Here is a 62601-nt window from a genome sequence, read left to right on the forward strand (position 1 = left end):
CACTGCAGCACCGGACAGAGGTCTGGGTCAGCCTCCTGGTGCCTCCTCCACTCCGTCCTCTCCACTGGCACCAGCGTACAGCACTGCTCCGTACTTCCTGAGGACAGCTCGGCCTCCTTCTGTTCCCTCCGGTCGCAGTGTGCACAGCCCTCCTGGGCACAGGGTCGGCGGGACAGGGCGTCCGCATTAGCGTGTTTCTCCCCGGCCCGATGCTGGATGGAATAGTTAAACGCTTGTAGTTGTTCTATCCAGCGGGCAACCTGTCCCTCCGGCTCCCTGAAGGTCAGGAGCCACTGCAGGGCTGCGTGGTCCGTCCGCACTGTGAAGGGGAGCCCACAGAGGTAGTGGCGGAAGTGGCGGACCGACTCGACCACTGCCAGCAGCTCCCGTCGGGTCACACAGTACCGACGCTCGGTCTTGCTGATCGACCGGCTGTAGTATGCAACTACCTGCTCACCGTCTGACCCCGGCTGCGACAGGACAGCTCCGATTCCCTTGTCGCTCGCGTCAGTGTCCAGCAAGAAGGTGGAGTGGGGGTCTGGGGGTGCCAACACGGGGGACTGACACAGGGCCATTTTCAGGCTGTCGAATGCCTCCCGACGTTCCGGGGTCCACTCAAAGGGCTCACCCTTACGCAGGAGGCAGTGTAAGGGGGCAGCGATGGTGGCGAAGCCCTGCACAAACCTCCTATAGTAGGACGCTAGTCCAAGGAAGCCTCTCAGCTGGCGGAGGTTGATGGGGGTAGGCCAGTCTCTGACTGCTGCGACCTTGCAGGGCTCCGTACTGATACCGTCCTCTCCAACTCGATGACCCAAGAAGGTAACCTCCTTGCGCAAGAACTGGCACTTTTCAGGGTGTAGCTTCAGTCCTGCCTCGGTGACTCGTCGGAGCACTTCTCGCAGGGAGGCCAGGGCCGCCTGGAAGGTCTTCCCATGGACCAGCAGGTCGTCCAAGTACACCAGGCACTCTGTAGGGGGCATGCCGACCAGCACTTTTTCCATGAGTCGCTCGAATGTTGCGGGGGCGTTGCAAAGTCCGAACGGCATCACGGTGAACTGCCAGAGCCCTCGGCCAGTGGAGAAGGCAGTCTTGGGTCGGGCAGCCGGGGACAGGGCCACCTGCCAGTAGCCACTCCTTAGGTCAAGGGAGGAGAACCACTTCGACCCGGCCACCAGGTCCAGGGACTCGTCGATGCGGGGGAGGGGGTAGGAGTCCTTCTCCGTGACATCATTCAGGCGTCTGTAGTCGACACAGAAGCGCCACTTGCCATCTTTCTTCGGAACCATGACCACCGGGGATGTCCAGGGACTGTCTGAGGGTTCAATGATTCCAGCCTCCCGCATCTCCTTCAGTGCCTCCTCTGTAGCCTCCTGGCGGGCCAGTGGTTGGCGGCGGGGCCGCAGCTTGATGGGCCGGGCCTCCCCTGTGTCGATGGAATGCTGGACCATGTGTGTCCGGCCGACGTCTTCAGGGTTGGTAGCGAAGCTATGGCGGTAGGTCAGTAACAGCTCCCATAGCTGGGCCTGTTGCTCCGGGTGAAGCCCCTCACAATTCTGGCTCCAGACTGTGGTCACTGTGGCAACAGTGGGGTCCTCCATAGTACCTGGGGGGGGAGCAGACGAACTTGGGGCTGACGCGGTCGTCTTTGCTACTGATGGGGGCTTGGAAAAGGAGGGTCTCCGTCCCTGGCCGCTGGGGGCCCAGGGAAGGGCTGAGGTCCCCTGGGCTGGCATGGAGGGCTGTGGGAGTGGAAGTCCTCTCCGACGCTGGGCCCGTTGGAATGCTGTGTTGCCCCTGGGGGCAGGGGTCGGCGAGGGCGTCAGTACGCGCTGGCGTGGTGGGGTCCGGGAGAGGGCTGAGGTCCCCCGACCCAACGTGGAGTGGCGTGGGCCATGGCGGTGTAACAGTGGGTATTGCTGGCTTATTAGCTCCCCTCTCTTAGCAGTCTGGCCCTGACGAGCAAAGGGGTCCCGGTCACGGCCCAGCTGCCCCGGCGGGAAGGCTCGCCCCTCCGGATAGGCCAAGGCCAGGGCCGGGCCCCCTTGTAAGTGCAATGTCCCGGTTCGGAGGTCCAGTTGCCCGCCTGTGTAGCGCAGGAAGTCCAGACCCAGTATGCAGGGATCCTGGACAGCTGCTACCCAGACAGGGTGATGTACTGTCCGCCCAGCCACTTCTATGGCCAGGTTGCCCCTCCCTTTCATAGGCGTCAGCTCCCCAGTGACTGTACGGAGTTGAACAGTTGTGGGTTCCAGCTGGACCCCCTCTGGGAGCACATCGGGACGGACCAGGGTCACCGTGGAGCCGGTGTCCACCAGGGCGGTACAGGGGACCCCCTCAATCTGGACAGGAACATGACAAAAGTCCCCTGCGGTGGTTCTCCCGACTACCACAGCTGGTCTGTGTGGATTGCTGTCAGTGGCTTCAGGAGAGTGGGGGGGCACCCTCTCCCCGCTTGGTGGTCGGGCCCCAGCTGTGTGTGGCGCAGGTGGACGGTGGTAAGTATGGGAGACAGGATGGGGGGCCCACGTTGTCCCACTTACGATGTTTTCCGACGATGAGCGGTTGGGTGGGGCTGCAGCGGAGGGGCATCGCCGCTGTAGGTGCCCAGGTTTGCCACAGTCCCAGCACAGGCGCGTGTGGGGGGCCTGTGTGGATACGGTACGGATCAGGGCGGCCAGGTCAGAGATCCAGGGAGGAGCAGCGTGGCTGTCTGCAGTCTCCTCCTCTTCTGCTTGGGCTTGACGTGCAGTGGGCCTGGGGCGGTCGGTCCATTCTCTCCCCTCTCGCTGGTTTCCCCCAGGGGCCCAGTCACGCTCACCCTCCTCGAGCACAGCCTCGACACGTTCTGCGTGGGCCAAGGCGAGCTCTAAGGAGGTTGGGGCAGCGAGCCGGACCTGCTGGCGCAGGGCATTAGGGGTCAGGCCACGGACAAAGGCCTCCATGGCCAAGTCCCCTTGCGTGGCTGGCGGGTAGTCGGGGTACCCCCGCCGGGCCAAGTACAGGACATCTGCTGCAAGCACACCCAACTTCTCTCCGGGGCCTCTGATCCGTGTGGCCAGGCGTTGGCGCAGGCCGACAGCAGGCTCTACTCTCCCAAAGCGACGGTCCAGGGCCATGGCGATAACATCATAGCTGTCCAGCTCGTCTGGGCCCAGGTCTAGCAGCACCTGCAGTGCTTTCCCATCCAGGGCTGCCGCTAGCTGGCCAGCTTTCTCTGTCGGGCTCCAGGCATTGTTGAGCGCAGCCATCTTGAATTTGGCCTGGTATGCCTCCCATGGCGATGTCCCGTCATAGCGCCCTGCTTTTACCGTACTTCGGCCAGCCCCCTGCATCCTGTCACTCACACTTGCTCTACTTCCACTCCCGTGGTCGGCACGGGGCCCATCTCGGGGCCTAGCTACCTGGATCCCCACAAAACAGTCACTTAATTGTGCCAACACACTTTCGTAGCTGTCACCATGAGCTACATCAATAAACCGGAGGTATGGTAAGGCATCACCCGTCAGGCTGGTGATAATGCCTACAGTTTTTTCCTTATCAGTCCATCCTTCTAATTTCGCCATTAATTCAAACTGTATTAAGAACAATCGCCAGTCGGCCTTACCATCATAAGTGGGTTTGTTGATGCAGGCCCCTTTGTTTTGATCCAGCAGCTCTGATGTTGCTCCTGCGCACCGGGATGACGTCACTTCTTCCGGGACAATTTTTTTTACATGGACGCTCAATGCCCTGTGCTCTGCCCCACTTCCGCCCCACTGTGACGTTGCCTCCTGTTTGACGCGTCGTGATGCTTCAGCCGCAGCTCCGTCTTCGCTATCGACGCTGATGACACACTGATCTCCTGCGCTTGTGGCAGATCTCCCGATCACAGCCTCCGCCATCTTGGCCCTTCGTTCTGTTTCGCCGTGCAGGCTCCCGCCTTGTATTCGTTCCCCGCTGTTCCTGGTCCTACTGGCGCTTGTCTTTTGCACCCCTCTGACACTCAGCTCTGCTACAAGGTCCTCCAGCCTGCAACGCAGCTCGTCTCCTCCCAGTGGCGGTGAAACTGCCATCTCCGCCGGTTCCTGCTTCATTTTCCGAGGCAAGTGCGCCATAATCCCGCTTCTGTACACCAATGTAGCGTTTTTGTCAGGTTTATGAAGCAGGACTCACGGAGACAGTGTGGAACTCTCGGTCTCGAATCTTTATTTTAATAAACAGAGAATTCCTGTCAGGGTCCGGAATTCACGCCACTAAAACAACAAACCCTTCTTTATCCTCTATTGCTATCTCTCTCTCTAGTCGCTGTCACTCTCTCTCACTCCCCGTCTCTCCCCCCTCTGTCACTCATCCACCACCTTATATAACCTCCCCTCATCTCCCGCCACTGTCCGGCTCAACCAATCGACCCATGGTCTGCAGTCCCCCTTTTCCCGCTGCCAACTAACGGCGTGACCCGTTCCCCTTACAATACACATAACATAAAAGACAGACAAGACAAACGGGACAGACAACAAGTCCTGCAACAATACAATTGTCCGGGTCGTTACACAATATATATATATATATATATATATATATATATAATATAATATATTTCTTAACACTGGGTAAGGGCGTCTGCTATCTCAACTGGACCTGGCAGCCATCAATTCCTTCGTTTTGTACAAGGTAGGAGATATTTAATCTTGAAGCTAGCCACAGCGCTTCAGCAGAAACATTTCGATCACAAAACTGCAAAGCTGCAGGTTGCAGCAGCTCAACCTGGATTCTGCGCTGCGAGTGACCCATGCAAGATAAATCATATGTTACTTTTGTTTTAGATTAAAAATTAGTTTTGTTTTTACAGTTTTGTATTTGCAAATACCAGTTTAAATGTTTATTTTATTATAGTTTTTCATTTTTTGAAATAGTGCTTTATATGTGGTAAGTTAGAAAATAAACCCTTTTATGTTTAATTGTTCATTTAAATACAGCATTATGGCTGTGCAGATGTTTGATATGATGTGCAGCAGTGTGGAGTAGTGGTTAGGGCTTTGGACTCTTGACCGGAGGGTTGTGGGTTCAATCCCCAGTGGGGGACACTGCTGTTGTACCCTTGAGCAAGGTACTTTACCTAGATTGCTCCAGTAAAAACCCAATTGTATAAATGGGTAATTGTATGTAAAATAATGTGATATCTGTATAATGTGAAATAATGTATAAGGTGATATCTTGTAACAATTGTAAGTTGCCCTGGATAAGGGCGTCTGCTAAGAAAGAAATAATAATAATAAATGTGCTTGAATAAAACTTTTGAGTTGATAGTTTGTCTTTCATTTTAATATTGATGGTGTTTAAAATGTACCGGCGGTTGTAGGTATGACTATAACCGCGGCAGTTCTAGTGTTGAAGTAGTCCATAAATGTACTCTGTGTGTGTGTGTGTGTGTGTGTGTGTATTGGGGGGGGGGGTCTATGTTTCGTACAACCTTTCTGCTGGAGATTACATGATATTAGGTCAGAAAAACAGGATCTTGACTGCTGAAACCTTGTGAGCCACAAGCACGATTCCTGCTCCGGTTTACATGGGGTTTTACATCTATTTTTATCGTGAGAAAGTGATTAACCCTGCTCTTAAAGTCGCGCTGTTTTGCGTGACAACGTCACAGAGTCAAGACTGTAGAGTCAATTTTCATGTGCATGTAAACCCAGCCAAAGAAAACCTGAACAATATGGTTGTTACACCCAGATTCAGCTTTGTTGAGGTTATCTTGTGATTTAGGACTGTTTATTGTATTTTTGACTGAAAGTAACTAGGCAGACTTTATGGGAGTTTAAAGAAGGTCGTCTTCATGAAGCAGTAATAATAACGCTTCCTTTACAATACTTTTATAGTATGTCTCACAACTATCAGTTTACAAGGTACTTAGGAGAGATCGAACTACAAGTATGTCAAAGAATTTTACAAGTTTATTTTAGTAGTTCTACATGTAAATAGACTATTGAAGGAAACTAATTAGTAGATGAAGCCAAAGCTTTCACAAAAGTATATTTTTTAACCTCAGAAATATATATAAAATACAGGGAGACCTGTTCAGCTGATCTAAATACGCAACTGTTTGGATCATTAAAATAGTGACCTTTGTTTACCAAGGTTATGACAAACAAACATCTCGCATACAAGTCTCCTTGTTGTCTTTCTGTCTGTAAAAATGTGTAAAATGCAAAGGAAGGTTCTGTTCTTAAACATGTAAACAATGGTGTTTTTCATGTGTTTGTATCTCTTTCTTAAAAATAGAATTATGAAAGCATGAAAAAAATAAAATCTTATTTAGTTTCAAACAGCAAGTTTGAAAATGTTGAAAGCAGCTTAATTAAATTCCACATGAACGGAACCCTTTAATTATTTCCCTCACAGAGTAGGCACTATCATTTATTTGAAAAGTTTTGAAGTGTTCCCTGTGAATATAATTAAAGGTTTGGGGTAATTTTGCTCTAACCTCATTTATTTGGCATATTAATCACTTCCTCTGAGGAGATTCTGATTTATAGATCCTCCCTTTCCCTATTGCCTGTTTTCTGGTATACTCCTGAAGACTTAGTAAGACCCATTAAAAGCTGTAATCCCAGGAGGTCTTAGTCTTCTGGCATTTCACATTCCATTGATGATAGGGCAGAAGGTTGTTCAAACACCTGCTACAATAGTCAATGAAGCACGGCTACATGGGTGTCTGCACGTGGGCGAGTACTAAATACCAATCTGAGGACATATGCTTCTCAAAACAATGTTTAAACTGTCTGGCAGGGGCTATGGTAGTCATGATTGAGAAGTAAGCTTTAAAAACAGCATTGTTTGTCCATTGCTGTTCAGGCTGCTGTAAAATGTCAAAAAAGTTTTTATTTTTGAGTACGTGAAATACAGTATACGTTAAGGTGATGGATTTAAGTCCTGAATTTTATTTACATGGATGGTATCACAGAGCTTTCCCAAACTGCCCTGCCAATGTGCTTCTACAGGCATTCCGAATAGACAATTTAGCACTTGCCTGTATTACATTTCTCCTACAGTGTATTAATGTAAACATCCTAGTTAAGCACTGCAACCCCATAAGGTTACGAAACAATAGAGAGTTTCCAGACCATGTAGTCCCCTTCTGTGGTTCTCAACGGGACAGAGAGCAGGAGTCAAGCTTTTAGGCGACAACATGAACAATATTATTGGGCATAGCTGCTTTGCAGAAGAGCTAGCACAGGGGGGAAACAATGAGAGGTGAGTCGTTTAACATCCATTCACATGGATGGCTCAAGCTGTATTACTTAACAATGATAGTGGTGTTAGTTACACCTCCAATCTGTGTCCTCTTTCAGAGACTAGGAGGAGTATACGATGCTCCTCTGCCTAATCATTTTTGTTCACTGGGGTTAACACATCGCATAGATTTGTTATTGTATTTTTTGTTTTTTAGCAGGAGGCACCGGGATGCTCCAAGGGATGAGGCTGTGCTATTTTTATTTTTATTTTTATGTCACACACTAATATGCACTGAACTGGTCAAGAACAACCAGGTGACAACAAGAAAAACCCAAACAGGTACTTTTATATTCCGTGCTGCTCACCCAGACCCCCAGATGATAACTCAAGGACCACAAACCAGGTAAGTAAAACTGAAATTTATTTATTACATCAATATTCACACACATACATCTCCCAGTTGGATAGACAGCTGCTGAAAAATAACATGAAACCCTCTAATGGTCGAATACTGGTATGAGGGAAGTATAATGCATGTAAACCAAAAGACTAATTAACAACACCTTAAGCTGTCGTATCGTACACCTAATGTAGTATAGTTAATATATGTAAACAGAATGACTAGTTAGCAGCACAATAACCACTCATGTAATAGTATACCTAATATATGTAAACAGGGACAACTAATTACCAGCACAGTAATAATTCATATAATATACTTAATATATGCAACCAAACGACTGGTCAGCAACACAATAATCATTTGGGCTCCCAAGGCCAGGACAGTCACAAATGTGCACTCACGCTCCTCCGTGAAACCCAAAGACAGTCTTGCAGTTTATCCATGGTCGAAACAGGCATCAAATTTGTCCCCTTGCACGATCGTCTCGTAGTCCTTTTGGATACCCCACAAAACCCTCGGCCTGGGTACCTGCGGAAACAATCGCCCAAAATGGCAAAAGAGTCTGATTTGAATATGCAATCCTGTACAAAAGTATACAGAAGGAATGCCACTGTGTTTAACTCTGCCATCTGTGATTCTATACTGTGACGGCGGACTGCCCCGTCTTTATGAACGTGGTTGGGACTGGCAGGGAGGGGGTTAAATTCCTCCCTGCCAGGAAAACATGTGAGAATGTGGCTGGAGCCCTAATTGAATAATCAGCAATTATTGATTAATTGGGCTCCAGCCACATGGGATAAAAGCCAGGGGAGAGGCCCTGGCTAGAGAGAGAGTTCTAGAAAGAGGAAGCAAGTGGTTTTTCTGTGTGTGCTGTTTTTTTGTTTGGTAACCAGTGAAGGCAACGCCCAGCCTGGAAGTCTTATTTTGTTGTAATTTTTGTTTTGTGTTTATTGTCTATTATTTCTGTTTAAAACCTTTTTGTTTGGCCCTCGTGCCGGTTTATTTTGTATTTTTGTTAATTAAAAAACTTTATTTTGAACTTTTAAACTGCCTCTGAGTCTCAACCTCTGTCATCCTTGTCACATATACACTATTAATTTCCAATCTCCATAGCCCTCCTGTAAGGTAATTAATTAAATCACGTAGATTACACTTCATCATAAGCTATTGGTTTAAGTGTAACTGGCATAGCACTGTTTTATGCGCAGCACAACATATGCTTATAAGTTAAATACTAGTTTTTCCGCAAACTGTTTGCAACATAAAACTTTCAAAGAAACGAGTACTTCCCATATATCATGTAATTATCCATTTCTCCATTCACGGGTCCTTCCTTTCGTCTCCCGTCTGCTTTTGACTGGTTCCACAATCCTTCCCTGTAGTTCCTAGATCGCTGCAACAGTTCCTGGATCACCCACGCTCCTTCCTGTGGCTTCCCCTGTTTCTCTGCCCCCTTGGCAGTTTATATAGGGTAGGTAAGCTGTTAATGGCTAGATAGTTTCAGCGGTCTGCCAGTTTGTGGCCAATTTATCTATTTAAGTGTCTGTGCTGTAATACAAACAAAACGAAAAAAAAACACCACTCCAAACAGTGGACTGCTTCTCCCTCATAAATCAAAATGGGTAAAAATAATCACAACAAAAATCAATCAAAACACAATTATAACAGTGAAACAAATAATAAGTGCATTAAACTATAAGTGACAATAGTGAAAAAACGTGTTTCCCCCATAAACCTCCCTGTTTTATCATTACTCATCCCCGAGAAATCACAGTTTAATTTACTCTAGGTACCTAGCAGGCAGCCGTCCCCTCCCTTCTTTCTGGGATCTTCTAAGGGGTATGGCTTCAGGAACCAGCAGGAGCTCTGGGGGCGCGTTAGCTGGCTCCAAACCTGGCACCTCCACTATTGCTTCTGGGTTTAACCCAGGGGCCTCCTCCGCTATTGGGACCGGAGCTCCCAGGCCCAGTTGCTAAAACAACGGCCAATGACAAGCCACCCATTTCCAATAATCTTGATAACCTGGGGGCTCCGGAGCCGGAGGGGCTACTGGTGGAGGGGGCACCGCAGGTTTGAAACGGCACACCTGAAGATTATTTCGGTGTATAGTTTTGTCAGGCCCGCCCTGTTCTTCAGGACGGATACGGTACACCGGGTGACCAGGTCTCAGAGGGGTGATTACTATCGGGTCGGACCCCAACGATGTGAAAGTTTCCCTTGGGCATGATGGCAAAAATTATGTATCAGGACACGATCCCCCTGCAATAATTGTATGGCCTTCACGTTCTGGTCTAAGCATTGCTTGTCTGCCTGTTGGCGTTGCTGGACCTGCCTCCCAGTTTCTTCATAAGCATGTGCCAAACTGTTTTCCGATGACCCTGAACCCACTGATCTAAAAGTTTAGCCTGGGGAAGGAGAATAGCCCCTAGCACCAGATCTACTGGGAGGCGGGCATGGCGACCAAACTTCACATAAAAGGGGGTTAATCCTGTACTAGCATGAACTGTGTTACTGTAAGCATGGATAACGTCTAATAACGTCTCTTCCCAGTGACGCTGATCGCCTTCCCCTAACGTACCCAACAGGGACAACAATGTCTGGCTCATATGCTCACATGCCCCATTTCCCTGTGGATGGTATGGCGTAGTTCTGCTTTTGGTACAACCATACAGATCACACAACTGTTGTATAATGGCGGACTCAAATCCTGCCCCCCGGTCGGAATGAATTCGCTCAGGGCACCCAAAGGGCTGGATCAGGGTGTGCCACAAAACTCTAGCTGTAGTCAATGCAGTTTGATCCTTAGTGGGCACAGCCCAAGCAAAACAGGAAAATAAATCAATCATCACTAGGATATAGGGATGTTAATCTTCTTCTCTACCTAAGGATAGGTAATCTATAGCCACGATTTCCATAGGGGCATTAATCTGAATGGGGAGTAGGGGGGCTCTCACCTTGGGAATGACCTTGTTCAGGTTACAGGAGGGACAGCTTAGAGTCCAGTCCGAGACTTCTGCATTCATCGTGGGCCAATATTATTATTATTATTATTTATTTCTTAGCAGACGCCCTTATCCAGGACGACTTACAATTGTTACAAGATATCACATTATTTTTACATACAATTACATTATTTTTTTACACATTACTTTTACATATAATTACCCATTTATACAGTTGGGTTTTTACTGGAGCAATCTAGGTAAAGTACCTTGCTCAAGGGTACAGCAGCAGTGTCCCCCATCTGGGATTGAACCCACAACCCTCTGGTCAAGTGTCCAGAGCCCTAACCACTACTCCACACTGCTGCCCAATAGAAACTGTGTCGCATCACAGCGTCTTTTCGCCACTCAGGTGGCATACTGCCTGGTGATAACGTTCCCAGACCATCCCTGATAGTTTTGGGGGAACAAGAATCTGAATCTGGGGCTCCCCTGAGTGGGGTTCCATACTCTGTCTAATGACCAGACCATCACTCAAGGCCAGATGGTTCCAGTCATCTAGGAGGATTAATTAATAACACTGTCAGATTTCTATTCACAAGGTATTGTAATGCATAATCTTTGAAACTTCATTTTTACTTATATTTTATACTGCTGCTTTTTTTTCTGGATTTTTTTTTCCAGGGCAAGAAGTTTTGGGTAGCAAAATTGGCATCCGTTTTTTTCCTCCACAAAAGGCTGACAAAGTAGCTTCCAGTGTTACGTGCTGCTAGAACAGGGCCGGTGTCCCTCCTGCTTTTTATTCCAACTGTACCGTAAATTACTTATTTGGCCTGACAGTTCATTTCCTGGGTCGGGAAGTCGGTCAGCCTGGAAGAAGGCGATGAGTCATGATTAACATTGTTATCAGCACTTGTTTCACAACTATAGCACGTTGTGGCAGGATGGCTGGGTGGTGACGTCAGGACAGATGCAGGGACGGGAAAAATACTGACACCACAATGCAGATTTCAAACAAAATGATGCGGTGCGCCATTTTATTTTTAAATAACAAAAATAAATCAAAGGTTTAAACAAAACGAAACACTTGCCCACAGAGACAAAAAATAAAACAGGTAAACAAAAACAAGTCACAAACACAAAGTATAAATAAACCATACAGCTCAGGCTGGGCTTTAGCCTTCACTGTTCCTGTATCTTTTTTATTGTTTTGTTTTTCTCTCCTCGCACTCTCTCTGCTCCTCTCATACACTCACCACCCCGAGCGCAGAGAGCTGCAGGCTTATATACCGTGGCCGAGGGGTTTAACTAGCTGGCAATTATTCTATTACCCCTCAGCCACAATCTGCACGGGTACAATTATTATGCGTGACTGCCAGCTAATTCAATAATAACTAGCTGACACTCACGCATTCCCATGACGTATTTTTAAAATAAAAACAAAACACACAGCGCTTCGCCGTCAATAAATACAACTTCAATAATAAATCATAAAACAAAACAAACACAAAACAATAATCTGCACAGGGGCCGAGGGGGAAACCCTGTTCTAAAAATAAATAAATAAATAAATAAATAAATAAATAAATAAATAAATAAATAAATAATACGTACAGGGCTGCTCGCCCTGTTACATATCCCCCCCCCTTGTGCGCAGCACACATGGCCCAACGGGCGCCTCCCCTTCTGGGAGCGAAGGTGACAGGGGCGCCTCCCCTTCTGGCGGCGAATAAATAATACGTACAGGGTTGCTCGCCCTGTTACACACGTATTATATTGTACTTCACCACAAGCACTGAGAGCACTAACTTTGGACTTGTGATTGTGTGTGTGTGTCTAATTGTGTGTGTTAGTACTGTGCTTATTGTTTACAGGACTGCAACCCTTTTTACTACTGTGCAATACACATTGTTGTGTATTGCCAGCTCATTATTACATAAGAACATAAGAACATAAGAAAGTTTACAAACGAGAGGAGGCCATTCAGCCCATCTTGCTTGTTTGGTTGTTAGTATCTTATTGATCCCAGAATCTCATCAAGCAGCTTCTTGAAGGATCCCAGTGTTTCAGCTTCAACAACATTACTGGGGAGTTGGTTCCAGACCCTCACAATTCTCTGTGTAAAAAAGTGCCTCCTATTTTCTGTTCTGAATGCCCCTTTATCTAATCTCCATTTGTGACCCCTGGTCCTTGTTTCTTTTTTCAGGTCAAAGAAGTCCCCTGGGTTGACATTGTCTATACCTTTTAGGATTTTGAATGTTTGAATCAGATCGCAGCGTAGTCTTCTTTGTTCAAGACTGAATAGATTCAAGTCTTTTAGCCTGTCTGCATACGACATGCCTTTTAAACCCGGGATAATTCTGGTTGCTCTTCTTTGCACTATTTCTAGAGCAGCAATATCCTTTTTGTAATGAGGTGACCAGAACTGAACACAATATTCTAGGTGAGGTCTTACTAATGCATTGTAAAGTTTTAACATTACTTCCGTTGATTTAAATTCAACACTTCTCACAATATATCCAAGCATCTTGTTGGCCTTTCTGATAGATTCCCCACATTGTCTAGATGAAGACATTTCTGAGTCAACATAAACTCCTTGGTCTTTTTCATAGTTCCCTTCTTCAATTTCAGTATCTCCCATATGATATTTATGATGCACATTTTTATTGCCTGCATGCAATACTTTACACTTTTCTCTATTAAATTTCATTTGCCATGTCTGTCCAGTTCTGAATGCTGTCTAGATCATTTTCAATGACCTTTGCTGCTGCAACAGTGTTTGCCACTCCTCTTATTTTTGTGTCGTCTGCAAATTTAACGAGTTTGCTTACTATACCAGAATCTAAATCATTAATGTAGATCAAGAATAGCAGAGGACCTAATACTGATCCATGTGGTACACCACTGGTTTCTCCTCTAATCAGTACTTTCTGTTTTCTATTATTTGCTGGCTGGTCATCAGACCATTGGATTAACAATCATTAAACCAACCATTTCACCCGCACTTTGTTGTCTGTTTGTTCTTAGGATTACTGCATCCGCACCACACCTGCTATACACCTGCTACTAATTACCACTTTGCCACAGTGCCGCATTGACAAGTTATGATACTTACAGGAGGACAGTCAATTCTCGTTAATACAAAATTCAAGGGACCAGCAACAAATTTTGCATGATACTACTAATTCATATTATCATGAGTATACAGATGTATACTGTCAGTTTTTATTTAAGTTAGTCAGTGGTGCAATGCTAAATTGTGCACAATTACAAACCACCTGCACACTAATAGAATAGGTGTGTTTCATATTCCATACAGATGCTCAGAATGAGCTGGAGGGGTTAGTGGCACATGTGTGCAGTCTTGGGGAAACCAGAAATGTCAAGGCTTGTAAGTGCACCCTGCTTTTAGGGAAAAATAGGTATTTGGGTATTTGCCTCAAAAATGCACTGAGCACAACTGGCAATGCACGAGAAAAAGCGGACTGGGAAATGCCAGCAACAGCTGTCACAGTCCCCTGAAAGGACCCAGAGGCAATATAATGCAGGGTGAACAACAGTTTGATCACTACAGGGATAGCATGGCTTATCTGGGTAACAGGTTCCAGGTCATCTTTTAAATCAGACAGCAGCTCCAGAATTATGTGGCTGCCAAGCCTGTACCTGTGCTTAATCTGGTCTTCATTTAAATCAAAGAGGGTAATATGGATACAAAATACCCTTTCTCTTCTCATCCTACAAATCACTCATTCCTACTGAAGACAATGTGTCCTTGCTGCAATCACAGTGGCAATGGCTAGGGGATAGTGTTTTTCATACTGCCTTTTAAAGGTTTGCTAATTGTGACTATTTAAGAAGTGCTTTTTGCGAATTTAGTCAGGAAGGCCCATAATTACATATTCGTCTAAGGCTGAACTGCAAAGAAAAACTGCTGCCACAAAACATTTCCTAAGAAGTCACTAAAAGCATTGCGCTTGTTTAGTACATTTCACCCTAGACTTCTGACTTGTTTGCAACTGGTTTGTGACTATTGCAACAGGCATAACACTTTAGTACATCTACTTCTCAGTCTTTCCTCAAATGAATGCCTACAGTAGGAGAACAGTGCAGTGTTGCGTAACTGAATACTGCACTATTCTCCTACTGCATGTCATTCAACACATGTATTAATTAAATTAGAGAAGTTCCCCTGCTTTCTTCCACAACAAGATATAAGATTCTAAAACATGCTATTAAGAACTGCAGCAATACTTCAATAGCTGCCATCTTTCAAGATACCTTGCAGGATATTGTAAACATCCAGTTCACATACCATATAAATGAATTGAGTGCACTTGCAAACTGCATTGTGAACACAAATGGACTTGGTCCTGAAAAAAATGGAAAAAGACAAAAAAAACTAACTCGACCCCTTTGCTCGCAGATACTGTAAGTATTAACAGCTAGCACATTGGTACAAATCTTTTTCTGTGGTAGAAGATTTAAAACCTGCTGCTTCTGTCCAGTGCATTAGATTTCAGTTAGGTTACTTCTACCATCAGCTTGAGTTGGAGAGATGGAGTTCTGCCAGCCCACAATCCTAACTGCAGTTGAGAGAGTCAGTCTCAATCTGCGGCTGATGGAAATAAACAAGTCTGATTCAAATAGCTTTGAAGTCAGGCAAATGAAAACGTGACATAAGCCGAATCCAAATACATTTTCGGATTTATTACAAATTTCTAATTTCCCAGTCATTTAGGATCCAAATTTGAACCGCAGCTCATGTCCTCAGATCATTTCCATGGTACTGGATCTATTTATGCAGTACCACAGTTCCTGTATGAATCTGCAGAACTGATTTTGAAACATCTTGATTTAACACATCATGAGGATTTTAAACAGGCACATTTGGAATAAAAATGTAAGCAGATTTTCTTTCCGGAAAACAATTTGAAGCATTAAGTATGCCATGCAAATGTATGCCAAATATGTTTTTTTTATGTATTATAATATCTCAGAAATTAGCACCAATTACCTAATTGGGGAATGGCCACACCTGTGATTGCTGGCAGGGACAAATTTAACCCCATCCCTGCCAACCTTACATTCCGCACACACACCATACATTAGATGTATTCTGGAAATTGCTTTACCTGTCTACAAAATCTCTCAAGTCAGCATGTAAATGACATAATGTGCTAAGTGGTGCTTGGCACAGAGGGCCCTTAACAATGACAAGAAAACCGCACATGGGCCTGAATTTGTACTCTGTAATCAGGCACAAAGAAGGACACGTGTACTTTGTTTTTCCGCACCCGGACAAACTGTACCCGAGGTGTTTAGTTGTGTCCACCTGTTGTAAGATTTTCCAGAAATATGTCAACCTTCTGTTATTGTTTGCGCATCCCCAAAACATTCACATTTGTAACAGTATTTCACCCTAACTGATCACAAAAACCATTTACTGTATATGTATTTCTTAACCCCCTCACAACCTACTGTACCATATTTTTTGTGGTTTATAATAAATTCTGCTTTAGGCATCTTTATGTGGCAGAGAACAATCAGGAGATTTGATAGATACTCTTTTCAGTTTCTTCTATGAGCACCAAAACATCAGTGAACCTCCGATGAAGGCTCCAGCTGAAATGTAGTGTTGAGTACTTGCTTGTCACTGGCTGATAGCAGGAAGTTTCAAAGAACAATCTTGTTTACATTGATGGTAAACATATGACTCATAATTATTTATTTATTTATTTTAAACGGATGTCATTCTTAAACTATTAGGTTATGCAAATGCATTCACAAACATCTGCTATGTATTAGGATACCACTGAAATGTGCAGGTGCCTGTTCTAGAAAAAACATTTCATTGCCTGGGTCATACTAATTATTTGGAACCGTTTTGTTAGCAATGTGTTTTAAGCACCTGTGTTCTTTGTAATGTGATAAAGGGAGGTGGCATTCCTTAATGTCCATCTTACATTTTTTCTAATTCTTTATTTAACTGCTTTACAATCTTTTTGTGATTTTTTGGAGCACATAACAAAATACAGCTTTAGCTTTGAGTCAGGTCATTCCGACAGCCATTAGAGGAAAATAGTTGCATTGATGTTGCTTTGTTTACTAATGTATAGTGAAGTGCCTCATCCACTCTTTAGTATATTGTCAAAAAGGACTAAATCAACATCAGTTCATTTACTAATAATCGTGTATTAGATGTCCAAGTTTTTGTGTGGTTTTTGGGTTCCAACTGTAGACCTGGTATTTTTGTCTTCTGTTACTATTCAGTTCTGTTTTTCAATCAGAATGAAGCCTAAACCTTTATTCATTAGCCTGTATTTTCCACTGCAGGCAAAGTGACTACTCCAAAGTAATGATTTTTATTACATAAGAGTAGCTGTTATTTACTTCATGCTAATATTGTAATTAGCTTTCGCCAAGATAACATTAGATAATAGTGGTGTGAACCAACCAAGACGTAGTTTCGCTGTAATTTTCCTCCAGGTAATGTGAATTTCCTATTGGCCCGGTATCAATAGCTGAAGTGTAATGCTGGCTCCAGGGATCAGCCTAGTTATGGCCTCTCTAGCACCTACGCATGGCAACCGTCTGTAATGTGTTTGGTGGGGCACTTTGCAGGAGTCATCAGATGGGCACATCCTGTCTTCAGGGTTTCTTCGACTAGCCCACAACACCTCAGGAAAGCTCAACAGTGATGCTGGCTTCTTAGCACCACTCCACTCCATCCCCCACCCAACCAATCCTGGTTTACTTACTTTAGCCATCCATTCCTTTTCATTGATGTTAACTTCCTCCATCACCTCGCTTTTTTGAGGTCCCCAATTGGCATCTTTGTTCCTCAACCAGAGCCAGTTGCTACTTCTCTCTGCCTTCTCGGATAAAGCCCAGTATACGCTGCAATTTCTGTCCACTGACTCCATTATCTCTGAGAAGCCAGAGTGCACAACGAATCCCTGAGAACTCACCTCTACTGGATAAACCCGGACTCTGCACCCCCACTGGTCCACCTCAGTGGCTAACTCAGCATACCAGAGTTTTTTCCTCTTGTATGCTTCATCCACGAAATCTTCCCACTGCACTGTTAGCTCCACCAGGAGAAAAGGTGTGCTGAGGCTGACCACTCTCGGGTGGGAAAATACGGCTCCTGCCAAAATCTGCCTGGATTCTCCGATCTCTAGCAGCCTCCAATTGTCCCAGGCAAATCTTAGTTCTAATAACCTTTCCTGGTGGTTGCTCTCCTGGACAATATCTCCTGCTGATATTGATGGTGAGCTGTTGATTATAGGTATGGCCTGGGCAATTTACCCGCTATGGCAGGGGTGTCCAATCACAGTCCTGGAGGGCCATTCCACTCCAGGTTTAACAGGTAAAATTATATAATTAACTACTTCAGGGTCTGGGAGGAGGTTTAATTGGTTCAATTAAACAATTTAGAACCGGGTTGGAACAAAGACCAGGAGTAGAAGGGCCAAGTTTAGCCACCCCTGCACTATGGAAAACAGACACCTTGGGCCTCATTCACTAAACAGTGGTGACGTGTTTTGCACGCAGTAAGCCCCTTTACTGTGTGCTTTGTACACCTGCTGTATTCACTAACCAGTGGCAGGCAACCTAGCGCGTGGAAAAAGTACAGCATTTGAGTCATTTAAATATAATGAATAATGTTAATGTATGGAAATGAATGCAAATCACATCACAAAATACCGCAAGGGAGATATTTGATATGCAAACCATATTCACTTAATGGCGCTAACTTTACTGGGTGCCTCAGCGTGTGTTAAAAATACCGCTTATTGAAACCATGCGGCGTCACAGAACCAGCAGAAGAGCTGCACAGGAGAGCGACAAGAAGAGTGGGAGAGAGTATTTCGTACGAGGCAGACATTACTAGGGCTGTGTGAGGAGGATGTAATAACTAGATACTGACTGAGCACAGAACATACTTACCTTCAAGATATCACAAATTTCAAAGAAGAATATGCAAACCTACCGTGAAAAATATGCATTTTATTTTCCTCACAGTATTTTACATTACTCGTCACCTCCCCTGTTCATGTCATGCTTTTATCAAGTAGAAGCAGCACTACAGTAGCTGTATGTGTCTGGCGTCAATGCCGTGCATTTAGTTACTATGGCAAATACAAATACCGGCTTGGTATACCGGATTGGTGAATTCCACATACTGTACAATGACTATGCGATCCAGAGGCGGGAAGTTTAAAATGGTTGTTTAAATAATGTTGATTTATTAGCTTGCAGTGTATGATTAACATTAAAAATGCAGACAGCTGACAAATAATAATAAAAAAAAACGCTCAATTCATTTCAACAGCAGATTGCGTTCAGAGCTAAGAAAAGGGGACGTTACATGCTAAGAAAGAGGGACAGCATTCAGAACTGGGCAGGCACATTGCAAATTACATTTAATAGAGAAAAGTGCAAGGTATTACATGCAGGCAAAAAAAAAAATGTGCATTATAAATATCATATGGGAGATTGAAGAAGGAATCTATGAAAAAGACCTAGGAGTTTATGTTGACTCAGAAATGTCTTTATCTAGACAATGTGGGGAAGCTATAAAAAAGGCCAACAAGATGCTCGGATATAGTGTGAAAAGTGCTGAATTTAAATCAAGGGAAGTAATGTTAAAACTTTACAATGCATTAGTAAGACCTCATCTAGAATATTGTGTTCAGTTCTGGTCACCTTGTTACAAAAAGGATATTGCTGCTGTAGAAAGAGTGCAAAGAGCAACCAGAATTATCCCGGGTTTAAAAGGCATGTCATATGCAGACAGGCTTAAAGAATTGAATCTATTCAGTCTTGAACAAAGAAGACTACGCGGTGATCTGATTCAAGCATTCAAAATTCTAAAAGGTATTGACAATGTCGACCCAGGGGACTTATTTTGACCTGTTTCAATAGCGACAATGTTACAATGTACTCGTACATCCTCAGAGAGTCTGGGATATATGAAGATTACGAGGCACGTGTATATGCAACACTTTCAGCTATGTTAATATATTTATATAGTCACCATGTACTTGTGATATTTAAAGTAGGCTATGCTTAAAATAGCTTTAAAATGTACAAAAGAATCTGTAAATGTCCAATAAATGAATGTACACAGAGTGCGAGTTGAGGTGCAGTCATCATAAATACAAGCAATCAAATGGCATCTAATGTTAAAGTGATGTTTTGCTAAAAACCTTTTGAAATGTAAATAGTAAGCTTTTAATTGACTGAGCGAGTGCTTTGCTGACTTTTGATTAATATTACAAAATAAATCAAAGGGAGATCAAGTTGAACAAACAAATATTTATTTGATTTGCAGAGTTAAACATAAATGTTTCATTAACAATTAATTTCTCTGCTTTGACTATCTCACTGATTCAGCACCAAACAGCCTTTCATAATTCCCCACCACTTCTTCTGCTAATACATTTAGCTCCTGGTCTGTAAACTTTAGATTCCTCACTCTGTCCTCCTTGGTCGCTGTCATTGTGACAAACTCAGAACCGTATTTACCTTTTTGCCCTATAGTATATACTATATTACAGTGTGTGTAAGCCTCATGCATAAATCCCCACGTTGTGACAACTTGCAAATGAACCATTTGGCTCGCTTTATTTGAGCATATAATTAGCTTAGTGCATAAGCTGGTTTATTTTTGTGTGCGGTGTGGCTTCCCCCTACCACACGATAATTCCGGTCATTTACCGCTTTTTAGTGAATGGAGCCCCTTGTGTTTAAAATGTAATTGCTAGATGGAAAACCTTTTTACTCTAACAATACATGTTAAATGACAAATAAAAAAGAATTCACAAATAACAATGGTGCCTTTTCCTTAATTGAACTGTGTGTGTTCCAAGACCAGAATTACTTAGAATCAGGGTTGCAATTGTTCAGGCTTGTGTTTGTAATTGAAAAAGGTGAAAATTATGTTTATAACCATGTTTACTTTCCAGCTCTTTCCATTTTTTTTTTTTACTTGTTTAAAAGTACGCTAGTTTGGATTGAGTTTACACACATTTTAGACACATAAAACTCAACAGGTCTCAAATTAAAACCTGCTGGTTTTCAAGAGAGATTTATACATATATACAATTTATTGGTATGTTTATTTGGTAAAAAAAAAAAAAAAAAGGTTTTTCAGGTACTAATAGTTATAAAGTCACATCCAGCAAAAGTTTTAGGCATTGGGCTCTATGTACTAATATTATATTATATATTATATGTTATATTATTATTTAGCAGACGTCCTTATCCAGGGCAACTTACAATTGTTATAAGATATTATTTACGTGTTCATAAATACTGTGGTTGGGGAATCTACTTGCTGATCTGTCTATAGGACAACTGCTTCCGAAAACAGAGATAACCCCAGTGAAGGGTAAAAGTCCCTAAAGACTAAAAAACTTTTAAATTCATATGTACAGTATAATGACAATTGATGCTTAGGCTATAGTTATAAAGTTTAATAAGTTCATCCCTCCTTGCATCGACCATCGGCTGTCGTGGGTGTTTATCAGGGACATGCAATGACTACCCTACAAAAATCGCTTACTACGTTCAGGTTAGTATTCCACTATAGAAACGAAGCAGTTCAGCTGTATCGTGATTGTGACATTAGTAAATTGTGAGACAATTATCATGAGAGTGCCCCCAGTAAGACTTGCACCCCCTGGCATGAGAGGCTAGCTACGCCCCTGGCAGTACATAAATATCTGCAAACCTATTCAGAATTTAGGAAATCTGTAATGACGTTTTTTTCACATGGGACTAAGTTTGGCATTTATTAAATGGGAATCAATAGTGCAATTTAAACATAATATTTAGGCCCCTATGTGTATTGTAAATGGTAGGGTCTGGCATTTAAATATCTACGTGTTTTCAAATAAAGTATGCATCTTTTTGCCTTGTTGAAACAGTATGTTTATAGTATTGTTACGTGGCTTAAGTTTTTCCAGTGTGGCTAAGTTACTTTAGCCACAGTGGCTAACTAAATGAAAGTCTTAGAGGGTACGTAGTATTGTCGTTTTTTATACAAAAATAAGCTTACTTGATTTGAAAAAATGTCATAAACGACACAAGCAACTTCTTACACTACTTGGTTTGATTAAATGAGTAGTACACAACAAAATATGAAAGATGAACATTAATTTCAACAAAGAACAACAATTTTTTAACGAAAAAAATATTGTAGCCTACTTCAATAGGAACTTAGCCTACTGTATTATATTAAACCAAAACAATGAAAAATAATAACAATCTGGTTCTCTCTTGCATTTTTCAATGAATATAATTTAATTGATAGAGAATAAAAACATACTAAGATAACAACTACCTAGCCTAATTTAAATAATCGTTTTTGTAATCTACTAGCTGCTTCTGTTGCTTACACATCTCTGAAAATAGTGCAGACTGTGGGTCAAACCAATGTTCGTGTTTGGGTGCGTATTTATTTTTTTAATCAATGTCGTCCTTCTGGAGTCCTCTGAATGCCTTTTAATTTGTTTGGTTTTTTAAACCATTTAAATGCAAAACCATAACAAAACATGTATACAAGCTTTTTTTTTGTATTTATTATTTGTCCTGCGGTTGCCTTTAATTTCTGCACATACTACTACTTTAGAATACGTGAATGTATTATGATTTTGAATGTGCGGTTCTTAAGGACGGTATTATTGTCATTGCTTGCACCTCTTTCTTTACAAATTAAGCACTGGTCAGAACTAATGACTCGAAGTGACTCGAGCCAGATTGGTGACTCCACTCCACTCCACTCGAGCTTGGCAAGTCAAAGACTCGACTCAACTCGAGCAGTTTAGTGACTCGACTGGAGCTTGGCATGTCAAAGACTCGACTCGACTGGAGCAGTTTAGTGACTCGACTCAAGCTTGGAATGTCAATGACTCGACTCGACTCGAGCAGTTTAGTGACTTGACTGGAGCTTGGCATGTCAAAGACTCGACTCGACTCGAGCAGTTTAGTGACTCGACTGGAGCTTGGAATGTCAATGACTCGACTCGACTCGAGCAGTTTAATGACTCGACTCGAGCTTGGCATGTCAAAGACTCGACTCGACTCGAGCAGTTTAGTGACTCGACTCGAGCTTGGCATGTCAAAGACTCGACTCGACTCGAGCAGTTTAGTGACTCGACTGGAGCTTGGAATGTCAATGACTCGACTCGACTCGAGCAGTTTAGTGACTCGACTGGAGCTTGGCATGTCAAAGACTCGACTCGACTCGAGCAGTTTAGTGACTCGACTGGAGCTTGGCATGTCAAAGACTCGACTCGACTCGAGCAGTTTAGTGACTCGACTCGAGCTTGGCATGTTAAAGACTTGACTCGACTCGAGTCTATACTCCCCAATGACTTGACTCGAGTCCCAGTTTTGGTAACTCATTACAACTCTGACACATTACATACGTATTTTCATTAATTGATATTAAGGCTATCATAAATAAACCTTAAAACGTGTAAATTGCCCCGCATGGAAACCCCATCTATGACTGTATTATGCTCCTGGCGAAGTTTTGCTTTTCTATTTTATTAATTAAAAATATAGGTGTTCTAAAATGTTGTACTCTATATTTATTGTATGTCCAGTGCCTTAGAAGTTGCTGTACTCTCATCATGCTTTGCTAAATATATTCTGTGTGCCTTTGTTAACTGTTCAGTGGCTTGCTAAGTGAGGTTCACATGGATAATACTGTTTAGACTAGCAGTCAAATTGTTTCTTGTTAAAATAACACTGGGCCAATGCGCATTAGGACTGCGAGTAACTTAGTGTTTTGTTATGGTTGTGGTTGATCACATATGAGGCCTTTCTACTTCACAGGGATTTGCTTCCAAACAGAAATCTATTAATGTTGGCAGTGTGTGGCCTACTGTGTATCATACATCAGTGTATTTTAAACACTTTCAAAGGCAACACTTATGTTTAATGGTTTCTCAGTGTAATGATATAGAAAAAGTAGTTATAAGTTTTTAGTACTTTGTTCCATGAAGCTTTTGCCATGTTTGTGCATGTGTATGTTAGCAAGTCACCAACAGCTTAGCAACCATGTTGCATATTATACTGTTTTCATGACATCCACTATTTGCAGCCAGCGGTCTGCCCAAAGGATACAAAATTATTTGAAGCAGGATACCACAAGTAAACAAAGCTCTAAGGCCCTGCACACATGTGGTACTCTGCTCCGGATACAGTGCTTATTTTCTGTTTCCAGCAGGAACCACAGTTGGCAAACCCCACTTCCAAATTAATAAGGAGAACTGAAGAGTAATTAACCAATTTTCTGTGCTATTATAGCTGACATTTCAAATAAGCATAATGAAAGAATATGATTACTAAAAAGCTTCCAACATTAAGTAACACTTAAGCAATGTGTTTCAAATTCTTTATAAAGTAAATTAAACATGCAAAGATAAAAAGCATTGTCTTAGCATTACATGCAATTCATAAACAGAATGAGTATAGCCCAAAAGAGCCCACTTGAATCTCAGTTTTGACAACTTTTTTTTTTTTTTTTTTTGCAGGGAAAAAACTTGAAGAAAATGATAATTGCATTTGATTAACAGAACTAATGGGTTGCAATGTCAATTTCAGTTTAAGTCACACATTATTGCTTGCTTGTAAAAAGAAATTGAGATTATTTTAGGAAAATAACCTTTCCTGGTTTTAGCATTTTAACAAAGTTATGTCGTCAAGCACAATGGCCCCCTGTCTTTGGTAACTTTTGTTTTTCTTCTAATGTATTGTTTTTAACACCAGTGTTTCTTCTTTAGTTGTTATCGCCGTTGTTAGCTAAGGCTGATAATAGTACAGTAATTAATAGATTTTGCTGCTATTTAGATTGTAACATGATAATACATTAAGGTGGGCGTCTGTTATGGTACCATTTTACACATATAGCATTTAAAGAAAAGACAAAAAAGACTATGAGATTCTCTCCCTTTCACTCTCTTGCTCTGTCACCCTTCTCTGTTTCCCTTTGCAGAATCTGCCATAATTAAAATGCCTGTCTCAGTCATTTGTACTAATCTGCTAAATACACTCTCAAATGCCACAGTGGCAGCTTCTTTTGTCACCTTAAGTGGTTAGGAATTCCATAATGAATGTTGTCTGAGAGCTCAGTGCTCTTGGGTCTGTTGGTTAGAGTTACACTCAATTTCTTTTAAGTCTTCTATGGGCCACTGACAGATGAAAAAGTCACCAGACCTTTGATTGTGTATACAAGTCAGTTGAATAATTAATATATAAAAAACTAGCATTGACCACTGCATGCTGGACAAGTATATCACACTCATGAAAAATCAAACAGTATTTTTTCAAGTTTTCATACAACCCAAAAAGATATTTAAATGATATAGAAATATTTCATAATACATTTTTTTTATTTAAAGTTTTACAGTTAAGCTATGTTGAAAATATTTTTGCAGTTATGCTGTTACTGTATATAAAAGTACCCAGGTGTTCTGCGAACTGTACCCATGCAGTTTGGAATGTTCTAAATCCAATCTGCAAGATTTGTGTTTATTAGTTATATAATAAATAAATAAATAAATAAATAAATAAATAAATAAACAAGTCTATGGATTCATGAATTACTTTTACCTACAAAAAGCGTTTTATATTATAGGGTGCCAAGTTCAAAGCATGCATACCAAACCAAAACCTGAATAGCAAAACATTTGCAAGACCTGTTCCACTTAAGTTTTGTATTAAAACTTAAATCAATTGCATTTTTTGGTTTGGATCTAAGATTTATGCTCTGTCAAATGTAGTTTTTTTTTTTTTTTTTCTACTTCCGAAAGAACCACAGAGTTTTTAGGGTCTTTATTGTGGTCACCTTAGAAAGCATCGTGAGTGAAACTTCTGGGGTTGGAAACAGAAATCGTACTCTCTCCAGATTTTAAGAATCAATCATTTGTGTGATTTCTGCTTTAAGATCTTTTTTTATGTGGGTTGTGTGAAACATTTATGCTGCAGAATTTGTTTATTTTATCATAATCAATCACTTAGGCATTTTATTTCTGTTCATCCATGGATTGTCCAACAAATACACCAGATACATCCTTTTAAGCAGTTTTCAAAGGTTTGTGGGTTGAGACACAAGAGGAAGTGCCTGGCTTGCCCTTAAAGTTGTTACACACTCAAGTAATCGATACAGAACTTAAAGCAAGCCCACAATTTTTGTGGCGATGGGTCTATCCTAAAACACAGAAGTTTGCCTGGGGTTTGTCAGTAATCTGATATTGATGTTGATATTGATATTGATGACCTATTCAACAAATCCTAATGAATAACCATCATTTTGCAGGGCTCACACACATCCTGTATTATGGTAAATTAATGTTTAATTTTTTTCACTTTTTTTTTTGATCTGACCACATTTGTACATATTTCAGCAATTTTTATCTAAGGGCAAGCAAATGCATTCAGAGGAGAGCCTACATCACAGAGGCTTCTGGGAGTTACTGCCTGCCTATTTATTTATTTATTTATTTATGATTATTCTTGAGTGGAAGAGGCAAAGATTAATATAAATATGCAACTGATGGTCCCCACACATATTTTACAACATCTCTAAATCCCAGAAACCTGATGTTGGCTCTCATTTTCAGTCATCACTCCATGTTTTTCCTATGACTCCCATGTTTTCAGTGCCTCTGTGTTCTATCATTTGACTGAGATACAAATTCAAAGCGACACAAGACAGAAATATGAAGAAAAGTGGTGTGACGGGGTACACCCCGCCCCGGTGTGTATTGTATTGTTTTGTATTATTATTATTTGAATGTATTGTTTAAGTGTGTAAAAACACAATGTTTTGCTATTGTTGTTTGACAGCATGGATGGGGTTAAAATTCCACATCCAAGCTAAACTCGTGCAGAATGTGACCGTCTCCAGATTGATTAATGTAATACTAATTTGGAGATGGCCGCATGTATAAAAATCTGCAGCCTTGGCTGATCAAGGTTAGTGTGTTCAGAGGAGGAACGGCTGTCATGAGTAGAGAAAGAAACTGAGAGAAATAAGCAATTGCTACGCGTGCTTGGTATATACCAGTACAGTACTTTCTTGTTTTATTCCTTGTCTGTTTGTTTATTTTGGCCACTGTGCTGTTTTGTTTGTACAAGTGTTTTGTGTTTGTTTAAACATTTTATTTATTATCATTCAACATGCAGCAGCGCTTACATACCCCAGTCCTGAGTGTGTGTCGATTCTCTTACTGGCCTGACGTCACCACAAGCCACCCTAGTCACAGGTGATCAGACAATTTTGCTTCACTAACTGTTGAGAAAAAAACTATACAAATTTAAATATCCCGTAATATCTGCTTTTTCTAATAGGGAAATATGAGACCTACAGTGACAGCAATGTATTTATATTAGGTAAGGTTTACAGGAAGTATTGTGTTAGCTACTCCATGTGTTTAACCTGTTTTACATGCTAAGCTGTAGGCTTTCCTGGGTCCTAGGCTTCCAAGGGAGCCCTAGACCTTATTCAAATTAAAATCTCCTGGCAAGCCACAGTACCTGAAGACAAAACTTTTGTATCCCTGTGACAGAAATACAATTTTGTTTGTAAATCTCCCTGTGAGGGCGCTAAGCAGCGAAAGGAGAAGTCTTTGGACGGGCTGGCCTGACAGTTACTTCTCCAGGCCGGGAAGTCGGTCAGTCTGGAAGAAGGCGAGACTCTGTTGCAGGAACGTATTGACCCAGAAGGTAAACGACGTAGCAGCTGCTCACAGTAGAGACAGCTGCACTCGTTTACCAAGGGGTCATGCGTGTTAGCATAAAGGGGTCGGAGAATCGCAAATCTTTTCCTTCGCTTTGGTTACGGAAACATAACCCGGAAGGACCTGTGAGTGTTTGTTTGTCTTGTCTATAATTGTTACTTGTGTTTTATAGACTGCTAACACGTTCTGGAGCTGTCGCCAAGGGCCAGCATAAAAACCTGGAACAGCACTGCACTACTGTCACTCATTAAACTGGATCACCCACCACGAGCACTACAGCACGCACCCAGGACTGGTGACCGTGGTTGTATATTGTGGGAGAGATACCTGTGTTTATTGTTTGGGACTGAAACCCGTTATTATTTAACCCCGTGCATTACACATTGCTGTGTATTGCTGTGGATCATTGTTTTGGTCTCCAGACCTGGAGTATAAAAATAAAATAACCTTTTCCATACCGGATTACAATCTCTATCTGTGTTATTCCTGCACTGCATCACCTATGCACCTGTTCACAATCAACCACTTTGCCACAATCCCTCACAATCAATTTATTTTATGCAAGAAACAACACTTTACAGCCGTCACATAGATTTTCACAGATTTACTAAAACATCCACAACATTATAATTATAAAGCAACACATTGAATGCATTGAAGATGTCTTTTGAGAGCATTATTAAATAAGACACAAATTTAATATTTAGAGATAATTATCATGCTGCAGGTGCATTTGCCAGTGCAGTTCTGAAAAAATAAGTTTCTGGATTTAAACAAAAATAACACAGGCTTTCAATATGATGTCTGACCTTTTAACTCATATAAAGAAAATCCCTCCAGGCAGGGTCAATGGGAGTCTGTGGGAGTCTGTTACTTCAAGTTATGTTTCCCACCATAAGAAAATAATTCCAGTATCTCGGCATGTTATATAACAAATGAAACAGGCAGGAAAGTCTATACATAGCTGGTACACTGTTGAAAGTATTTCATTGTAATAATATTGTAAACATTTTCCAATGCCTCCACTTCCATATGTTGATTTAACAGCCTGTTTTAATACTCAACTGTTTAGGTTCGCAAAACACTTGTCAAGACTTTGTTTCTTAATATTTCTGACGGTATCAACAATTTTGTTCCCAGCTTGTGATATAGTTAGTTAGTTAATGAACCCTATAATTCATTTAAAGTCTACATTAATATTATTTTTTCAGGGACCAAATAGTCCAAAGCACTGCATGGTTTCATCTCCTCTGCTACTATCTTATTACCTCAGTACAGAGTGGGCCAACACTCCATATCCAGGAGGCTGTGTGGTCCAATGGTTAAAGAAAAGGGCTTGTAACCAGGAGGTCCCTGGTTCAAATCCCACCTCAACCACTGACTCATTGTGTGACCCTGAGCAAGTCATTTAACCTCCTTGTGCTCCGTCTTTCGGGTGAGACGTAGTTGTAAGTGACTCTGCAGCTGATGCATTGTTCACACACCCTAGTCTCTGTAAGCCTTGGATAAAGGCGTCTGCTAAATAAATATCTCAAGCAGGACCATTACAGAGTGGCAAAGTGATCAATTCTGTCTCTGCAAAATGGAGATCAATTATACAAGGCCATTCACAGTGTTACTTTTAGAGGTAGTTTTCTGCATTGAACCCTTTTCTGGATACTATGTAGATTGATAACAATGTTCAATACATGAATTGGCTAGATACAACCTTTTTTATGTCCTGACAATCCTAAAGAGAACACTTCAAAAATGGATACCTTGTTATATTCATGACCCACATCATTGCATGTCATTTATTTTTATTTGGCCTGGTACTCTAGCCTCAGATGATGAAATACAGTATATCTTTATTTATTTGCCTATTTGGATTAACTGAATGTTAGAAGTGTCCTTTCACTGTTGACTATAAGTACATGACAACTTATAGTCAACTGTAAAATTAACTGTATCTGTGAATCATTGAATCGTGTAATAAGGGAACAAATAGCACATCTTCAGAGCGCTGCATTGTGCTCTGTTATAAACATTTGAAATATCTTGAAAATATGGTTTAATCTAATTTATTCCTGGTTTGTCCTCATGGATACTTTTTTTTTTTCTTAAATCATAAAACAAAACAACTACAAACATCTAGTTAATTCAATCTGTTCAACTGGGCTGGTGTGACCCTGTGAAATCAGAAGTGAAACAGACATGTACTCACAGCATCTTCTTAATGCCCGTTCTCATGCACTTATTGTGTTACTTTTCTTAATTTGGTTTCTAGCTGTGCCCCAGCAGGGAGCCGTTCAAACTTTATGTCAGCAATCTCAGGATTGAAGTCCTAATGCTTTATTTCACAAACAGCCTGGAGCAGATGTGTGGCACACGTTATTAACTTAAGTGCTCTGTAGTTAAAAAAAAAAAATCATTAGCTGAGAGGGTGAAAGAAGGATTAGTCCCATCAATAGCCCTGATATTGATGAGCTATTTTTTTTTGTATTTTATGTTTTGCAGGCTTGACCCATATCAAAATGGATTATTGTTATAAGTGAGACAAGTGACCTAATGTTCTGCCTGTTATCCACACATGATCTATAACCTCTTAAAATACTAGTGTGGGAAAACAGCACACTTCATTGCCTCTTCAGACTTTGGATTCTTAACAGCTGTCAGTCCCTTGCTTAGCAACATTTGTTATAGAGTCGCTTGAGGAGAGTATATGAAATGTCATGGGGTTACAGTTTCCTACCAGGTATCCAGGGTAGTAAGTAAAGAAAATGTAGCAGTCATAATGGGGAGCAAAAAAGACCATTCAAGTAGCTTAAAGAATCAACAGGAGCCGAAGACCATCTAGGCCAAGACATTGTCTGTAGCAGCACCAATCGGTTAAACTTTAAACATACTGTATTTTAGGCCTGATTCACAAAACTTACAGTACAATGCATTTAGAGACTGCTTTCTTGTTTTAGATGAAACAATATGGGTTGGCATAAACTGTAATAAAGTTCACAAACAGCCATTAAATAACGTTAATGAAATACTTTCTTACTTAATGTTCAGGCACTTGATGCATTGCCATAGTAATCCATGCATTACTTTCCATATAATACAGCTAATGCGAAAAAAAAGATTGCATGCCATTTAAAAGTGCCGTGGTGGCCCTGCAAGCTGTTTGTGGAGCACTGGAAATTGAAGAATGGTGTGTGTGCGTGTCACAGAGGGCCGAAGTGGGTGGCGTCAGACCAGAAGCAGGAAATAAAACGACAGAGAGGTGTGGTTTGGTGGAGCTAAGCGAATGGTTCGCTCAGCATTTAATAAACACAACAGAAAATAAAAAGGTTGTAAACAAACAGAACACAAAACAGGACACGGCGCTTGAGCGCCAAAATAAACAGACAAACAAAATGAACTAACACTTAACAAACGGTGCACGGAGACAAAAAAACACGGTGAGAACAAACACTTAAGTTTTATTCTCCTCCTTCTCCTTCTCCTTCTCCTTCTCCCGTTCTCCACTCTCAAACACCCAACCCCGAGTGAATGAAAATGTGTCTATATATACTGTTGTGCTGGGATTCAATTACTAATTAATTATTCACTTGAATCCCAGCACGTAAATGAATTACGGGCAACCCCGTGCTCACATATTACATACTTTAAATGCACGTGAAGTGATTTGTGCCATCCTCGTGCCTAAATACAAATCTACATTTTTAAATACACCTGAAACACAGACCCGTTTATATCCCGTGAACCAATGACTATACACCAACATTTACACACGCAACATACAACATATAACACACAAATGCACACAGGGGCGGGGCACATTGCCACAGTGCGCCACATACTGATACATTGCAGCATTAAAACTTTCCACGGCAACAACTGTGGGAACCTGCGGAATGCCTGGAGCAACCTGAAAGTTGTGAATGGTTTGTAGCCTGCTGTGGAATAAGCTAACCAAGACCATCCTATCCAGACATGCTCAATTTACTGGGATTAAAGAGAAATTGCTTTACACAATAAGCCTCCTATCAACCTCTCTAAAAGTATGCATTTAGAAACAGAGTGATAAACCAAGGTTTTCAAATATTTGTTTTATTTCTTTATAGCACTAAGCATAATAGCACTGGTCCCCACGTTTTTTATGTTGGTTCTTTACTTGGAAAATGCAGACATTTCAAATAGAATGTGAGATGAAAAGTTGCTGTTGCCTCTTGATATCATATTATACTTTTTGTAGCTGCAGTCAGACCATTTTACCTACAGCAAAGTTAGTGTACCTGATGCATTAGTCTATGCATTTCGTTGTATTTTATATTTTTGTACAATTTATACAAATAAATTAACCAAAATCTTTTCAATACAGTAAAAGGGGACCAATAATTATGTAAATAAAGCTAGCAATAAATTAGTTAGTCAGCAATACTTTAAGGAAATCTCATATTGATGTTTATTTTTCTTTTTTTTTTTTGTACTGTGACAGCCTATTTTTCTTGTTTTTTTTTTTACAATGTAGTAGAGCTGAACTCCTCGTCTTAGATGCTTGCCTTTCTGGTATTATTTTTTATTTTTAAACTAAAGATTTGTAAATAGTGAACATAACACAGTGCCAATGTCCTTCTTAAGATTTTGGGGACAGTGCAGTTAATTCTTTTATAATTGCTTATTGTTAATATAGCTGTGTGCTGTTGTTAAGTTGTTAAGTTGCTGAAATAATAACGCTTTTATATGTCTTTTTTAAAATGTATTTATTTAGTAAATTATTTTTATTAATTATCGTGGTTCTTATGTATCTGGGGTGTTTAAGGAAGGTTTTTCCTTGTCAAGGATGTCCTGCAAGGATGTCCTGAGGGACGTCCCTCACCCGCTAATAGGGCGAAACTGCTAAAATGCCACTTTCAGAAAACTGAAAAAAAAATCACTGCCGATTAATTTTTCACACATTTTATAGGGCTTTATAGGGCAATACAAGGAAAAATACTTGTTTTTAAATTAAACACTCTTTACCCTGATCGATGCTGGTCTAAGGATTTTTGTCAATTCAGCAAAGCGGTGTTCAGGTAGGGAACTCACTTTTAATATAGAATAAAATCATAAACATCAAGCATATTTTGCGCCCTAATTACCAGAATATTTGTCAGTCAAATGGCTAGTATCTCATTCGTCATGCGATAAACAACATGTCCAGAGATCAGCTAGAAAGGGCTTTATATCTTACCTCAATCCATTCATCCCTGTTGTACATCAGAGTTCGCCTCCTCCTCCCCAGTCTCCACCTGTTTTTTGACTTCGTCTAAGGGGGAGGGCAGCTATCCTGCCCCCCTGCCCATGGTATCCCTACATTCAGCCTCTCCACTATCAGCAACCTAAATTATGGGCAGGGGTACCTCGAAGGGCAAGGCCAAAGGCAAAAGATGTAATGATAATATGTATAACGTAGTATTGTCTTGTCTAAGCTTAATAAATATTGTTCTTTCTATTGCATGAGTTTCCCTGTCTGAAACAGGAAGTACCTTTTTTGCTTTACAAGCGTTACTGTTTCAAGCATATGTTAATGCAAAAAGACGAAACATTAGCCTTTTAATATCTTCCTGAATATCAGAGATTCAGTGCACATTAAGCTCTTCCTATCTTCCTGAATATCAGAGATTTAGGTTCGCTTTTTTAGCATGTTATGTATTTACCTTTGGACGTTCATTTTTTCACTTAATCTGAAAATAGCCAGCAATGCAGTTTCACCCTATTTGTAGGTAAGGGACGAGATATTTATAATAGCTGCTTGGAGTCACAGCTCCCAGAAGTAACGGAGCAGGCTGGGTCTTAATTTTCAGCTTAGCTGTTCCCAAGAGTGTGAGCCAGTGCTATAAACTATGTATAGCTTTGCTCCAAAAAGCATGCTCTGGATAGATTATGATGTTCATAAAAGGAAATCTCTTTCTCCTGGTGAACCATCCCAAGTGAAGTTGAGGACAACATGGAGTAAAGCAAAAGTGTTTCTTGTAAACACTGTAAACATCCAGGGCGACACACAGCAATATTGGATCTTCTACATTAATGGTTCAGGTAATTAATTTTCTTTCTTAATGTACAAGTGTGCACAGTTTGTGTGTGTGTGTACATAATTAGTTTGTCTGCCCAAGCTTCCAAGGTTGGTCTTGATTTAAAATAGGGTTAATAGGTTGCTGCTTAATAAGTCTGATTGATAACTTTACCTACGACTACCTATTCCCTACATTGTTTTGTTGTTTTGTACAGTTTGTATATGTCTGCTATGCAGTCATGATGTTAAAGTCAGGGAGTTTTTTTCAGAATTTCCTGTGTTGACTTCTATTATTGATACTCATTATAAGAAAGATTATGTTACAATTATTATCTAAAGACATACGAAGGAACTCAAGACTTAATAAAGAATCTCTGTTTATTTGCATGTTAAGAAAGGCTTTAACAAAACCCAAAATGATTATAATACTTCATTTACAAAAGAAAAACATTACAGGTTTTACACGATGTGGCACTAAATACTAATCACATAACACCTTTAAATATAGCAAGGAAAAAAATTATGAGATAATAATAAAATGTCCTTTTTGTTCTGAAACAGCTTTTCATGGTTAGTATTTGCCCTCCCTTTTAGATGGTTGTATTTAATGGGCTCATCGCTCCTTGCGCTTGGGCAATTCGTCAAAAGATTCCCAAAGGAAAGGAAGTGGAACGTCAAGTTGAAGCTTTTCATCACGGTATTGGATATATGGCTGGATGTTATTTTTTAGCTCCTTAAGAATCTCCAAAATAGCTTGGTAATATGCAGAGTATTGTTGCATGATGATGTCAAAGAGTCGCTTTACTTCTGAGGTCAATTTATCAAGTGACAGATTGCCATATGCCTCTTGCAATTTAACTTGGGCGTGGTCTCTGTATTCAGTGGCTACGTTTTTGGCAAGAGTAGACCATTCATGAATCTGTGCCTGTGCTTTATTTGACAGCTCTGAAATCGTTTTCATTCCTCTTTCATCTGCATCAGTGAGCAGGTCCTTGGCATAGTTTAAATGCTTACCAACCAGCTCTGTCAATTGGGTGACATATGCTATGACTTGCTCAATGTATTTGGGTCCGTTTTCTTTCACATACTCTGCACAACTCTTCACCAGCTCAATCATCTTCTCTTCAATTTCATAGTATTTAACCGTCCACCCAACCATGTTAGCATCCAAGTACTCTTCCCGGAGTGACTTCACATAACGACTGGTCTTCTCCAGCTCTTCCACAATGTACTTGAGGCAAGTTTGTGTAAATTCATAGAAGCGAGTCGCAGAATCTACCACATGATCTAGAGCATATTTAATTTGTGCTGTCAAAGGTGAATTGATGGCATCATTGTACATTCCCTGGACTTGGACTTTAATTTCTTCGAGATTCTTAGTCTTCAGGGCTTTGATCACCTCCTCAACTCGCATGAATGAGGTCTGAAAAAAATCTTTCAATTTCTGAAGACTTTTTTCAAGGTTGACTTTCCGAAGGCTTTTTACTGCTTCTACAACTTCATTCTGGACTTTTCTTAAGTAGTCTTTAATACTATCTAGAACATATTTGCCTTGCAGGATTGTGTCAGTGCCAGGGATCTTAATCTCCATATCATTGATATACTTAATCAAAGCATCTGTATAGTGCTGCAGGACATTTTTTACTTGCTGCAGGAACTTGTCAATAATTACTGATGCAGAATCTGCAGCCTTGTTAAAGAGCTCTTGTCCAGTATGCCTATGATTAAACCCAGGCAACTGGAACTTAGTTACCCTTAAGAATTTAATGGTTGCATCAAGCAGGTCATTAATCTTCTTCTGGTACTCTCTTATTAAGTCAATAGAGGCATCGAAAAACTTGCTGCTCAAGTCCTGAAGGTCTACTTTGGCCATGTTGTCAGCTGCCCTTTTATAGATGATCTTGGTCTTATCCTTCATTTGGTCATATTTCAAAGAAGCATATTTAACCATGTTGTGAAGACCTCTGTCAAGCTCGTCGATCTTCTTGGAGGTTTCTCTATAGACCGTCTCAATGTAGTTCTGAATGTTGTCTTTCAGCATCTGAGACAACCTGTTGATGTCCATTCCAAAATGCTGATGGTGGTATTTGTTGATGCAGCTGTACACAGCAGAAACCATTTTTGGAATTCTTTGGTTCAGGCCTTCCAGCATAAAATAAGGGCCATCACGATTCCAAAAGGCTTCTATATGGAGCTGTTCAGGGTTCTTCACAGACACTACAGCATCTAGAAGGTCTACGTCATTTTGAGGAGTGGACTGTTAAATAAAAAAATATAAACACATAATGTAAATTTTCCTAAAAACAACTTGTTCAACACTTCATATTTAGAAAAGATAAAAACAGACTGCTTTAATAGCAGACCAGTAAAAAGATCCAATATATTATATGCACTGTATATGCACTATATGCACTGTCTGTGTTAATTTTTATTTATTCTCGGACACTCAAATTATTTAACAGTTATACTAGGGTAGTATATCTATGATGTAACTTCATTCTGAAAGAGTAAAACAGCAAAATGTCCTAAAGAAATAAATCAATGCATAAAAATGTACAGAAATAGAAAATTGAAATCGCTACTTACTGGGTAACGGCTGTACAGTTTTCCATGAATACGTTCAGGGCCTGTTTTTTCCAGAAGAAGGCCAAGGAATCCAGCTGATGGAGAAGAAACTGAAGCAGTGATGACATCCATGCCTGCTGCATAGCGTATGCTGACATCGGCAAAAGTTGGGCTGGTGATGTCAACATTTAACAAATGGTGCTTCGGTCTGAAAAGCAATAAAAAGAGCATTATTTGGTGGCTTCTGAGTGGCGCATCTGGAGTGGAGTGCAGGATGCGCCTTATAGCCTGGAGGTCACCGGTTCGAGTCCAGTCTATTCTATCGCCAACCGTAGATGGGCACTCCCAGGGGGCGGTGCACAATTGGCAGAGCACCGCCTGGGGGGGGGGGTGGGGGCTCAGGTCAGCCAGGGTGTCCTTGGCTCACCGCACAGTCTGACCGGGCGCCTGCGGGCTTGCCTTTAAGCTGCCCAGAGCTGCTTTGTCCTCCGGCGCTGTAGGTCTGAGGTGGCTACACGGTGAGTCTGCAGTGTGAAAAAAAGCAGTCGGCAGACGGCACACGCTTCGGAAGACAGTGTGTGTTCATCTTCACCGCTCCTGATTCAGCGCGGGAGTGGCGGGAGTGGTCCTATTTAAGGTACGTTTTAGGGTGCTAAAAAAGACATACCCTAACTAATTTAACTGAAAACCGGTCAAAAGGACTGTAAATTAAATATGCAAAACCAAAGGGGAGGTGGTACAGAGCACGCCCCCTAGAGCCCACTGGTCGACAAAAGAGGTCATGTTGCCAGCGGACACCGCGTGGGCGTGCTCTAAATGAACCCGGGATCGGACAAGGGCCCTGAATATGGCCCCACAGTCAAAGAGACCCTCCCCGATCATCTTACGCTTCCTGGTCTTGTAAATGGCTAGTTTAGCAAGAGCCAGGAGCAGATTCACGAGGAGGTCCCTCTTCCTGGTGGAGCCTCGAACAGGGTACCCGAAAATGAGGAGGGTGGGTGAAAAATGCAGCCAGAACTGCATCAGCAGATTCCTGAGCAGCAGGAAAAACGGCTGCAGCCTGGCGCACGAAAAATAAATGTGACTTAAAAGAGCATGCGGCGTCCGAGTCGGTAAAGTGACGCAGGATCTCTCCTGATGCGAGCGCTCCATGCAGGACCCTCCATCCCAAGTCCCCAACTCCTCTGGGGACCAGCAGGGAGTATAGGGCCTCCCACTGGGGACTCTCGCCCTCCTGGGGTCAGAGGGGCTCCCGCCAAGTGGTGTCTCAGCGGGAGACGAGGGCTGGGAAGTGGAGGGTGTGGAGCGTCATCGCGTACAGGGTCCTCCTCGACGCCGATCGGAGGGGGGTCGAGGAGAACTGCTAGATCCTGCTCAGGTTGTTCTCGAGGGGAGGCCGAGGGGGGTCTTGCGCCTTGGGTTCGATCAGCAGGACCGGAGAGCAGGGGGTAGGGGGGGAAGGTGGCTCCCCGGTCCTGAGAACTCCCTCAAGATACCTGACAGAGTCTGGGTGCAACGCTGCTTTGCACTCCCGGATCGCCTGGCTGGCCATCCCAGCGCGGGAGTGGTAGCAGTGAGCTGAGCCTAAAAATAATTGGATATGCCAAATTGGGAGAAAATAATAAAATAATTGGTGATTACTAAATTTAAAAAATAAAATAAAATAAGTGCATTAATGACTAAAGACCTATTAAAATTCAGCAGCAATTAAAAAAAAAATACCTTATATGGGGGAACATGAAGCACTGAGAATAACAGACTCAAAGGTTAAAAAGCATAGTCGTTAAAAATAAAAGAATAAATTGCTTACCAAATAATGTTATTATTTCCCTGCAACATTTGTTACTAACATTAAATAGGAAATGTAATGGCTCTATGGCTTTGCATATAGTCTGAATGATAAATCTAGGGTTAATTCAAATTTGATGTTTACCTTGGGTCTGGAAGTGCTTGGCGTTTCATTCTAAAACAGAAAAAAACAAGAAAAAATTATTAAAAGATTCTTGGAAAGGCATGTTACATGTTTTAAATACTGTTTTCTATCTCTAAATAGATTATTAGCCTACAATATAACATAACATCAGACAATCATGATAATATTTTACTAAATAAAATTAGTCTATATGCTAAATAACAAATCTAAAATTAAATACAATAATACATTTACCTTTGGTTCTTGAGATTATATGCATGGCGCCACTCAATGCTCAGGTCATTGTGGGATAAAGTGCATTTTCCATCAAGTTTGAAAGCTCCATCCTGGTAACTGGTGGTTGCACTTGCTATATTGCATAAAGAATGTGTTTATTTAAAAATGGGTACAAATAACCTACATGTTCTTCTACAAAACCAGACAAACATAAAGGCCAACTGTCTAGCCAATCAATTACTAATATTTTGCATAGTATAAGCTCTATTATTAAAATATCACAGCCATGCAAATTGTTTTCCAATTTGAGAAGAGTTAATGCAGTTAATCTGCAGTATATTACTGAATGACATATTATGTATATATAAAAAAAGAATGTATTGTTGATTATTAAATCTTACCTTCCAGGTCATATTCCAGAAACACCATAGTGGAACTGCAGGTGGACTTGACTGAAGAGACCATGGATGAAGTTTTGTTTTCAAGGCTTGTGGTCCATGACATGTTGTATATTGGTGATGCAACTTTAACAGTGGTAGAGAGAGCTCCAAAAACAGGAATAAAAAGTCCAGCTGGGAGGGATACTGATATTTCCGGAATCTCTATTTTTTGCTCTGGAATTGTGATTGTGGGAAGATCAAAATTGGCAATTTGATTTACCACTTTATCCATTTCGATGACATGGCTGCCAACTGTGAATGTTTTTGGAAGGGTGAATGACGTGATGATAATTTTAAAATCAGGAACAGCTACTGAAAATTGGGGTAGTTTGGATTTCACGGAATTGAGGTACTGAGCAGCAATATCCACTTGGGGAAATTTCACTTTGGGCAAATGAGGAAGAGTCAGATCAAATGAAAGTGAACTGATCTTTTTTGGAATTTTAATCTTCTTAAAGTCAATGGTATATGATGGCACTTGAAGAGTGGTTAAGGGAACTTTGAAAGCTGGTGTTACTATAACTGAAGGGACTGACACTCTTTCTGGGATTTTGAAATTCTCAATTGGAATGTCGATTTCTCGAATTTTGCGTGGAAGATTTTTTAACCATTTTGGGATCTGCAGAGTTACTTCTGGTATATTGATTGTAACACCATCAGCCAGGACATTTATAGGCAGAGGGAAGAAATAACCATCTTTGTTCTTAGTGTAAACAATGGTAGTAGAACCATTCAGGTATTGCAGCTTGTCTTCACTGGTAGTTAAATCAAACCTCAGGATATTCCAAATGCTCTTCTTATAAATTGGTAGTGTAATGTCTTTAAGGAAAGAGACATGTCCCTGCACGGACCCAGTAACATCAAAGCGCACCTCAGAGTCATCATTTGAGACCAGCAACTCATGGGCAAGAATATTTGACATGAATTGTTCTTTGCCATTCCAGCCTACCTTCTGATTTTCAGAGTTAATGTTTACAGATACGGTATGATGAATGCTGGCTTCCTCAACAAGGCTACTTGGCTGAGAGACCACTAGCTGAAGATCAGCTTTCATACTTGTTGGAACCAGTTCAAGAATTGCTTTGACTGCTTGGTTTCCTTTGGTATTGAAAGAGCTGATGATAACTTCATTGCTTCCAGTATGATTCCACATTGTGTATAGACGGAATGGGGATGCCTCCAAGGCAAGGTTCTCATTTAGGTCAAAATTCCAGATTTTACTCTTCTTAGAATCTACTTTGGAATTTGCATTGGTCTTTATGGTTGATCGAATGCCATTGGAATTAAGGTAGGTACTTGCTTCATTATTGATTTTTCCAGAAAATGTTTTTGTGGTTAAGAAGATTCCTTCAATATTTCCTTTAGTTGTGGTGTCCAAAGAGAAATATGAGGTCAGTCCTTCTAGGGTAAGAGTATGGTCAACTGTTCCTTTGCCACTGGTATCAATTTGGGGAACTTTGAAATTATATTTAAGATTAATCTTTGAAGCTACATTTGGCTTAGACTTACTATTCCCTTTAAGTTCTTGCTTAAATTCAAGGTTAAGACCTGGCAATTTCACTTTGGAAGTTGTAGTTACAGAGGCATCTATGAATCTCTTTGTGAGGCTCACTGTACTGTCGTGGGCTCCCTCAACATTTTGGTGGCTTAGGGATAAGGCTGTGGCCAATTTAAGACCTCTCTGCCTTGTCAGGCTTGTTGTGCCATCGAGTTTGAAGCTCAGAACGTCAAATACAGAAGAAGCAGCAGCACTGAAGCGAGCTGTAATGTCAGACTGATTGTATACTCCTGCGTTGGCATTCAGTGTGATCACAGCTGATTTGAATGCAAAATCATATGTTATGTTGCCCATAGCAGGAACCAGGATTGTATCTTGTGTTCGGGGCACTTTAAACTTGGGTAGTGTTAACTTCTGGAGGGTGGCAGGTACATGAAGTACAGGGAGTTCCAAAGAGGGAAGGACAAGGGTATAGGATGGCATTGAAAAGCCAATCATTGGTACAGTGAATCCAGGTGTACTAACTTCCTTGGGTATAACAAAACCGAATGCTGGCAATTCAGCGATGAATGGAGAAACTTCAATGTTTAACAGAGGGACTGTGTACCCTGGAATTCTGAATGTTTTTGGCATCTTGTTGACCGAAGTGTCTATTTTAAGTTTTCTATATTGTTCTTTGGCTTTGTTGTAAGAGTTTGTCAGTAGGGTAACTACCTTATCTCTGCCAACCTCAAAGTTCTGATTGAATGTTTCAATGACGTAATAATTTATTGAATTGTATACTGGCTCTAAATTTACTGCGTACGAATGCATGTCCTTGTTCTTTTGATACTGAACCTTGAATGTCAAGTCAAAGGACTGCCGGGGTGTCAGTAGGAGATTCTTAAGGCCAGTATCCTGCCATAGGGAAACATCTTTAACTAATCGGGTTTTCATTGAAGTATAAGGGATTTTAATTTCAGGAATTGTAACAGGGGTATTCAAAAACTCAAGGTTTGCTTCACCATTCATTGCCAGATTAATTGAAATGTTGTCGTCGCTGTTGCCTAGATTAACATTATGGGAATATTTGTACTGGTTAAATCTTGCTCCAGCCACCCAGCTAAATAGCTGAACTTTTGAATTAAGGGTCAGTACATAGTTGTTCTTAAGGTCAATTTTACCAGTGAGTTTTAAGGGTAAACTAATCTTTGTATTCCCATCATTATTGACAATTAGAGAAATTTCAAATGGCTTCACTGAAAAGCCAACTGAATTTGTGATTTTTCCACTAACTCTTCCAACAAGTACTGCATTGTGGGTTGCTTCTAGTTCTATTTTCATATCTGACACTTGAGCCTTACCATTCAGAACCAAAACACTACTTTTAACAAAGGGAGTCTCTGTTTCAGCTCGGATATCAACATTTATGTGATTCAGGATGACAGATTCTAAGGCTATGGTCTGTTTCATTTTCAAAAACTTGCTGTTGGTTTGACCAGTGAATGTAAGTTTTGCAGTATTGAAATTGATGGTGAACTCAAGATCGCTTTTGTGCATGCCTTCATCAGAGTAGTCAGGAACTGACCACTTTCCGTTCCCTGTGGTTGAAACAGTCACTGACACAGTTCCTGACTCTAAACGAGTATTAACATTTTGCTCCAGGGTTGTCTGGCTTGATATATCTGCTTCTGGGATGTTTAGGTTGTGATTGTACTTTGTATGCATTGTGACTGAAACTCCACGCTGTAACGAGACACGCAGGTTATTCACTGCTTCTGCATTGTAAGCTTCAGTCGTGGCCTTTGCTGTTGTTACTGCAGTTCCCAATACTGACTTGCCTGAGAAAATTAATTCACTGTTGTGGTCAAGTGAAAAAGCCTTGTGGTTGAACTTAATGTTCTCAATTAGATGCAGACTCTTCATTTCCGGTGCTTTGAGACGGGCAGTGGCATCTAAAGTAAAGGCAAGATAATCTACAGTAGATGTGGCTTCGGAGGTAACACTGGCCGTAATCTCAGGATTCATCTGGCTAGCAGTAGCATTTCGGACTTCAGCTGTTGTTTTAAGTGTGTAGTAAGGAGATTTTATTTTAAACTCACCATAGAGTTTGCCAAAAGTGGGAACACTCACTTCATGAGGTATGCGTGGCAGATGGAATTCAGGAATCTGAAGCTCTGGGAATTGTAAGTTCTTATTGTTGAGTTTTGGAATTCTGATTTGAGGAAAACTGATTTCTGAAAGCTTTACCTCAGGAAATGTAAGATCAGGCAGGTCAGACAGGTATGCTATTCTCAGTTCTCTGAAATAGACATCTGGTTCTGGTAATTCCATTTGAAAATTTCTGATACGATCAACTGCTCTAATAATGGCTTTTTTAATTTCCTCAAAATCAATGGTATATGATGGAATGGTGTAGATATCCAGAACAGTAAACTGTGGAACTGTATACCGGGTTGGAATGCTGATTTCTTGCAACTTTTTCAGGTTAATTTTGACAGAAGGGACATGCAGATCTGTTAATGGTACTGTAAACTCAGGTGTTTGAAACTCTGCCTTCTTCAGTGCATTCAGGCTTAACTCAAATGCAGGGATTCTAACTGTGCCAATGATGCTTTCAGGAAATGTAACTCCTTCTTCAACAGCTTTCTTTAGCCTGTCAACAGCACTTTTTATGTCATATTGTTCAGCTAGGGTACTGATGTTCTTGTATGCATTGTTCCACTGATCTATCATGAAGTTGACAAAACTATTGTAAAAGTTACTAGCCCGCTGCAAATACAGTTTAACTTCTTTCTGAATGTCCATTGTGCTAATCCTGTTTCTCAGATCCTCAAGATTTTCCTGTATCCTTTTTTTAACTTCAGTTAGGGCTGTTGAATCCATTAAGTCTTTGCACCATGTAATCACTTCTGCAAGTCTGGTATCTTTCAACTGTTCCAAATAGGACATAGCTGCAGTTTGAACATCTCTTATGTATTGCTTTGCAGACTCCATTTTTTGTGGTATCTCAAGATCTTTGATCTGAGCATTTACATATTTTGTCATGTCAGCAATGTTTTTGTTTGTTTCATCAACAAATGTATTGTAGTCGAAAGATTTGATTTTTTGAAGAAGCATATCAATATATGCATTCAGCTGCTCAATTATTTGCTTGTAGTCTTGTGCTTTCAGTTGCTTAATCACATCATCCAGAGACTGTTGCATTGTATCAACATATGACTTCACATCAATGCTTTTCAGAACATTTACAGCTGATTGCACAGTTTCTTTTACTTTGTACTGCTGAACAAGCAGTGCAGCCTTATCCATGAGAACCTGTACCTTTTTGTCCATTTCATATTTAACAAGTAATTCTTGCAGCTTTGCATATGCACTGTTGATCTTTTCAGTAACTTCATATTCTTCTATCCAATTCAGAACCACATCTTTGATGGTCTCCATAACTCTGCTTATTTCATCTGTAGGGAATGAAGTCTTTAGAGTATTTATAGCATCTTCAATATTGACTGATTTAATACGGTCTATAAGGTCTTCTGCAATCTTCTGCACATCAAAGCTCTGAATCAGTTCTTTCAGCTTGTCTAATGCCTTTTGGAGCTCTGCTTTTATTTGATACTTTTCATCGAGATTCTGAAGCCAAGCTGTACTGCTGTCTTTCAGTTTGTTTAGATCATACTTTTGAATTATATCCTGCATGACGCTAATGGTACTCATGGCAGTTCTAGTGATCTCATACTGCTGGTCAATTGTCTTCAGTGTTTTTACAATTGTACTGATCAGTTTCTCGATAGCTTGTTTCCATTCAATCGGGTCATAAGCTTTAAGTGTCATCTCAAGTTTGTTTAGTTGTTCTTGCAGATCAGTTAGAGCTTCTTGACATAATTCTTTCACTCTCTCCAAATATCTCTCCAGGTCTTCTAGGGTGACAGTATAATCTTTAGTAAAGGCCATCAACTGTTTTTTAGCATTGTTAACTTTGTTTTCCAAGTCCAATCTCTTCATGTAATCATTCACCTGTTGAGGTAGTTTATCTAGAGAAGCCTTGTATTTGCGCACTAAATCATTCAGTTTTAGACTTTTTAGATACTTTTGCAGAGACTCCAGAGCATTTACCATGTTAGCTTTTATTTGCTCAATCACTGCAGGCAGGCTTTCTACAAAAGGCAGTTCAATGATATGAAGATCTTTGTTCTTATCATATTTAAGAAAGCCAGAAATGCTAAACTCCTGGAGCTGACCAGAAACATCTCGAGCTGATCTACCGGAGCTTGCAAAAATGGGCAATATATCTGTGAGTATGTGACCAGCAAGCTCAATGCCAATCTTCTCTGCCTTGTTGTAGGCAATTACGTCTTGGGTGTAGGTATTTTTGTTTAGCTGAGTTTTAAGCTTCCATGTACTTGACTGCTCAGATGGAGTAACCAGTCCATTTAACTTGTTATCCAGGAGTGTGGAAGCAGGTCCTCCAGTTTCCAGGTGATGGGTTGTTGATCCTCTGTAATCATGTAAGTAAGTAACAGCCAGTGGTTCAGCTTTCATTAGGAATTTGCTATACATCTGCCCGCTGTGGGTCCCATATAAGTTTAGACTTCCATCACCATTGGTAACAGCTTCAACAGAAACCTTGAATGGCTTTACAAGAGTACGGACCACGTTATCAAAGCGGAGGGATTTACAACTGAGTTTGGTGTCACTATGGAATTTAGAAGAAAGTGCTGCAACCTCCAGTTTGACAGCATTGTCAACCTGTGCTCCCCAAACTCTGCCAGTGGTGCTACACTCCACAGTACCTGCAAGTTCAGCATAATTAATTGTATATGTGTGTTTCAACTCTTGGTCTTTTCCGTACGCTCCTCTCATATTTCCATTCAGGTTGAGGTGGAAAGGTTCAAGCTTAAGTTTGCCCTCATTGGTGAAATCAACACCAAGGAACTTGAGATCGTTGTTCAGGCTCAGTGAAATGATGAAAGGTTTCAAGTCAAACTTAAAGTCATGCTTGTAAGAGTTACCTGCACCCAGCAGGTTGTCTGTTTTTGAACTGAAGGCTAGAGACCACAGAGCGATGTTCAAGGTATTTGTGTGCTCTGCCTTGATTTTGTTGTAGGATCCCATCATGTTGTTTGAAAATGCCAGTCCTTCCTTATTTACTTTAAAGTTCAATCGGTTTCTGCTGTTTGCATCCATAATATTGCCCTTATACACACTGTTTAAAGATACTTCAGATGATCCTACTTTGCCATCTACAGTGAGCTCAGCAGTGTTCTTGATGTCACTTCCTTTTGTAACAAGGCTAAGTGTGGCTCCAGATGTGTCAATTCCACCATTAAATACATTCGAGAATGTCACTGCACTGCACTGAAGACTAGTCGTTGCACTGGTGGCCAAGCCATTTGGATTGATTGTCAGGGTAGCCTTGTGGGCTCCACGGCTTTCTGCAACATTGATGGTACCATCAGCATTTAATTCAAGACCTCGACCATTCAGGGAACCAGAAATAAGAGCAAACACTCTGTTTCTTAAATGCTGAGCTTGAGATTCAACTCTCATTGTTGCTAATTGGCCAGACAGTGAAATTTCAATTTTGTTAAGGGCTGATATACTTTGATGCCTTCCATTAGCATCAGATTTCAGATTCAGCACGCCATCCTTGTAGCTTATTTCACCAACATGAACTAACGCACCACTGTGAACATCAGTGTATGAAATAATTGATAGTACTTCATTGACATAACTGCCAGTTATTCTGTTACTAGCCTCTAGGAAAGATGAATCCAGCTTTGTAGATGATTGCACTCTTCTCTCAAGCTGATCTTTATTAAAACTGTATGTTGTACTGGAAGTGTAGTTGCCGTATAGTGGTCCTACTGCCAGATAGCCGCCAAGAGTGTCTTCGAGTTTAAATCCTATCTCATTAACCTTACTCTGCAAAGAATAGGACAGAGATGTGGTGACACCAAGAACACTTGAAGCACCAAAGTGATAGTTGGCTCTTGAGCTGAGATCTTCAAAGTTAGCATAGTCACTGTAACTAACAGATGCTTCAAGTAAGCTGTGCTGGAGGGATCCATTCACAGAAGTAGTAACCACACCATGTGCATCTGAAGTCATTAATCCAGTACCTATGAAGGAACAAACAATACATTAGAAGTTATCTTAAATTTACTATTTGTACACGTACTGAATTCCTCCTTCTGCTTCCTTAAATTACAGATTCAAATTAATTGATATTTGGACCACTTACTGCGTACGCATGTAGCTAGGTCAGTATTTGTTATTCGTGACATATATGGAATTAGCTGATATACATAAAGTACACCTAACATGCATAGAGAATAAAATGTAAGATAAATGAATTGTAACTGCAAAAAAACAAAGCACATGTTAGCTACACATGTGCAAACTGATCAAAACAATTACATTTAGCATTTTTAGTAATGTTTATATGCCTCAATATTTATGAAAATATTTAGTTTCATAAAATCTGTTTGCTTCTGTGCAATATTAGCAGAAAAACAATCTGAAAGAAAATATACCTGGTTACGTTCATAAATTAAACTTAATGAACAGATAAGGTAAATTTACAGGCTCCTACCATCACTGAAGTTACTCCGATAGTAACTATACTGATAGTTACACAATTGTTTTATTTCTTTTTCCGAAGGTATGGTACAGTTTGTGCACTGGAACAAACAACTTTGAAATTCCACCTCATAGTTATTTATTCAATAGAATTACAGAGAACATTAATTAAAAACAAAAAAAGGAAAAAAGGTTACCTTCCACATTGTAAGAGAGGAGATCAACTGGGGCCTCAGCTTTGACTTGGTATTTAGCTATAAAGCGTGTTACAGGCACATTGTCTTGAGTGTTGTTTCCACCAATGAAGGAGGCTGTCCAGTTGTAATAGTTGCTGGTGAGTTTAGCTGATAATTCTGCAACACCAAGGAGTGGAAGACTGATCTCTTGGGTCTTGGGGATAGTGAAGGAGGGAATGCTGAACTCTTTGGAAGGCACGTTGATTCCTACTTCTGGAAAAACCAAGGGCGGCGTGTAGAATGTATTTGGAAAATTCAGCTCTTGTGAAGTTTTTCCTCCTAGTGGAAGGTCGACCTCAAAGGTCAGTTTGTTCTTGTTAAACTGGTACCTGATCAAGCTGTCACTGTAAAAATAAATAAATAAATAAATAATCTATACAAAATATATTGTTCTCTTCAGGTATAGGTGCGCCCCAATATATGAGTATTATGAATAATTATTGTCTTACGTTTTCAAGTACAGTTTCTCTGGAATTGAAGGCAAGGTCAGTTCTGGGAGGCTTTGTTTGTTTCTCAGATTTTCAGCATATGGAAGATTATTCAGCCAAATGTTTCCTGCCTATAAAAAAGAGATTCAACTATCAACATGGCAACAATACAAGCATTGAAAACATACATGCCAAATTTGAATCTGAGAAACCAGACTACTGGCCTATTATGGTAAAGGCAGCATCTGTATTATTATGTTATGGTGAAATGTTCTATGTGGTGAAAGTCAGCTGGAACCACCATCCACCAAGAAATTTTAAATGATAGCCTTTTTCTGAAAGTATGAGTCACACAGGAGATTTATTTGGGCAAAACTAATATGTAAAGAGGGTGCACATCAATTGCAAGTCTCTTGTTCTCACCTCAATGGATTTGGAGACAATGTGACGGAGTTTCATGTCAGTCTTAGCCACCTTCTGGTCCAGGATGTCATCTTTATACTTTTGTATAGAATTCTGGTAATGGCTGAAGTCTGGAAGTAGCTTCTTTAGATCAGCGTGTATGTCTGACTTCATTTCAAGTTCAGCCTTATTATTATCTAAACAAATAAATATTTCAGAGAAGAAACACAATTAAGGTGTGATAAATCTACAAAAAATGATACTAATTTATAAAAAAATGACATTAATTTTATTATTTTCTGCTTTGTATCCCTTTTTATTAATAATAACAAAAAATACCATACCATATCTAAAGATGACCCGCTGTGTGGAAGATGACTCTGGAATGTTGGCAGTTGCATCAAGCTGCACTGTTAATCCATTGGCAACATTAACGGTCGCAATGGTCTTACCATCAACATTAATACGAGGGATTGTGAGTTGGACTGAAATGTGTCCCTCTTTCATTCCTTCAAATCTGCAAATAATTATATATAAGAAATTCATTTCTCCATCAAATTGGTCAAGTTCCCATTCTAAATCTGTGCTAAACCCATTGGATTGAAAAAAGATCAAATAAATCAATACAACGTTGGCATTCATCTCGTGTTAAAAACCACTTTGAAGAAAGACATTCTAGCATTCAGAGTTGCCAACTAAAATATGCTAAAATCTACTGTTTTGGCCAATTGTAAGTAAAACAAATTCTGAAATCAGCTGAGAGTGGAGAACATTTACCTTACTCTGCCAAGCAGGGCCAGTTCAGGTACATTCTTGTTTGAGACACCAATATTAAGACCATATGTTTTCTTGCCCTTAAACATGCCTTCATCCTTGACTCCTACATTAATCCCAACTTGAACATCATAATCTGGGATCTGAAGGTCACTGCTAAAAGTCATCTTGTTTCTGTTATACTTCATGGTAGCCATGGCTTCAGAACCTTGAGACCCTTTAGAAGAATACAAGTTTTACCGTTAATCACAACTGTCAAGTTTATCAAATCGCACTGCTTTATACTGTATCTATTGATTTCAATATAAATATAAGTATTCACCAGTCTTAATCGACAAACAGATAAAGAAGCTTACCTTCAGCCTGAACAGTGAGCTTCACAGTGTCTACTTTGTCACGATCCTCTTTCAGCAATTCATAAGCAATTGTTGCTGAGTATTCTGTTACCTCTCCTGTAGGCTGGATCTCAAATGCAAATCTAGGGTAATAGGATTTTGAATTATTATAATTATCATTACATTGAAAAATTAGCTTTTTTAGTAGCTTTTTAAAAGGTTATGTTAGTTGCCACTTTTTAAAACTCACCATAAGGATACATCACTATAATTCAAATGCTATAGTAAGGATAGTAACATTATTGTATCATTCATTAATATTGGCTTATAGCACCACAATGGCTACAGAAGTGGTTTAATTTGAATTAATCAAATCTGTAGTCCATTTCCACTGGGGTATATCGGCAGACAAGCAACAGCAAAAAGCTAGATCAGCTCCATACATTTATCCATTGTCATTTGCTTTTTTGGATATATTTGAGACTAAATAAAATATATTTTTAAATCAAATAAATCATAGTAAGTAATGTAGAGTGAAGGCGCTGGCTTCTTAACCGTAAAGTGAAATGGCCATTCCATGTTGTCTCTTTTTTTAAGCTCTACATTTTTAGCTGAATTTGCAGCTAAAAGTTATTCAGTCTACTAAATGCACTGTACAGTCATAATGCTGATACCAACCTTGTTTCTCCAGTGAGGGGGTAGTACGGAGCAGCATCTGTCATGCTAGCATTAGAGTAGCGTACAGTTGTGCAGTACTGCAGGCCAGGGAACATAGGGTTGCAGGTTATCGTGTTAGTCCGGCTCTCAACGATAGGGGGCACTATGTCAGTTTGACCGGAGGACACAGACAGCAATTTGTTGCTATAATTACAAAAATGAAAAAAATGCATTAAAACTAAGCTTACAATGTTGTTCCGAAACTCGTCCTAGCAAATATTTTTTGGAACTATTTTAATCTGAAGGAGGGCATACAGAACTGTATATTGAAGTTTGCAGATTCACACAGGTAAAATGTATTTTTTAATCAAATGCACATAGAGTAGTAAATTAATCATACCTGATGCTGAAAAGCTGGGTTGGTCCCTGTGGTGCTGGGATGCTCAGTTTCACCTGCTGTCCCTTTATTGATACTTTGGCATTGACACCAGACTCATGATAGATGTTGGTATGCATCTGGATTCCATTTGTGGTAAATTCTGGGATTTGGACGCCCATTTGAGTTATAAATTCCACAGCAAGCGATGGTCTAAAAGTCAGTTGTTTCTGTGGGGGAAGTTATAATGTTATATATATATATATATATATATATATATATATATATATATATATATATATATATATATATATATATATATATATATAAAGAAATGAAAATGTAAACACCTCCCACTATTTCTACATCACAATCACCTGTAAATGTCAAATGCTATCCAATGTGGAAAGAAATTACGGAGGTGATTGTAACTTTGATGAAAAGTTAATGATTTGTTTCGTTAATCCAGCCACAGATGCTGGGAGCTTACATGCTAGGAAAAGTACAGGCATTAAACATTTACCGTCTTTGGATCAATCTTCAGACCTGCCTTGGCTCCAGGAGTAAACACTCCAGACAAGGAGAACTTCAGGGGGAAGCCCGCTCCAGTGGGGAGGGAGAACTCGTTGTCCATGAATATGTAGTGAGCAAACAGGTCCATGTCTGTGCCAGATGTAACCGCTTTAACAACCTAAAAGAATTGCACAAAACAAATTTACACTTTCACTTTTACAGACAGCATCTGTTGTTTCATTGTCAGATTAACTATGAATCAGTAAAATGCTTCTCAGTTTCAGTACCTGAATAGGAAGGCCTTGCAGCTCTTTGCCAAAGTTCATGATCATCTCAGCCACTGTCTTGAAATCACTCGTTTTCAGGTATCCAAGCTCAGCTCCCAGAATTCTCAGGTAAGCGGCGGCCTCGGGGGAGTCCTGGGATTTTAGGTCCTTCATCAGCTTCTTAGCATTATAAGTGATTTCTTTGATGATATCCTCAGGAATCTGTAGGGTATTAAAAAATATGGTTTAGCTAGGAAATTGAGAGAAGACAGTGTAGACAGTAATACATGTACTGGGCCTTTAACATACTGAAATGCATGCACTAGTCATTGAATGTACCTCTCTTTTTGCTCTTCCATCCTTGTTGTGACCAAACCAGTTTTTGAGAACTTCATTGATGCTCTCTGGCAGTTTGTTATTTACCCAATACATGGCCTTCAATGCACTGTCAGGGAAAAAGCCCTTCTCTCCAAACAGGGCATCCAGAGATGGTTCAAAACCATTCCCATCCAAACCAAACTGCAAGAAAAGATGACAAAATGTTGTATGATTAAAATAGGGTATTTAAAGATTATTTATTTTAATTAATGGTATACAGATTAGTATCACTGCAAAATGAAATATCACAAAATGGTAATAGTGGTAATAATGGTTAAACAGACAGATGTACATACTTTTATTATACTTTTTTTTTTTTTTTACCTCAAACATATCAATTGTGTTTCCAAAGGCTTGCAGTGTGGTCTGCAGCATTGCCTCTCTTGGCATGTAGCCAGTAGGATCAAAAATCATGTTTCCTCCCACTGTAGTTGTCAGGGGTTCAAATCCAAATATATTGTCAGGGATGGTGTGTGAAACATGATAGTTTCGTGAGAACTTTCTGAAGTCCATGGCATCTGGCAACTGATTACCTTTAAGGGCTTCCTCCACTTTTCTCTTCAGGCTGTGTAGAAGGACAAGGAGATATTATCTTTGCTAAGTGTCAGTTATTCAAATATAATTATGTATAAAAACATGATTCCCTATGTGTTCTTGGGACATTCTAATCATCTTCATATTTAGCCCTCATTCAACATTTATGGACAGCTACTTACCATAGTTTAAAGTGTGAAAATCCTGTGTGGATAGAAGCAATATGTGTGTGTGTGTGCCTTGTAGTTCATATAGTTAAAGGATTTGTTGGCTTACTCTTGGACGGAGGGCTCCTCGGATTCCAGAATGTTGGCGATGTGGGAGGCAACAAAGCTCTTGACTTGTGACTCATTTTTCTCCTTCAGCAGGGCCTTGATGACTTTGCTGAGGTCAGACTGGGAGGGTTTTTTCATAAGCATCAGGTATGCAGCCACACGCTTCTGAACCTTCCCGTTGTTCTCCTGGAAGACCCGAAGAAGTATGCTGCGGACCTGATAGGAATAAAACAAGGGGATGTTTGCAAAGTCCCTGCTTTTCAATCCTGGTACACTGAGCACATCTGCCACTGCTAATGTCGCCTCACACAATGTATCATTTAGACTGTTATCTAAAAATGTCATAAATTAACGTACCTCATCTGTAATTGTCATCTGCCTGAAAGCCTGAATAGCAGCCTGCTGAACTGCGAGAGAAGCTGACGGCTGCTGCACACACTTCAGGACTGTGGATTTCAGGTTGGGGTTTGCGTCCTCCATTGCTTTTCCCATATTCCCAATAGCCTGTAAGTAAACAGCAATTAAAATCATCAGATAATTTTGTCCAACTAGAGTCCAAGGCTTAGAGTACAGTACAGTACATGGCAAATCAACGTGATAGAGACCTTCAGAGTCAGGTAAATGTGATCCTCATTGCCAGAGCAGTCACTTCCCAGCAGAGAGGCCATGAACTGGGCCACATCTGTGACTTCAGGGGTTACAAGATCTTCCATGTCATAGAACCTATAAAGATGAAGTACAATGTTTTAATACATAAATATTTAAACAAAAGAAAATGAAAGATGACAACAATACAGTAACTGTCCCACATAATGTAAGCACTTAATATTGTAAGTCATCACTCTTGGATTAGGCTGACACCTGGTGGTGGATTCATGCAATCACAAACAGCTCAACCTATTCTACTGTCCCTTAGCTGTACTTTTATTTTCTTATTTATATTAATGGTAAACATGGTTGTTAATGTCACAACTAGAAATTACAGGATTCTATATTTTTATACACAGTATATACACAACATAAATTGTATATCTTTTACATTTGCATCAAAGCTAAGGAAATCAGGTCCCACTGTTGAAATCTCTAAAATTTTCAACAAAGAGGTCTGATAAACTGTATTCAAAACCTGCATCCACGCACTTACTTTCTCACTGTGTGACTGAGGGCGTACAGTGTTGCCCTGCTCTGCTGGTATTGAGCCATGGTGAGTGTCTCACGGACTCGCTTGTGGCAGGGTGAGGGCAGGAGCCCCAGGGAGTAAGTCACTGCATCCACCACAGGAGTGGGGGCCTTGATGAATCTCAGAACCTGAAGGACAGCGCTAATGCACTCAGGAGTACCGCACTGGGGGAGGGCTTGTAATGTGATAGAACTGGGAACATTGAAAAAATAAAAGAACAACTGGTTAGAGTTTTTATCAAGTTTTTGACAACATCCCTGTCACTCACATTAGAAAGTCATATCATTTACAATATTGCAACTGTAAAATATGTTAATGAAACTAAGAACACCCACAAAATTGGGATTTTATTTATTTATTTTTTTAAATGACAAAATCAGTAAATCAAATGAAGTCAAAGCATTGTTATCAGGGTCCGTTAAGTTAGTGTACTGTAAGCGGGGTAATCTGTTGAGTAGTACCTTGATATTTTAGCCATATCGGGTACCATTTCACCCAGAGTCTTGTTGTTCATGCGCCTCAGCTCGTTAACAAGTTTATGAAAAAGACTGGCTCTTTGCTGGCCCTGCTGGGTCCCAGGCAGTTCTTGCAGGGCTCTGAGAGCTTCCAGAACGGCTTCTTTGGTCTGAATGGGGGACTTGTCCTCTGCATAATCCATAGTGAGAGGCTTTGCAGCAGATTCATCTAAGAAACAAGACAATTGTTTAAGGTGCAGACTGGCATTCAGTTTCAGTCCTCCCCTTCTCTTCTACAGTATATCATTTCAAGAGGATTCAAACAACACAAATGATACGTTTATATAGCCCATAGGTAAATAGGGCTGGCATTTGAGAAACTGGCGTCGGGCTCTGTCTAGCATTTGTCTGTCTAGTATCTGGTTTTTTTTTGGCTTACCTTGATCAAAATATCTGTTGTTGGTCTTGACTACATTCACAAATGTAAGAGTCTGTTTCACCTGGGACATGATTCCATACTCTTCGCTGATTTTGAAAAAAAAACCAAAAAAAACATATATATATATATATATATAAGGAACACAGTGCATACACAGGCTGGAATTTATTTAAATGTGTTGTTCAAGGAACAAATTATTAGAAACAAAACTTACTTTTGTGAGAAAGGCAGGAAGACATGTTTTTCAGTACAGGTAGCATCAGTCACATGTCTCCTTTTGCTGTCCAGAACATACTTGCAGGACTGGCTGCTGCTGATCAGGGTTGACAGTGGCGTGTTCTGCAATCAGAAAGCACCGTCTTATATCTGATGGGTGTCTTTAATGTTTTATATCGCATTGGGCAGGAGCTCATCTCTATCTTCTCTTGAAAGATTTTACTTATGTACCTTTATAAAAGCTTACCACAATGTTTGTGCAGTTTTATTATGCTTTCCCCATGGTTATACTATGCATTTACCATAGTTTACCCTGGTTTGCCATGTTTAATTATATGCTTTGCCATAACTCGCTATTCTTTACAATGCTAACCCATGCTTTACCTTGCTTTCACTATGCTTTATTACCCTCTGCTATGCTTTTACTATGGGAAACTTTTATAAAGGTAGAATGTATGTACAGTATGTAAAATGACACTGTATTAAGTGCTTGCTATTTTAAATTAAGATTAATTTAGCAGACTTACCATTCCTGTGATTAGAGCTAAGGGGCTGACATAGCCTCTCATTGGATCGAAGCTCTGACATTTGACGAGGTCCCTGGTGACTGTGATGTCAGTGGCACTAGTATCTGCTTTTCTGGTGTTCACAGTCAGTTCACTGTCACACTTGCCGTACACAGTATCCTGAAAAACACAGCACAGGAATGGACTAACTGCCTTTTCTTTATAATGCAAAGTTTCTCCCAATTTAGAATTTAGAATTTGTGGGGTGCAAAAATTGTCCTTTGGAACTCAAAACCACCAAAACACCTCTGATTATAAATACATATCATTCTAAGCCAAATGGATGGTTCCATTTACCTTGGTACATATGGTAATAATTAGATTTAGACCATAACTCACTTTTTTTGTTGCTTACTGTTTTGCACCGAGATAACATTTATGTAGCACTCACCATGGGAATGGTCTTTATATTTTCGTCAGATTCCATAGGTGCCATGAGGGCTGTGATGATGCCTCTCTTCATGTTGAGGATGTTTTCTGGCTCACCGCTATCTGGGTATAGGGAGACATGATCTCCACCCTGAATGCTGAATTTCAGAACATTCCTGGACAAAGCAACAAAAAAACGTTTTAATGTGTATGCTGATAAAGAACAATGCAAATAACAGCATTTACTGCATTTGTATTTATTTATTCATTCTTTAACCAGGAAAAAACCCATTGATATCGAGGCCTCATTTACAAGTGTGTCCTGGCAAGATGACCAGAAACAGACAGCAGTAATTTCACATCATTAAAAACAACATCACTCTAAAACATTGGTTCTCAAACTGGGGGTCACAGACTGTATCCTGGTGGGGGGGGGGGCATTAGAAGGTTCAGTTTTTTTTTTTTTTTTTATTACAGCGCACATCTTAACCTATACCTTATAATGGGCGGATAATTTATTTTAGCTTCATTGGCGGTTTTGATTGGATCGTCAATAATACTTCCACCAATCAAAGGGTTGATACAGTGCTTGTAGCGAGTCTGCCCTCTGGCAGACAGGTATACAGAACAGGTTAAAGCACTGGACGAGAGAACTAATGTGTCAGATGTCAAAGTGGATATGAGAATGGCAGTGATGAGGCCAATTTGCTTGAAAAAATTAAAAGTAGACCGGACATTTTCATCAATGGATTTAAAAAATCTGGAATTGATGAAACTGTGCCTGCTACTGTGGTAGTACTGTTCTTTTTATGTTAAGCGTTTATGTGTTCTTTTTTTTCCAAGGGTTTAATTAACAGCCAAAATGTTTGTGTTAGACTTGTTAGAAAGTCTGTAACAAAATGGTTGAATGTTATTGTCGATACAACTATTACTGGAGACACCCACTGTGCATGTATCGCAAAGTCTATAAACAAATCAAAACGTTAAAATAATTTATAGATGCAGTTTTAGCAGACAGATTCCATTAAGTAAACATGTATTTGAATTATGGCTGTCAATTAATCACTGTTAACTTCTTTGTAGTCCTCTGTCTTGACCCTCTAGCATACTGTAACTCTTTCCCTGCGTCACCATTTTATAATATACTCGAGTGCATGTAACGCAATGAGTGCAGTTGACATTTGCATAGAAAGTTAGTCATATAACTGCATTATGGAGCAAAGTACTAAAATGAAGGACTTCTTGTTTTATATATATATATATATATATATATATATATATATAAAAACATTCTGACATATATACTATCAAATTGAAACTTTCAGTATCACAAACATAGACTACATCTGAAACATCACCTGCATACTAAACACACCTTTCACTTCTCAAAATACAATTTTCTGCAAATGAAACCCGTCACTTTTAGAAATTCGGTATCGCTGAAAGCCCAAAAACACAACAGCAGGGGAGCCGTCAAGTACCACAGACAAGAGGAAGGGGGGCTAGGTCCAAAAAGTTTGAGAACCACTGCTCTAAAAGACAATATCATACATTCAATCTACTATCAGAAACATTTACACATCATTAATTCTTGGAACCTCCTCATTAAAATAAATGTGATCTTAGTCATCGTTCTACTTTTAAATGATACATTTGTGTTATTTATCTGATGCACTGTCATATCCTGAATACTCTGGTCCAGACTATTCCATGCCATAAGGGCACTATAACTAAATACTGATTGGTCAACGCAGGACCTTCCCCAAGGCACTTGATAAGTGCAAGACTAGATAATCTGGCAACAAACCTATTACAGTTTTACACACAAAAATTATCCAGTGTAATTGTTTTCTACAATTCAGTGACATTCAATTTAAAGAAACTTAAATTTAAAGAAACAGTAACTGGCAGTGATGGGTTTGAGGGTGTCATTCTAATGCAAATCTGTCTGCTTTTTCCAGTTTTCTTTATTTGCTCAGCAGAGGCATGTACAAGTATAAAACCAGGGAAAAATACAGCTCTTAATAATAAGATATCCACTTTGGAGAGTAAAGTGTTTTCGCTGTCAAAAAATAAAACCAAGTTTTTCAGCTATTTTCTTTGAGATTAGTTAAAATATGCAAATCAAACTTCAGCAATAGATCCAACCCCTTCCCAATATATGTATAATTATCCACCAGGGCTGAAGGATAAACTCTTGTTTCAAACTTTTAAATTCAGGTCCAAAAAACATGAGCTTATTATTATTATTATCATTTTTTTTGTATTAACCAACAGCTTTAAATTCCAAAATTGTTGTTTACTGTCCTTTACTGTGATATCCACAACAGCAACAACATGTTTAATGTTGTTGAAGCTGACACCCTAGGATCCTTCAAGAAGCTGCTTGATGAGATTCTGGGATCAATAAGCTACTAACAACCAAACAAGCAAGATGGGCCAATTGGCCTCCTCTCGTTTGTAAACTTTCTTATGTTCTTAACACTACTGCTACTACTACTATAATAATAATAATAATAATAATAATAATAATAATAATAATAATAATAATACATGTCTTATGCAAGTATAAGATCAAAAGTTGGAATGTTTACCGAATGTATTTTTAGCTTTTGTGGTGCCACAAAATTCAAAACAATGTATCAACCTTGAATTACTCAAAAGAGTGCAAAAGAAAACCAATTTTAACCAAAATGTTTTTGTTAAATAAATGCACTAAAAAAAAGACTTTAAAATGTAAAATAGTTCCAGAAATATCAGAGTGAGAATGTATTTTGAATACAAAAAAAAAAAAAGTTTCCTCTCTTGTTGTTTTAAATAAGGCTCCCCTGGCCCGAGTGAACAGCTCTTACTTGGCCATGGCAGCCTTGAACTCTTCAGTGTTGGGTGCAGGCCTATAGATCAGCTGGCTTTGTGAGTCGATGACTTCACTCAGCGAGCAATCGCTTGTATGCAGGATAAAACTGCATGACTGAGGGACTTCCAGCTCAGCCTACAGGAGTACAGGGAGAAAAAAAAATAACATGACTTATACATGTATATTTGAATGTTTTCACCGCAGCAGTGCACTGAACTGTACAACATACTTCAGATGGGTCTTACTAACTATAAGAAACTGAATCACAGTTGTTGCGTCTTCATTGCTATCATCTTTTTTGATGGGCAGATTTACAGAGTGTTTGCTTTTGTGCAAAGTGTTTTTTTTTTTTTTTAATTTATTTATTTTTTATAAATTTAGTCGTTGCCAATTATTTTTTATTATTTTCTCCCAATTTAGAATGGCCAATTATTTTTTAAGCTCAGCTCACCGCTACCACCCCTGCGCTGACTCGGGAGGGTGAAGACGAACACACACTGTCCTCCGAAGCGTGTGCCGTCAGCCGACCGCTTTTTTTCACACTGCGGACTCACCATGCAGCCACCCAAGAGCTACAGCATTGGAGGACAACGCAGCTCTCGGGCTAACAGGCAATCCTGCAGGCGCCCGGCCAGACTACAGGGGTCGCTGGTGTGCGGTGAGCCGAGGACACCCTGGCCGACCTAACCCATCGTCCCTCCCTCCTCCCCCCCCCCCGGGCGACGCTCGGCCAATTGTGCGCCGCCCCCTGGGGGCTCCCGTCCACGGTCGGCTGTGGAATAGCCTGGACTCGAACCGGTGACGTCCAGACTATAGTTTTTAACAGTTATTCATTGTATGTATGGTTTTAATTATTTTACTAAATCTGTATCAGTTTCATAATTTTCGCCACTTTTAGGCCAGTTGGACTTTCCTCAGTTATTTCAATTTTGTATTGGTATTTTAAATGAATCTCCTGCTGCTCAGCATTCACATATGTGTATGTTCCGTTTAAATGTTCTGTAATTAATGCTATTTGGAGCATCCCTAAAGAAATGTTAAAAATGATAGGCATTGCATTGAAACTTACTGTACAGGTGACTTTGGGGCTGTTCTTCAAGGTTGCAGTACCAGCCACACCATTGAGACTTTCCGCTTCATACCGGTATATATATTTTCTAAAGTGCTTGAATCTGGATTCTTCTTCTATGTAAAAACACAACAAAGAAAACACGTTGTAATATAATGTGATTTCAAAATAAGAAATAAAAAATGTTTAAAATAATTATGTTTTTTGTCACAAGATTGATGACACTGAGTTAGTCATTCACAAATTAATAGTACCAACATTAGAGAGCATTGGTTGGCCAATAGCTGTTCTCAAGATTTAGCTATGTTGCTGTGAAACTTTCTGAAATGATTACCTTTGTTTCATATGTACTTATGGTTTATACAGTTAAATGTTGTACCCTCTGCTTCCAGAAGGGAGCGCCTTGATTTGAAAAACTCCAAGGTTTCTCCATCGTAAACAACTTCAGTTCCAAATCATCATTTGTACATAGAAACTTTGAACCCTGACTGATGGACACATCGTGCTGCCAGTTCCTGAGTCAACAAATCTGCTTTTCCTGAGTTATAAATGATCTAAGAAAACAAGATCTTGTACAGATTTGGTATGAAGTACTGAATTAGTTCTTAAACTGGTTTATCAGTCATCCAATCTGTTTGAATCTTGATATTCAATGTATCGCTTCACATTAAAACTTACTTAAACAGCTTGAACCTTGATCTTCTGTGCTATCATCTCCTTGTTCTTTAAAAACAAAATTGGAAAATCAAAAGTTAAACTCATATATATATATATATATATATATATATATATATATATATATATATATATATATATGCATTTGTTTAATTGTCATAAATACAGTACAGTATTCATCTTTTTTTAAATATGTTTTTAAATTAAAAGTTTGTTGATGCCTCATTGCTTTGGCTTTCAGTAAACAGAAATACATTGAACAGTAACACCAAAGTTTTTTTTTAAAAAATGACAAATGATTTCATCTTGAATTAATATAAAGTCAGCATATATAATTATTACACATGCCACACAAATGTATATGAAATCCCTAACATAGCATGAACACGCATTTCAATTGTGACCCTTTATTAAACAGTCACTAAACTTGTACTTGTTTCTTCAATGTAATTCCTTTATTTACATTCTAGTCTATTAACTCAGTGTTAAACCAATTATTTTCTGTATATTTGTGTATTTGTTACAAGTTTGTGATTTATTTATAATATAAGAATATTTGGAATAATGTAAGATTCATCATTAAAACAATTACACCACATGGCTTGTATGATTTTTCTAATGAGTTTTACTTACGTGCAAAGGTGCAGGCGCCTAAGAGCAACAGGAGACAGAGCTTCTGGTTGCCCATCATTGAGCAGTGAAAGCTCTTTTTGTCCTCTATGGCTCTGTAGCTGAAGAGACTGTTCCCCTCTTGCAGAATCTCTCTTCTTTTATAGTCCAAGGCAGCTCTGTCTCTATGGGAGTTCAGTGCAAATTGCAAAACTTTACTGTTGGTCCAAAGGTTACAAACCAGTAGCAGGACAAAGTCAGTCAGTGTCATAGACAGGATTCTGGAGTTGCCAGCCAGCACTGGGGTAATGGGGATTCACTTTAATTTCTATCCTGAATTCTATTATTTTTTTATTTATTACATTTTGTGATATTTCTAACACTTTTTTTGCTATCATGGAATTGTATTTATTCTCACAGTTCACCTGGAACTCACATACCAAACATGTAAATCACATGTTTTTTCAACAAGATTAATTTCATGAAAAATAAATACATTAACTATATGCATCTTTTTGCGTATCATTGAGATCCAAAATAAATCTGCAACGTCAATGGGCTCTGACAAAGCTATATCTCATTGATTATTTTAAAACTCACTTAATTATGATAATGTTTTCTTTTTTTAGATTTAGAATTAGAAGTTAGAAAAGTTTTTTAAAATAAAAAAAACAGTATATTTCTCTTACAAAATAAGCTTTATAACTGTAGCCAAACCAAAAAAAAAAGTAGTGGGTGTGATATTTCTGAAACTAAAGATTGTATTTCACTGCTATGGGAATTAAAATAATTTGTATTTTACTGTACATCTCATAATGTAAGTATTTGGGACCATTAGAACATGTTAAAACATGTTGCTTTCTCCTCAGCTGTGCCAAACTCTCTAGAAGATGGTTCAGGTCCTGAGGCTCGTACACGGGTTCTAAGGCCATGTTTTTGGAGTTGAGGAATTACTGAAAGATGTCTACAGATGTATTCATTACAACTTTTGTGTTTTTGTGTCTTTTTCTTTTAGAACCGTTTAAGCTTGTCTTCATAATGTAAAAACCGTTTCCGCAATATTTTTTTTTATTCAGCGACATGGCCAGTGCATGTCAAAAGTCAGAGCCCTTGCTATTTATATGTACCATTGCTAAGAATATGGACCATTGAGGTTATACGACAAAGTAAAATATATTAAACACATATTAAAATATAACAAAAAGACCTATATAGAATAAATATATGTTATTTATTAGTCTCTAACCATATCACCATAAGTATTAACAAGTTACCTTTAAACTTCTTTAAAAAGAAAATATTGAGCAATAGAGGCCAGGGTCAGCAAAGCAAAACATGAATATGAACCCACCTATCCTTTACATCACAATCGTATCGTTGGCAGCTTGATACCCTGTGTTTACACTGTGTTATCTTAAACTTGTTTTAGCTTGAGTAGTCTTTTTCATCTTAAGAAAAACATTTTTTTTTAAATAAAAAGACTGCATACATTGCACACATGCATTCCATTTTCCCTTGGAGTAAAGGTCTAATGGTTTCATGAATAGGGAAGGCAGAAGTTTTTCAAAGAGTCTGTTGTTGGCAAAGCATGGCTCAAATTGAATCCAGAGCCTCTGCAAATATCTCAAACAGTCTAATGAAAAATCAATGGATTGTAATAAATTCAACAACTTCTAACACCTTTACAATACAATATACAGTACTATATGTGGAAACATTAGCCTTCACTTAAGGGTAAACATGTGAAAAATGTATGTAACATTTTTGTGTGAACCTAGGTACAATATTTAAAGGTAGAATACTGATAATAAGGAATGCTAAATGTGATCTTTGGATATAAACTAATAGGAACGTTTAAAGGTACTAAAAGCAAAGGAATCAGCATAGTTTGTCAGCAGGTTTCCTGGGGGGTTTGAGTAAGACAATTCTGCATTCATCAAAAAAGTGAGTGGCTCATATTATTGTACTGAGAGTTTGCAGTGGAAAGGCCATTGAACTGATGTTGAACATCTCAACAGTATTGAACCCATATTAAAGTAACCTAGCCTTAAAAAAAATGAAATAATGCCTTGCATGACTATCTAAATAACATAAGAAAATTCCCATATTATTCACACTATCAGTGTGAATAATATAATAGTTAAACACTGATAATATGTGTATATTTATATATAGTATTGTAATGCATCAGAGGTGTACCCCCTGTTGTGTTTATAGTCGTGCATGTGGCAGCAGGGCAGTAGCTAGTTCTCAATGGGAGACTAGGTTGTCAGGATCATTGATGCAGAAAAGCTTCTACCAGCCTGGGAGTGCACTGTCACGTTAAAAATCTGGAGGGTTCCCCGGCTCCTGTTATTGGGTTGTTTTGACAGGCCTGTTAGGCTCAGCATGGGGATTGTTAGTGGGGTGGAATGTGTGGTTGGGTTGGGATCACATA

General features: G+C 39.9%; 1 protein-coding gene across 1 annotated transcript; it reads right to left on the reverse strand.

Moving 5' to 3' along the window:
* Positions 1-33702: 33702 nt before the first annotated feature.
* Positions 33703-60283, reverse strand: LOC117402544 (apolipoprotein B-100-like). The gene is made up of 30 exons (XM_034003788.3): positions 60189-60283; positions 59559-59603; positions 58881-58996; positions 57807-57946; positions 54977-55130; positions 54547-54705; positions 54018-54142; positions 53804-53889; positions 53371-53593; positions 52874-53101; positions 52335-52452; positions 52087-52233; positions 51731-51945; positions 51245-51485; positions 50882-51061; positions 50564-50764; positions 50287-50454; positions 49788-49993; positions 49409-49591; positions 48752-48873; positions 48399-48612; positions 47966-48138; positions 47643-47818; positions 47241-47350; positions 46753-47135; positions 38458-46095; positions 38075-38189; positions 37841-37870; positions 35929-36115; positions 33703-35599 (listed from the first exon to the last, which is right to left on the reverse strand). The coding sequence occupies exons 1-30, from the start codon at positions 60244-60246 to the stop codon at positions 33956-33958; spliced, it is 13785 nt and encodes a 4594-aa protein (XP_033859679.3). The 5' UTR covers positions 60247-60283; the 3' UTR covers positions 33703-33955.
* Between the last annotated feature and the right edge of the window lie 2318 nt (positions 60284-62601).

Source organism: Acipenser ruthenus, chromosome 5 (genome assembly GCF_902713425.1).
Source record: "Acipenser ruthenus chromosome 5, fAciRut3.2 maternal haplotype, whole genome shotgun sequence".
NCBI classification, from domain to species: Eukaryota; Metazoa; Chordata; class Actinopteri; order Acipenseriformes; family Acipenseridae; genus Acipenser; species Acipenser ruthenus.

Coding starts and splice junctions, on each gene's coding strand:
- LOC117402544 (XM_034003788.3), bottom strand. CDS start 60,246: ATGATGGGCAACCAGAAGCTCTGTCTCCTGTTGCTCTTAGGCGCCTGC. Junction 53,890..54,017: donor TTCCTGCCTTTCTCACAAAA/GTAAGTTTTGTT, acceptor TTTCAAAATCAG/CGAAGAGTATGGAATCATGT. Junction 36,116..37,840: donor CAAGCACTTCCAGACCCAAG/GTAAACATCAAA, acceptor ATTGCTTTTCAG/ACCGAAGCACCATTTGTTAA.